This window comes from Mustela putorius, unplaced genomic scaffold (assembly GCF_011764305.1).
Source record: "Mustela putorius furo isolate JIRA1106 unplaced genomic scaffold, ASM1176430v1.1 tig00000743_pilon_pilon_pilon, whole genome shotgun sequence".
Taxonomy (NCBI): domain Eukaryota; kingdom Metazoa; phylum Chordata; class Mammalia; order Carnivora; family Mustelidae; genus Mustela; species Mustela putorius.
Genome location: NW_025421464.1, coordinates 1,820,800 through 1,884,290, shown reverse-complemented (window position 1 = coordinate 1,884,290; position 63,491 = coordinate 1,820,800). Strand labels below are relative to the sequence as shown.

General features: G+C 48.7%; 2 protein-coding genes across 7 annotated transcripts; one reads left to right on the top strand and one right to left on the bottom strand.

Annotated features, from left to right (window-relative positions):
* The first annotated feature begins 13,788 nt into the window (after positions 1-13,788).
* Positions 13,789-19,877, top strand: PDRG1 (p53 and DNA damage regulated 1). The gene is made up of 5 exons (XM_004746665.3): positions 13,789-13,972; positions 15,448-15,523; positions 16,241-16,315; positions 18,264-18,344; positions 18,961-19,877. The coding sequence occupies exons 1-5, from the start codon at positions 13,886-13,888 to the stop codon at positions 19,041-19,043; spliced, it is 402 nt and encodes a 133-aa protein (XP_004746722.1). The 5' UTR covers positions 13,789-13,885; the 3' UTR covers positions 19,044-19,877.
* A 1,685-nt stretch (positions 19,878-21,562) lies between these two features.
* TTLL9 (tubulin tyrosine ligase like 9) lies at positions 21,563-63,194 on the bottom strand. 6 transcript variants are annotated; one of them, XM_004746666.3, is made up of 15 exons: positions 63,121-63,194; positions 59,929-59,972; positions 53,009-53,101; positions 50,324-50,435; positions 49,422-49,607; positions 39,896-39,964; positions 39,172-39,246; positions 37,773-37,863; positions 36,359-36,399; positions 35,063-35,150; positions 30,190-30,248; positions 29,153-29,349; positions 27,684-27,797; positions 26,312-26,436; positions 21,563-21,953 (listed from the first exon to the last, which is right to left on the bottom strand). In XM_004746666.3, the coding sequence occupies exons 1-15, from the start codon at positions 63,133-63,135 to the stop codon at positions 21,877-21,879; spliced, it is 1,386 nt and encodes a 461-aa protein (XP_004746723.1). In that variant the 5' UTR covers positions 63,136-63,194; the 3' UTR covers positions 21,563-21,876. The 6 variants fall into 6 exon arrangements, 5 of the variants coding, with proteins under 5 accessions (XP_004746723.1, XP_012908872.1, XP_044939973.1 ...); XM_045084038.1 differs by lacking the exon at positions 21,563-21,953 and adding an exon at positions 24,750-24,853; XM_013053418.2 differs by lacking the exon at positions 39,172-39,246.
* Between the last annotated feature and the right edge of the window lie 297 nt (positions 63,195-63,491).

Sequence of the window (63,491 nt, the reverse complement as noted above, 5' to 3'; positions counted from 1 at the left end):
GCCAGAGGAGAGAAATGCTCACTAGGAAACAGCTTGAGGGTGGAGAAGCCAGAGAGAGAATATAACAGGAATTTAGGAGAGGAGGTGGGGTTGCTTATACATCCTGGATACCCCAGCTCACCCTTAACCCCTATGCTCAGATTGGATGTGTCAGGGCATTTATTGCACAAACACTCATGTAGCAGTTTCTCTTTGCCTAGGTCCCTGGAGTCATTATGCAATTACTAACTCACTTTATCCTTCCAATTTGTGAAGTAGTTTCTGTTGTTTACCTCCCATTTTACAGATGAAGAAATTGAGTCACAGAGAAATTAATTCATTTGTTTGGAGCCCCACAGTTACTGAGTGCTTGAACCAAATTCAAGCCATCATGTGGCCCTAGAGTAGGCTTTGCTATCTCACAAAGGGAGGAGAGTTTGGTGAGAAGGGGAAGAAGTGAAGGGAGGCTTGAGGACCACCCTGCTTCAGAGTAACTGGGAAGGGAAGATGAAGGGCGACAGCTGCCCTGGGTCAGGAAGGAGCAGCCATCTGTAGTCCTGCAGCCTAGCATCCCTTTCATGTCCAGGGACTGTTTGGGTCCCAGCAATGCTCAGGAGGTTGGAAAACCAGCTGTGGCCCAAGGCTGAAAACAGAGTAGGAAGAGTTAGGGATTAAGGGAGTTTTCTAGGCTGGATTCAAAGCTAATAGTCTCTATCCGCAGGCATGTGTAGACTAGTGGGAGTTTTTGTGGGTTGGGCTGGAGGGGAGTCTGAATCCCAATGTAATTTACTTAGGAAGAGTATCTTTCCCCTTTTTTTTCTGTTCTACAGCCTTAAGCAGGGAGACTCATGGAGTGCAGAGTCGGGGAAGAGGGAAGCTCTGCCCTTGGACTTCCTAACAGCCCTGGGCCAGTTCTGTACATGTCTGGATCAATGCCTTCTCACAGATGGGACCTGACAGTGAGGTTCTCACTTCTGGGCCCCACCCCAATGAAGGCAACTTCTCTCCCTCCCATGCCTATCCACATCCTAGGATCAACCTGTTCAAACAGGCAGTAGATGACATGCTTTTTTACCTCTGAGACTCTAGAATCAGGAAGCCTGGGTTCAAAACCTACTCACCTCTTCCTGACTCCATGACCTTGGGCAGTCACTCAATTTCTTTTAGCTTCAGGGAAAAAAGCAAAATGGGGAAAGGTAACCAATGCTTTCCTTTTGGGGTTGGGGTGAGGATAATTAATGCTAATTTCTATCTAGGGTGATGTCTTCCACTGAAAGCCCTCCTGGATCTCCCACAGAACTGTGTCCCACACCTTATCCCTCAGAGAAATCTCTTTGATACTCCCCTGTTATGAGCTTCCATGACATTTTAGTGTTTTCCTTCTTAACATAAGTACACTGGCAGTTTAATCTTCCACATGTGCCTGTTTGGAATTGCCTGGGAGCTCCATAGGAGTTGGGACATTTTATCTATTTTCTTCACCAACAATTGCCGAGTGCCCAGTGTTGTGTCTGGCACCCAATAGGCATCTTATAAACATCACTGAATGCATGAGTGAGTGATCAACTCTATGAAATAGTTTCTGTTGTTTTCCCCATTTTAGGTAACTGAGGGCAAGGGTGGTGACTCAAGGAACTATCAAGCCCTTGTGTGTGTTGGGAATTGTGCTAAGAACTTTATGCATATTACCACGGGTTACCTTCAAACCAGCCCCCCCCCCTTTTTTTTTAATCACAAGAAATCTTGAGACCCAGGCAGTGGCTGTCACTTGCCCAAAGCCATTGGTTAGGAACTAGCAGAGTTGGCTTTCAAGAATTCTACTTTAGGCAACTGGAGGGGTGACAGAAGAAGGATTTGATGGGCTGCCTGAAGTGTGGACCAGGTGGGAGTGACCTACCTATCAGTGGTACTGTAGAGGGGGGTAACCTGACCTCAATGGTTTGAAATGGTGAGTTCTGAATGGCCTGAGATCAAAAGATTGGGGATTCAGACTAGGACCCATAAAGAGGCCAGCAATGGCATGTTAGTGGAAGCCATGGGGCGGGGGGCTCAGAACAGCTTGAGCAAAATCTGTGCAATAGAACTGAGTCAGGCTCATTTAGGGGCTGAAAAGAGGCTGGGTGTGACTAGAGTGGAAGGAGAGGGTGGCCAGCAGTTTAGATCTGGACAGGCCCTGAGATCTTATCCAGTTCCCCAAGGCCCTCTCACATTTTACAGATGGGAACACTGAGGCCCAGAGAGAAGTCCTACCTCTAGCAAGTGGCAGAAATCAATCTGGGAGTCTTTCCTTCATCTCCAAGGGAATGGCCTCTGAGCTTTGTTGGGAATCTTAGGAATCACTCTTGGAAGCAAATTCAATCCATGCTTACTGCACCCTCAACTAGGACCAGTTTCTAATAATATTCCTTTAGTTCTTGGGTAAACTCTGTACAAGATAATTGGCACAGCATTGTTTATAACTCTAAATATTAGGAATGACTCAAATGCCTATCGGTAGGGGACCAGCTAAATAAATCATGGACTTTCTGACAACAGAATGGCATATGGCAGTAAGGGAGGTCATGGAGCGCTCTGTCTCCTAATACAGAGAGGCCTCCATGGGGACAAGCAAGGGATAGAATGGGGGTGGGGTGGGGAGTGAAGCTGGGTGAAAGGGAGGATAAGAATCTATCTTTGTATTTGTTGTGTATGGACAAAGAAACTTTGGAAGTCTACATAAGAAAATGAGATTATCAAAGAAGACACTGGGCAGAAGGGAAACAGGATGGGAGAGGGAGACTTCATTATGTATCCATTTATAATTTTTTTTGGAATCATGGGAATGTATTTACCTATTAATAAAATAAAATAATAATGAGGACAGCTGCTACTCAGCTAAGGCTGAATGCTGTCATATGGGAATAAGCGGTCAGTATGGTCAGATTTTCTAATTACTCAAGAGAAGCCAGAAATCTGGATTTTATTGTACAATCTCTTGATTTTTAAATGTTGGCTCCATTTTTGCTCAGACATTTTTCAGGCCAAGTAAATAGGTCAGTGGGTCAGACATGGCCTGAGGGCCACCAGTTTCAGCTTCTAATGGCTTCCTGTTCCCAGGGCTGGAGTTCTCAACACCCCAGGCCCCACCCCCATGTGGGCAGCAGAGGACAGAAAAGCGCCTTGTCCTGCCCCCATCTCCTGGCACCCTCAAACCCTTGCATCTTGGGGCTGTGACATTTGGGGCTTTTAACTCAAGATCTGGAAGGCAGAGAGGGGTTATGAACTCTCAGATAATTCCCTCCCCCGGGGCCCTGCAGGCTTCGAGGCCCAGCTGCCTCCCGCTGCCCACCCATCTGTCCCTGGGAGGTGGGGACTAGAGTGAGGCTGGTAATGATGGGGGTGGACAGGAGTCCCCGCTCCAAGCCTCGGATCACTGGGCTCTGTCCAGACGCAGAATCCAAAAGGAAAAGTCTAGAGACTGTGAGAAAAGGAAAACAGGCTTGGCTGTACCTCCTTGGTGTGTGCTGAGTTAATTCACCAAATAACCAAATGCCAGAACTGGAAAGGCCCTAGGGGACCATGTCATCCAACTCCTTCACTACACAGATTGGGAGATGGATCTCTGCTCCTCATTCACTGCCACAGGCTGTGGTCTTGTCACTTCTCTCCTGGACAACTGGACAGGACCAGCCTCCTCACTGGGCTCCCTGCAGCTCCTCTTTTTCTCCTAATGTTTAGTCTCCACCCTTAGCCAGAGGGATCTTTTTCAAAAAGAAATCTGATCAGGTTCCCTGTCCGTTCAAAACCTTCTGAATACTTCCTACCCTACTTTGAGCCAAAGTCTTCAGCCCTGCCTACAATTTCCTGCTCTCCTCTCTAACCTCACCTCCCCCTGTCTTTCCTTCCTTCATTCTGTTCCAGTCACTGGCTCTTTGCTACTCTCTTACCATCCCAACCTAATCCCTCCTGCCTGGCTTTGCTCCCACAATTCCCCCAAGTATTCACAAGGCTCCATTTTACTCTTCTGTAAAGAGTAAAAGGGCTTTCCTGGTAACTCCCCACTGACACTCTATCCCCTCACCTGCCTTATTTTTATCCACAACATTTATTCACTTTATGATGTTATCATATGTATTTATTTGTTTCTTGCTTAGAATATAAGATCTGTGAAGGCAGCAATCATCCCTATGTCGTTTACCACTGTGTCCTCCACACTTAGTGCAACTTAGCATGTCCATGTGTAGGGATCCTGAGCCAGCTGTGACTTGAAAGGACACAAGTCTACAACTGAAGTATCAGCCAGTCCTGAGTCTGTCATTACCTGTTTAGGTGACCTTGAGCGAGTCACCTCACTTCTCTTCTCTGGGCCTCAGTTTCCTCATTTGTAAAACAAGGGAGTCACTAAGATACCTTCAATTCAACGACCCTGGAAGGTCTTCCCTGTTCTGATGTCACTTTCCTCCCAATGGAATCTGAAAGTCCTTTAAACAAACAGTTGTGTTTATTTACTTACTTATTGAGTAGTTAACACAGTCACGTGGCTCAAAGTCCAGAGGTGCAAAGGGGACCCATTTGTCTGTCCTACCTTGTCCTCCAGCCATCACTCTCCTTTCTGGAGGCATTCAATGACAAGTTTCCTCTCTCAGTCTCTCTCTCTCTGATCTACTTATCTCTAAACCCTATTTCACCATTTTGAAACACACAGCTTAATTATACATGGTTCTGTCCTTTGTGGGTTTTTTTTTTTAAGCTTTTTTCTTTATTTATCTGACAGAGATCACAAGTAGGCAGAGAGGCAGGCAGAGAGAGAGGAGGAAGCAGGCTCCCTGCAGTGCAGAGAGCCCGATGTGGGGCTCGATCCCAGGACCCCGGGATCATGACCTGAGCCGAAGGCAGCAGCTTAACCCACTGAGCCACCCAGGTGCCCCATTGTCCTTTGTGTTTTGTTCATGGAATAGCACTTTGGGAGGTCATTCCTCGTCAGTGCAGAGAGTGCCCTGGCTCTTTATCATGGCTTCACAGCATTCCCTTGAAAGGATGGTCCATATTCTACTTCGCCAACCCCCTAAATAATGGGTAGTTAAGTTGTCTCTGGTCTGTTACAACAATCCGTCACATGAATAATTTTGTGGACACACCATTTGGGGTATCTGTAGACTAAATCCATTTGCTGATGGACTGGTATGTGCATTGATAATTTAGAGAGACACCTCTCTAGAGACCATGCCAATGTGTCCCACACATACTGGCATTGAGTAAAAGTGCTTATAAAAGGGTTTTTTAAAATGGGACTGCAATTCAGCCTCAAGACTCCTTGCAGATGGGGGGATCATGCCACATTGCTAAGCCTGGTTCTTCTTCAAAAAAAGTATCCTACTTCATGATGAGTGGTGGTAAGCATCAAAGGAGATAGTATGGGGAAAGTGCTCAGCACCTTTCCTGGCACACATTAGGGCCTCTGTAAAGATTAGCCATTCCTCCCCTGCTTAATGTTATTATCTGCCCCAGACTGTGGGCTCTGTGGGAACAAGGACCTTGTCTGCCTTGTTCACTGCTGTAGCACAGCTAACAGAAGATGTCTAATAATTACTTATCTAGTGAATGAGTCCACTTCTCAATGTCACTTTGCCCACCAGGCCGTCCATTGTGACCTCGCTCCTGACTACCCATTCAACTTCAACTCCTATTCCTCTTTCCCCTTCTCCTTGGGTTCTAGCCACACTGGACTTCTCTAGGTTCCCCCCTGCCACAGTGTCTTTGCATGTGCTGTTCCCCCTGCTGGAAATAGTTTCTCTACCTCACCTTCACACATAGCTTCTCCATTTGCTTAGTTTCTTTTTTTGTCATCCTTAGATCTTGGGTCAAAGGTCACTTTTTAAAGAAAGCCTCTTTTACTCCACTGCCTGATTAAAGGTAGGTTAAGATATATAATCTTATTGGACTCTGAGCTTTTCATTCGAACCTTATTGCAGTTAAGAATGGTACATGCGGGGGTGCCTGGGTGGCTCGGTAGGTTAAAGCCTCTGCCTTCGGCTTGGGTTGTGATCCTGGGGTCCTGGGATCGAGCCCCACGTCAGGCTCTCTGCTCGGTGAGGAGCCTGCTTCCCTTCCTATCTCTCTGTCTGCCTCTCTGCCTACCTGTGATCTCTGTCAAATAAATAAATAAAATCTTAAAAAAAAAATGGTACATGCATAAATGTCAATCCTATCCTTGTGACTAAAAACCCACAGGACTCGGGACAGACTAGGCCTGTCCTATTTCCTAGTGGGTCCCCATGGCCTGGCATAGGCTAGACACTCAATAACCACTGCCTTGAGTGACTGAGTGAATACCAACCTCTATTTTACAGATGAGTTGAGCCTCTCCTCTCCACCCAAGCCAGGGGAAGTCTTGACTTCATGTTTCACCCTCTTTCCAGTGGAATGAGAGACTCCTCAAAGGTTCTAGTTGGTGAAGAAGAGGAGAGGGGTGAGCGAGACAGACTGGATCCTTAATTTCCTCCAACACATGATTAGGTCATGGGTACACTCAATCGTTCAGTAGACCTCTCCTGCAGGTCCTGGGGACCTGAAAGGAAGCCCATGGAACCTTTAGCCCCAGCGGGCTCCAAGGCCAGCGAGAAAGCCAAAACAGTGGAAAAAAACAAAAAACAAAAACAGGTAGCTAAAAACAAAAAAGTGACTGGTGTCAAAAGAAAAGAAGGACCAAATTTCCTGTGGAAGACCTGAGGGAGAGCTTCCTGGGGAGTTAGGGGTGTTGGGGGAGGGTGTATTCTTAGGAGGAGAGGTCTTAGGGGAAGAGTAAGCACTTAAATGATTCCATTTGTATAAATGTCAAAAACAGACTCTTAGGGGAAGAGTAAGCACTTAACAAGAGGAGGAACTCGAAGACTATTCCAGGCAGAAGGCACAGCCTGAGCAAAGACAGAGAGGTGAGAACCTTGGGATGTGTTGGGGGACGAGGGTTCAAGAAGTGTGGAGGAAGATGAGGCCAAGAAGAAGCTGAGCTCACAGACAAGCACCAGGAGACATGGCCCTAAAGGGTCATTGCAGCACTTCTAGTAAGACAGAAAACAACGTAAATGTCCTTTCATGAAAGAATTGTTTCATAACTATGATGCTTACCTCCACACTGACCAGCCAGAGACAGGTGACTAATGTCTAATGCCAGTGAGGATATGGATCACTGGTAGAGGAATAAATGAGCACAGCCATTCTGGAGATGAGTGTGGTAGTATTCAGGGAAAAGAAGCATATTCACGCCTTATGACAAGGCAATAGCACGCTACGATGATCAGGGTGGCTCTGTGTGGACTGACGGAGAGAAGAAAGGGAACTCAAGCATCCACAACCAATGGAAAGGACGAGTGAAATGAAGGGGAAAGGAGCTCGGGTTCTCTGGAGCTTCCAGGAGGAAGGACCTAGAGATACACAGAGTAGATGGACAGAGCTGAAAATATCAGATGGGAAAAAATAAAGGAGCAGGACATGAACATGGGCTGTATCACAATAATATTTATCTGGATTTAAAACACATATCCGGTTTATCCATTTCTATTAAAACTGGCTGAACCTAGCAACTCCACTCCTGGATAGAGACACAACAGCAAGGCTTGCGTACGTGTTTATACCCATAGACATACAACTGTTCCTATCTGCACTTTGTAACAGCCCCACGCTGGAAACCACCATATGTCACCCATGGCAGCAGAATGGCTTAATTGTGGTGTATTTCGACCAGTGGAATACTTTACGGCATTGAAAGTAAGTGATCCATCCCAACTACACACATAATAGAGATAAATCTCATGAACAAAATGATGAGCAAAGGAAGTCAGACACAAAAGAGCACACACTGCATGATGCCATTTGTATAAATGTCAAAAACACACAAAATCAATGGCTGGTGTTAGAAGTCAGGGTGGTGGTTAGTCTTAGGGCAGTGGCTGGGAGGCCTTGGAGGGGATCTCCTAGTTCTCTGGTTTGATCTGGTTATATAGGCGTGTTCCATTTTTGAAAGTTCATGAACTGTCGTATACTTAGGATTTGTCCTCTTCTCTGTGTGTGTGTGTGATACCTTCATTAAATTTTTAAAAAATCCATAAGCACACAAAACAGCTATTGGGCATTTTGTAAGCAGTCTCAAATATTTAAGGATGTCTATCAAACACGGAGAGAGTTTTAGTGAGGTCAGACTTGAGGGGGTTGGGGAGGAAAAGGAGGAAATGGTACAAACAAGAGAGGACCCTTGCAGATTACCTCCTGACCCTGTGCTAAGAACCAAGTGGTGGGACCTATTCAAACCTTTGTACTTCAGTGCATAAGAAATAAATGTAAAATTTAATTTAGAAAGCTAGAGAAACAAATGAAATATAGTACTTCTACACCATAGAAAACATGGCAGCTGTCAGAAGGCAGGAGAGTGATTGAAATATACCAATCAAAAATGTCCAAGAGAGGGTGCCTGGGTGGCTCAGGTGGTTGAGTGTCTGTCTTCGGCTCAGGTCATGATCTCTGGGTCCTGGGATCGAGCCCTGCCTTGGGCTCCTGGTTCAATGGGAAGTCCGCTTCTGCCTCTCCCCCTGCTTGTGCTCTCTTTCTCTCAAATAAATAAATAAGTAAACCTTTATTTTTAAAAGTTTCTTTTTAAAAAAGTCCAAGGGAACAGACTACCTAGGGATGCATTTGTGAGTGTTGCCCTCCATCTTTGCCCTGCCACCCACATGATGGTTGCCCCGATTTTCTTGGGGTTCCTAACTATGTCTTTAAATGAATATCACGGTTCTGAAAAGACGCACTCAAACGGGGACTCTAAGGGGAACTGGGATGGGGGGAGGGGTGTCAAAAAGGAACTCGAGTCTTTTCTGTAACGTTTTCACTTTTGGTAAGAAGAATCTATTCCTGGAATTTAAAATGAATAGATTTAGTGTTCAAGGTAGTAGTAAAGTCCAGTGCAGGGAGACCTGGAATGTTCTGGCCTTGCCTTCTCTTTGAGGTCACTTAAGATTTTTCAAGTCGAGCCATGGGACCATCTGTTGCCTGACGAAATCGGGGTGAGGGGAGCTGGAAGACAGGTCCCCACCTGGCGTCCCCATCTGGCTGCATGACCTCAGCGGGGTCTCATCCCCTTTCCGGGCCTCAGTGTCTTCATCTGCCCTATGGGAATCAGGTTTCTGTGTTACTGGGGGGTGTGGGAGGATGAGGTGAGGGCACAGAGGAAGATCGTATGAATATAAGGATTATTCTCTGGGTCAGAGGAGGAGAAGGAGTGGAGCCCTCCCCTCCACCTGCCAAGCCCACGAGGGCGCAAAGGAAGCAGAGAGGGGCTGGGGACCACCCAGGAGAGCAAACAGTCCATCTGTGGGACAGGGGCACATTGTCAGCAGCTGGGAGGCCTGGCCTGGACTACTCACAGGCCAGAGCCCATGAGGCAACCACCCAGGTTGCCTGGAGAATTGGGGTATTGAGCAGGCTTCTTGCTGCTCCCAGCCCCAGTGCAGCTACGGTCCTGTTGCCTCTCCAAGTCCCCATCACCACTCTCCCACCCTTAATATGCCACTCCTGGCGCTGTTCCCCTCCCCCCTTTTTAACCCATCTTAGCCCCACAGCCAGAGAACGCTTTCACAAAGTAAACTCTGTCATGTTCCATACTCCCTCAAAACCTTCCAGTAGCCTCTCACGGACGGATCTATGAACAAAATCCAATTCCCTTACCTTAGCCAAAATGTTCTGGCACGATCTGCCACTCCCACCGCCCACCTCCAGCATAGGGGTTAAGAGCCTGGCCTCAAAAGAGAATCTGCCCAGTTAGAGTTCTGGCTCTTTCCTTTCTCCATTCATTCAAAAATGTCTACTGACCACCTGCTATGCACTAGGCACTGTTCTAGGCATTTGGGAGACATCAGTGACAAATGAGACAAAGATGCCTGCTCTCGCGGAACTCCCTTTCTAGCAGAAGGAGACTAACAGTAAATACAAGTAAGTTAATTACATAACACACTGGGAAGTGACAAATGCTATGAGAAACAGGAGGAAAAGTGGAACAGAGGAAGTTGATCAGAGTACGGGGACAAGCGGGGTTTACAGTTTTAAACGCAGGCCAGTGGTCGGGGGAAGGTCTCACTGAGAAGGTGGAATTTAAGCCAAGACTTGTACCAAGGGAAGGAGGGAGACATGCAACCATGAGGGCAGAGGGAAACAGTGGTGAGATAGGCGGGAAATGCCTCAGAGAGGCAGGGCTGGGTGACAGGGTCTCATGGGTCTGGGCAAGGAGTTTGGCTTCTACTGAGTAAGACGTGAGTTTTGGGGGGTTTTTGACCATAAGGGGTGGGGGAAGCAGGACAGGGAAGGAGCAGAAGCCCAGCAGACCTTGCAGGTGTCCTGTGAATGGCAACTTTAGCCTGATCCCATGGGGGGACTGTGGGATATAAGTCATACCTCTGAGTTATCCACCCACACAGGCACCAGCATCCCAGGCAAGGAAGGTAGGCTCTCATATCTCTGAAATAATGGGCTATAGCTTAGGCGGAAGATAAGTCACCCCAGGAGGCTTCAGCAGCCTGTGGGCAAGGGCTGGTCATTGAATGCATATCCAAAGAGGGTGCACAGTAAAAGGAGATCCTAGGGGGATGGGTACAGCATTAATTTTGTTGGCTCCAGTCCCCAAACACCAAAGTCCCTTCTGGCCTGGGCTTAGCGTGACTAAAGATCGGGGGTATGCCCAGTGTGACCAAGCAGGGTTTTTCTGGTTAGGGATCAGCACCCCCAGACCTCTGCCCACCCCTGAACCCCCACTCGAGCCTGCAGAGGGATTCATCTTCTGCAATATCCTGACCATGTGGCAGTCCAGGCTTCCTTCTGGGATTCGAACTAGTTACCCTTGGCTTAGTTCTGCCCATCTTTGAATATTGTGGATTTTAGAAAGTTCTGCTTCATGTTGTCTATTCTTTTATTATGTAAACGTTGGGTGAGCACCCACTGTGTGCAAGGCACTGTTCTAAGTTCTAAAGACACAGCAGAGAACAAGACAGATATGGTTTCTGCCCTCGAGCTTACAGCTGGACAGGCAGATGATTGGAGAAAATATAGTATTTAAGCACAGAGTTGGGGACACTGGGGAAGCTGTGTGAGTCTAGAGGAGACTCCAGACCCTTGGGAAGAGGTGACACCCAGCTGATTAGTGGAGGTGTACCTTGACACAGGTATAAAGATGCAGGAGAAAATTAATCCAGGCTAATGAGGAGTGAGTGCAAAGGCCCTGAGATGTACCCCCCCCCATTGCCTGCTACCCCCACTGCTACTCCCTGAAGCAATGACCATCCTCACTTTCTTAGATGATTGTAGCAGCCTTCCTCTTGGGTTTCCCAAAGAGGGACAACGAAGCTGGGACATGCCGTCACTAACTCTTCTGTCTTCTTGGTTAAGGGTCACTCCTGTGGGCCTTCACTCACCAGCATTCCCCCAGTCAGTTCGCACCTGTGAGTGGACAGAAGCCGGAAGCCACAGGCTTGTGCACCATCGTGTGCAGCTGACATCCAGGGAGGGTTTCTCTGGTTTGGGCAGGGCACCTACAGCCCCTTCTATAGAACCGTCTGCTCAGTGTCCCCTTTCAGACCTCATCTCCTATCTTCTTCCTCTTGCTCATTCTGTTCTACCTACACTGACCTTGCTAGCCTTCTAATTTGCCAAGCAAAGCCCATTCTCAGGGCCGTCACATTTGCTATTCCCTCCACCTGGAACATGTTTCCCGCAGAAATTCACACGGCTCGCCCCTCACCTATTCCACATCTCTGCTCCAGGACAACCTCATTAGAGAAGCCCTCCCTGACCACCTTGTTGCAGATAGCCCCTCCATCAGGTTTTCTCTATCTTGTCCTGAGCTGCTGTTTGCCATAGCACTTATCCACATGACATATATTTACTTGTTCCTGTGTTTATCATCTGTGTCTCCTGCCAGACTGGAATTTTTCTGAGGGCAAGGACCATGTCTGGTTTCTGCTCACCACAGAGGTCCTCTAACAGGGTCCAGGCAGTCAATAAATATTTGTGAAATAAATGGTTCCAAACACAAATGAAACATATGACTTCCCTCCCTAACACTTTCAGTGGCCAGAAGTGCTCTCTAAGGGACAGTCACAGTCAATCTGAGAGTCTACTTTAACCCTTCCCCATCCAGGCTCATTTGGCAGGGGTCAAGGGTCAGCCTGGTCTAGCCCTCTTGGGGCCCCAATGTCTTCAGAAGAGACCTGGTCCCGGGGTCTAGGCCCTAGGGATGCCTGGTAAGTCCTGTTTCTCCTTTGGCAAATCTTCCTCCTTCCTTCATAGGGCCTGTGCCTGCGTTTCTGAACCAGAAGGTGTTTACACAAAACATCTTGGGTTTGGCGACAAATTCACCCTCAGTGAGGAATCCTTAATGAAGCTCCTTCTTTCCCCAGGCAGGGCAGCTTTAGAGAAAATTAGCTCTGTCTCTGGCACTTGAAGGAAGCCAAGGCCAGGCAAGGAGGAGTTCCTATTGGAGTTTCTGGGGCGACAATCTGGGGGAGAGGTTTTTTTTGTTTTGTTTTGTTTTCAGAGACAGCCATGGTATAGAGACCAGATCCTAGACACACATTTGCTCCTGACTTTCTGTGTGACAAAGCATTGCCTGTCTCTTGGCCTCAGTTTACACCTATGAAATGGGCAGTAATAACCCATCTCTACACAAATTGTGAAATTCAAACAATGCAAGGGATGTAAAAGGGCTTGGTTACGAGGGACTGAATGAGAGCATAAAAAGCTGGAATCAGGGAGGCAGGAGGTCAGAATTCTAGTCTCAGGTCTGCTGTTGACTTTGTAAGATCCTCACCTCACTCTGGACTTCAGCTATTTCACATGTATAATGAGGGGTTTAGGCATGAAGATCTCTAGGGAACCTTCTTGTTCCACCTGCATGCCTCTTCTTGGAGGTCCTTCCATATCCCATGGCCCACACTGATTTGCTTTCTAGCACTTGTGGAACTTCTTTTCTGAGAAGACGCTTCATTGCTCACTGCACATGGTTTTCCAGCCCCTTCTTTGGGTCTAGGTCAACTGCTCTGGACATTGGGCCCAAGACGGGTTTAACAACTACTGGTGAAGGCTGAATTTTATTTATTTAAAGATTCTATTTATTTATTTCACAGAGAGAGAGGGAGAGATCACAAGTGGGCAGGCAGAGAGAGAGGGGGGAAGCAGGATCTCTGCTGAGCAGAGAGCCTGATATGGGGCTTGATCCCAGGACCCTGAGATCATGACCTGAGCTGAAGGCAGAAGCTTAACCCACTGAGCCACTCGAGCGCCCCCAAAGTTGAATTTTAAAAATGACCCCTGCCTCCTTCTGATCCTGCAGAGAGACAATGAGGGGGATTTGTATCACTCCATTTTATAAATTGGAAACTGAAGGTGTCACAAGTTAAATAGAAGTCATACTGATACACAGGCCTCGGTGTTCCTTAGGAGAAGAATGATTTGCATTATGCCAAAACACGTATCACTGCTTGCCATAGTATGTAACTAGTTGTTTTGTCATGAACTGTCGTGTTTCCCACTCGGATGAAGTTACACGAGGGCAGGGACTATGTTTTATTCACTGCTGCACCTTCAGCACCTAAGCCTGCCTGGCCCCTCGCAGGGGCTCAACAAACAGAGGAAGGGGAGGTAGCAAGGATAGGAGGCTGCTCTGCGGACTACACTCTCTGAGCCTGCAGGGGCCGCTCCAATCTCGCCCCCAAAGCTAGGCCCCGCCCCTCGCGTCCTGCGGACGCCTGCGAGTTGGAGCCTGCGCACCACTGTTTTTTTAATTGCGCTTGCGCGCCGGAAGCCCTGCCCATGCGCGTGCGCAGCCGACGCCGCTCCCAAACGGAGTTGAAGCGGTGTGGCGGCCCGCGTGAGTTGGGAGTTGGCGGACACCATGCTGTCACCAGAGGCGGAGCGGGTGCTGCGGTACCTAGTGGAGGTGGAAGAGCTCGCCGAGGAGGTGCTGGCGGACAAGCGGCAGGTAGGAGGCCCGTTCGTGGCTCTGGGGCCTGGGTTCGGCGGTTGGGGCCTGCTGGCGAGCGCTGTAGGCCGCTTGCGGGTTTCGGAATCTCAGTGGGCTGGTGGGCTCACGGCGGTGACCACAGATGTGGGGCGGTGGTGAGGCAAGGTGGGCCAGACATCTGCTACGGCGTCGCGCTTCACGTATTTATTAGCACGTATTAAATGAGCGCCTGGTTGGTGCCAGGGATTCTGTCTCCATCGTTCCTCCCCCACTCTGCGTGCCCTCCGGATCCCGAGCCACTAACTCTTTGTGTGGTTTACCTGAACACCTTTTTCAGAATGCAGTTCCCCCTCAGGCCCCATCCCACCGACCGTGGGTGCACTGCCTTCGCCAAGGCTCTCGGGAGAAGAGGAAGAGAAAAGAGACCGGAGTAGTCTTGAGATTGGGCAGGTGGGGACCCTTTGTGCACCTGCATAGGAAGTCTGGGTCTTGTGCTAATTTAAGTGCTAAGCGTTTGGAGAGAGTTATTGGGGGAAAGGAGAATGATGTGGCTGGATTTAGGCTGTAAAAGGGTTCCTCTGGCTGCCATGTGGAGCACAGAACGTAGTGGGTTAAGGGGCCTGTGAGGGGCCACTGCCAAAGGGATGGGTTTGGGCCAGGGAGGTGGTGATGAAGACAAATGAAGGGGCAGAGGTATATTTTGGAGGCGGATTTAGTAGGCCTTGATGATGGTAGTATGTGAGTTGAGGGAGTAGGAGTGGAGAATGATTCATGACTCATTTCCAGTTAGAATAATTGGATGATTGGTAGGGTATTTACTGAAAAGTGGAAGACTAGGATAAGTGCCCATTAAATTAAACACTGCATTAGGGTGTGCGTGATGATAATAAAGTAGCGATTAAAATGTCTCAAGCACTTACTGGGTATCAGGTTCTATGCTAGCTCATTTAGTTAGTTCCTGGCTCAGTAACCTGGGAGGTAGGTGCCATTCGTATCTCCATTTCTCAGAAGGTGAAATTACACAGCTCACATTCAAAACTTGGTATTGCAGACGCCCCAGAGCCAACGCTCACAAGAAACTGTACTGCCTCCTTACTTCCTTAGTAGCTTCTGTGATGCTAGGTCAGAAACAGCTGGAGGAGCTTGTCCAGGGGGAGGCTTTGACTCCCCTTCTGATTCTGAAATGCTCTGAAGCTTGAGCATTAGCTCTCCTGTGAATAATAACGAATTATCCATTTAATCAGCAAATATTTCCCCAGCACTTCTCTGTGGGGAGAGGACCTGCATCCTGCACAGAGCATGGTCTTTAAAGACCTGGAGAGTGAATAGGGGAAGAAATACATTTACACATCAGTGTGCTTTAGGCATGACATTGGAAGAAACCCAGGAATGATGCCTTGTCTCTGTTGGGTTTTAAAAGCCCCTGGTCTGTTGGAAGTTGGCGGTTTGGGACAAGAGGGAGCTGAGTTCCCTCCTGCTCTTGTGCTTTGCAGATTGTGGACCTGGACACCAAAAGAAATCAGAACCGGGAGGGCCTACGGGCCTTGCAGAAGGATCTCAGCCTCTCTGGTAAGTCACGGTTTTGTCACTACAGCCCTGGAGGTGTGTTGTTTTCAAGGCTTTCAACTTGTCCCTAATAGAGACCAAAAGCCACACATATGTGACACAGCGTGTGGAGATGAGGAAGAAAATGTTGCAGGTCTGACACTGGTCTGCTTGCTGTTCCTAAGACCCCAAGCAAATTACTGGTCTTTGCTCTTCCTGTTTCCTTTGCCTAGCCCACTCTTTCCTCAGTTGTCTGCAAGGTTCATGCCTCGCTTTCATCAATCTCTGCCCAAATGTCACATAATCAGTGAGGCAATCCTTCTGACCCTGCTTTATTTTTCTCCGGAGTACTTAGCCTTATCAGGGTCTCACAAATTGTATCTTTGCTTATTTATTCCTTCTCCTCCACTATATCATAAGCCCGATAAGGGCAGAAACTTTGTCTTGTTCTGCTGTGTTCTTAGCATCTAAAGGAAAGCCTGGCAGAGAGTAGGTGTTAAAAAATATTTGTTAACAGGGCGCCTGGGTGGCTCAGTGGGTTAAGCCGCTGCCTTCGGCTCAGGTCATGATCTCGGGGTCCTGGGATCAAGTCCCACATCAGGCTCTCTGCTCAGCGGGGAGCCTGCTTCCTTCTCTCTCTGCCTGCTTCTCTGCCTATTTGTGATCTCTCTGTCAAATAAATAAATAAATAAAATCTTTAAAAAAAAAAATTGTTAACAGAGTGACCATTTGCCATTTCAGAAGATGTGATGGTTTGCTTCGGGAACATGTTTATCAAGATGCCTCATTCTCAAACGAAGGAAATGATTGAGAAAGGTAAGGCCTTCTGGGGATGGGTCAGGGACATGTCTCCCCCGCCAGCCTCGGTCTTAACCCAGAACTGAGTCAGGCTTTGGGCCATCTGATGAGAGGCAGCTGCATTGCAGGGCTCAGATGGGTGTTGGTTTTAATCCCTGCTCTGCCAGTTTTGAAGTATTTCCTCATCTCTGAAGGAGGGGATGCATCTCCAGAGCACAGTTGTGAAGTGGAGATAAAACTGTGTGTACATAGCCTAGTGCTTGTTTATCAGTGAGGAACGAGCTGGGCCACAAATACAGAAAACCCAATAAATGGGGGTTTGGGAAATCTGGTTCTGTTTTTCTCATCAGTTGTCCAGAGGTGGGCCATCCAGGACGGGCACTGACACTCAGCAAGGCCACCCTCATGTATTCTTGGAGGGGCTATGTCATTATCTCAGGCCTCATGTCCATAGGCCAGCCTGCAGGAATGGCAGAGGGCTTACTTTCTCCATTTATGACCTTGCCTTCTATTTAGAAATATTGCTGTTCTCCTCAGACTTCTCACATCTCATTAGCGAGAACTGCGTCATGTGCTGCAAGGGAGCCTGGCAGAGTGTGCTTTTATGTTTCACAGCCCCTGCCGTAGAGACTGCACTGAAAATGGAGGTTTGGGGAGAGCGAGCCTTTAGGGTCTGCCACAGCCTGGGCATTCAGCATATTACTCAAATCTTCACAGCCGAGATCCTGGAGGATCTTTGGAGAAGCATCATAAAGGCAAAAGGTTAAGGTGCAGATGCGTCCTTGGCTGGAAAAAGGAAAGATTATGCATGTTTTCTCTTCCCCTACCCTTGAAAATATGTGTGCCAAAGGACCAGCAAGGTTGCCTCTGTCCCTGAAGGCAGAATTTCTCTATCCTTGTTGAAATAAAATTTTAGCAAAGGAGACTGTATCAACTTAGAGAACTTACCAGGTTCCTGTTGAAAAATACACACTAATATTATGGTTATAAAATTAAGAGTTGTCATTGCACTTGAGTGGTGGGCAAGCCACTCAGGCTGGACTTTCAGAGGGGTCACTTGCCTGGGTTCAGGATTTGATCCTCAGCTGTCTCAGCCCACAAGTGTGGTCTTGGCACCATACCTAGAGGGTTTTGGGACATTATCATCACTGGTTCTCTGGGGTCAGTGGGAGCTCAACAAGCTCACAAGAGACCAGGGCTGCTCATTTACCATGAGCGCCAGAACCGTTGCCCAGGCTAGAGGGCTTGGCTGCTCTGGTGTTTGCCCCATCAGAAAGAATGAAAATCTGTGGGGAGGACAGACTAGCCAGCATGTCATCGTGAGCAGGTGGAGTCGGGTGACATTAGGCAGTTGCATCACCAAGCTTTGTAGCCTCTACTTCTCATAGTGCAGTTTGCATTCAGGTGCGATCCATCTTGGCAAGATAATCTTTCCTGTTCACGGTTAATTAGGTTAAGCTTGAGCATCAGGCTTGCCTATTGATTGTTTAGGTCACACGTTACCATGGTCATGTTGTTTAAAAACTGCTCACCTTGATGGACTTGGGTTTGTGAGATTCTTTAGCCACACATTTTCCAGTCATCTGGGATGGGCTGGGTCTAGGTTCTTCACTCTGGTCTCATGTTTCAATATTCTGTAATTTCACAGTGGTAGGGGGACCTACTGTCCAGATGTTGCCTTCCTTACCCTTGAACAGCTAAAGGTACTTTGCATAATGAAAACAGGTCAGTGGATAGAGAGGTGGGTCCTCAGTCCTGTCCTGGGCTCTCTTAGCTGTCTTGGGCAAATCACCCCCTTCTCTAGCTCATTAGTTCCTTCCTCAGTTGGTCTCTGAGGTCCCCTTCTTCCCAAATGCCAGGAGTCATTGCTTTCAAGGAGGCTGGAGAAAAGCCGACATCCCCAGCTGCCTCTGGGTGTGTGTGTCTGTAGTATAACCCCATCCTCTGCCCACCTCATCTTTTTCAGATCAGGATCATCTGGATAAAGAAATAGAGAAACTCCGGAAACAACTTAAAGTGAAGGTTAACCGCCTCTTTGAGGCCCAAGGTATGGGCCTGGATGGAACTGGAAACCGGGAGGGGAGAGAACTGTCCACATGGACTTTACAGAGCACGGGTGGGAAACCTCTCCCAGGTGGGTGGGCGAGGGCCTGGGCAGCACATGAGCCACCCAGAAGCTGTGGGCAGGGTGGTGGTCATAGCTGCCCGGAGATGGAATGGACAGAGAGGTTTGTGGGATGTTACTCCTGTGTCAAGTTGTCTTCTGCCATAAGAGGAACAGCCTGGGGTGTTTTACATTATATCCTAGGGCATGGTACAGGAACCAGAACAGCTCTGACTGAGGGGACTCAGAGGGCCTCAGGTCAGATGGTCAAGGTTAGAGCTGAACTTCTGGGTAACCCTAACCGCTCCAGACTGGTCACAGGTTGCCAGCAGCAATCAGTAGGTTTCTGGGCAGCAGTCATGACTCTGCAGGTTCTTGGGGACTATGTGCTTTGTCCAATACACTGCAGAACTTGAGGCCCTTCCCTGTTAGACCTTAAGGCTGAGTGTTTGGCAGCATGAATGCTGCAAAAACCCCTTTCCTGGGCCTGATTCCAGGGCCAGCAGGAGGTAGGACAACAGGAGGCCCAACTTGCTGATGGATTGTTTTCTCCCCCTAGGCAAACCAGAGTTGAAGGGTTTTAACCTCAACCCCCTCAACCAGGATGAACTTAAAGCTCTCAAGATCATTTTAAAAGGATGAAGCTTAAGAACCATGATGGGGGACCTAAGACAGCATCTCCCCCTGTGGTCATGGAGGACCCGGGACTCTCCAGCTTCATAACCTGCAAGGACATGATCTACACTGCTAGGAGATTCGTGTCAGGAATCTGAGCATGAGAAGCTTCTGTCTGTGGGGATTGTGACTTTGTGACGGCAGGAGGGAGCCCTCAGCCTGCCAGTGTCTGTTGGGTCCCACCATTGGAGCTGGATGGACACAAGACCCATTGATGGGCCTTGGCAGCCACCAGCGATGGGTGGGGGCAGTGCCCGTGGGGGTGTGCGAATGACCGCAGCAGGCACTTCTAACAAGGGCCTGCTGTTCAGATAGGCCCCCAGCAGCAGCAGGGAGCATCATTCCTGCATTCCTTTCAGGATCAGAGGCATTCTCAAGCAGCACATAGTGGAATTAGAGTAAAGCAGGAGGCTCACAGGTGGTTTCTGAATGAAGGACAGAATCTCGGTGCTTCATAGGTCACCTCAGCCATCTGTGGGGCAGGCATGCCGTTCCCCACCACAGCCTCCACTGCGGCCCTTTTTTCCTGCCTGGCCTTGGGACGGAGCCCGGAGTGGGTGCTGCATAGCGGTCTCGGCACCTGCTATTGAGTCAGAAAGTCCTTGCAGAGTCCTGTGCTGGGGGTGGGGGAGGGAGCTGCCTCTTCACATAGCTCTCTGCCGCCTCTGAAGGCAGGCCCTGGGCTGGACTGCTCAGAGTTCCTGCCTGCCCTCCGTGCTCTCCGATCCTGGGGTCCTGCTGTGAGGGCAGCACTGTGTCTTTCATGTTCATTGAGGGCTTAATAAACGTTTCCTAGGGGAATGAACGGTAGCTCTGTTCTTTATCTCATCTTGTCCTTAATAGAGGGCACATTGCCTTGAGGACATCACCTATGAAGGGACAGTGGCTCCTGTTGGGAAATGATGGCAGGACTCGACAGGCAGTATCAACAGTAATGGCCTCCCCTGGTCCCCTCGCCCCACTTGGCTTCAGCCCATAATGATTCAGGAACATAGGCTGGTATGGCCAGATCTTAATGTTTTATTTTTGTTGTTGTTTTCGAGAGGAGCTAGAAATTTGGATTTTTAAGTTAAATTTTGTCTTTCAAATATTGCTAATGCAGAGATTTTCAGAGACTTAGGTGTTGGCCAAACAGTATACCTTACATAAGCCAAATTTGGCCCATACCTGATTCTGTGTCTTGAATTTAAGTAGAATAGCATGTGCTTTCCCTAAAGTGGGGAGATGGAATCGGAAGCTAGATGTCTGTCCATAGTAGACTAGTTAAAGAAAAAGATAGCTTCAGATAGTGGAATATAGTACACTGTCATCAAGAATGAGGAAGCTGTCTAAGCACTCCCTGGGAGTAAGTTCCAAGATGTAGTAAGTGAGAAAAGCAAGTGAACAGAGGGGTCTAATCCAGTCATCTGTGTTCTCGCACTGCCTCATGGTGTCCCGTCCCCCCAGACCTGCCCCAAAGACAGAAGCTGCAGGGTTGGAGAACAAGGGTGAAAGACAAGGACACATGGACATGGCTGTTGCAGTCCCTGGGATGTATGCCTGGCCCAGGATTCCTATCTGAACGTTAACACCTGCCTGTCTAGTGGGGTGGTGGCTAAGCCAAAGGAGAGCCAATCGGATTGGCTGTCCTGGAAATGAGCCTGTGCCTGGTCTTGCCTCCGTCACAAGGATGCAAGGAAGTCCCCATGCTCTGGAGGCAGGAGGCGCAGAGTGGCTTGGCTTCTGGCCTTCCCAAGGCTAGATAGTTCACTTCCGGGGTTTGCCAGTATTTTTCCTTCCAAACGCCCAGCCCTTCCCTAGGCAATCAGAATCTGCTATTTGCAACCCAAGAGCTGTCACGCAGCAGGGAGATTTGCAACGGTGCTACCTGGGTCCCACAGGTAGGTCCCCCATGGAGCCGTTCGCCCACAGCCTGCTCTGTGGCAATCTCTCTTAAACCAAGAGGAGGCTTAGGAATGGGGAATATGGAGAAAATGCAGAACTTTTGACTTTTCGCCCAACTCCCTACGCCGTCTCCTTGCCTGCCAAGCCAAGGCTTTCTGGTTTAAAAAGCTCAGCTCCCAGGAAGACGCAGAAGGCACCTGCATCCCCCAGCTGACTCATGGGTGCACCTTTGCAAAGACACTTGCTTAGCAGCCCTGCCTTCCGGATCCTTACCTTGTCCATCTGAGACATGGGGATGTTCTGGTCCACTGGTTTTCAGATGGTTGGGGGAGCTCCATGAGTTCCCTGACACACCAGGTCCGGGTGTTGAAAGGAGACAAAGAAGTACTTAAGAATCAGCCTTCCCCAGAGCCCAGTAAATACAATCTAGTAACTGCTTGCTTTGCAAGTCAGCCTTAAGACCAGTTCCCTAGTCCCTGAATCCTTCCTTCCGAGGGATCATTTTAACCTTTGAGACATCAAAGGGTCAAATCCGGGAAGACTTGGCTTCAGCCAACAGCATCCCCTGAGCCAGGGCCCATTGTGCAGTGACTCCAAGTAAGTAAGGCCTGTGCTCATTTATTAGATGTGGTCTTTCTGGAGTAGTAGGGCTTGCCGCAGCTGTTCTTGCTGGGCCCAATAGCCCCACAAGGTTAAGACACATCCAGCCCCAGGGATTAGCTGTCTGGGTGCAGAGGTGCCCAGGGTGGGGACTCAGAGAAGTGGAGAGCAGACGGTAGCCTGGTTAGTCTGCAAAGCTGCCGCCAGGCCAGAGGGAGGGAGGTAAGTGCTTGGAGGTACTGCTGTGCTGGGAATGGGTGAGGAGGAGACTGGGGGGGAGCACCTCCTGGTCAGGTTGCTGTCCCTGCAGCCAGGACTAACTGGAGACTTTCTTCTGGTTCTGAAGGGAGCGGAACAGCTGCCTCAGCTGGTTGTTCCGGTCATTGACGCAGCCTGGAGGAAGAGAATTGGAATGTTGGCTGGGATGGCCTTGGTAGTGGACTTGGTAGTGGAGGTATGGGTTTGGGGGGCTGGGTGGGGCCTGTGCTCCCCCTACCTGGAGGGAGGGAGGAGGGGCCTACAGGCAGCCCTGGATGGCCTACGGTTTGTTTGCATACTGCCTCCACTCCGTGGCCCTTGAGCAGGTCATGGACCCACCTCCAGCTTAGTTTTCTCATCCGTAACCCAGGACGCCTGCTTTCAGGAGTGGACGTAAGGCTCACCAAAAGCAAAATGTAACAATCACTTAAGCTAACTTTGACCCAGGTGCTGAATGTGGGTTCACATGTTACACCTCCACGGGAATGATATATAAAAGACAAACTGAGGTTCAGGAAAGTTAAATGTGCTCCAAATCACACCAAAAGTAGCAGAACTGAGACTTTAACCCAGGGTCTGTAGCACCAGAGGCCAAGCTCTTAACCAAAGCTCCACACGACCTGTCCTCTTGTCTGCACTTGCTGGAAACGCATGCGAGCTGGCACAGTGCCGGGTCCCTGCCAGGTGAGGAGCTAGTTCCCCTTCCCCAGCCCATAGGACAGGCACAAGCGGTTAGAGATCAACTTTCCCCATAAGCAATCCCTATGCTCCTGGAATCCCTTGCTCCTGGAAGCGTGTAAGCTTCTGAGATGCCTCCTCTCCCAGCACATTAACGGTGTCACCCACTTTGTGCTTGTCCTCGTGGTGGGTCCATGAGGCAGCTCCATGGTCATTTAGTTGTGCTAGGTCCATGGGTGGTGCTCACCAATGCTGGCTGTGTGACTAGATGGCTGTGGCCACCACTACACTGACGTGGAGGCGCCTGCCATCTTTCTGAGCAGCCTTGAGCCCCATCCCTGGCTCCTAGGCACTGACTGGCCATCAAGGCTTCAACCAGTGGGGGCCTGCTATATGTGCCCCCAGGATTTGCCAAAGCGTGTTCCACGGAACCCTAGCTTTAATCACTTCTTTCATAACTCCCAAAGCTTCGTGTCCAGTGCAAACCTGTTCTTGGAGTTCTAGACTCATCTCTGAGTTGCCTGCTGATCTTTTCACCCCAAAACCCCTCAACTCTTCCCTAACTCACTTCGTCCATGTTCTTCCCACCCCAACCAGCTTGTCTTGTACTCACTACCCTCCATCCAGACACTCGACTGGAGGCTTGGGAATTACTTTAGAGACTTCTAAAGCAGCCCTTTAGAGTCACCTGGGACTTCTTAAGGAGACTCATGGCCTGACCAACTGTACCTTTACCTTCAGCGGGCATTAGTATTTTTGAAAGCTCCTGCAGGTGTCCTCCAGCAGCCAAGATGGAGAGAACCACAGTTCTGCATCTTGGCCACTCAGACCCAGTCCAGAGACCAGCAGCATTCATATCTGAGGCAGGTGACTGGCAAAGATGGGCTACAACAAGCCCTTCCATTCCTCTCTGCATGTGTCTCTGCAAAAGGTGCTTTGGGGCTCCTCTGGTTGAAGGCGCGACTACTTCCCGGCCCTGTGAATTGGGGGTAAAGCAGCTTTGACAGGTGGATGGCGGCAGAAAGACACTATACTGCGGGGCTTCCAAGCCTAGGCCTCAAGAGGCTTCCCTAGGACTTTTCTCACCTTCTTGGAACCGTGAGACTACCGTGTGGGGCCGGACTGCTGGAGGATGAGTGGCTGCCTGGAAAGAGGCCCAGCGGATGGCCAGTCTCAACCACCACACGAGGCTATTCTAGGCTACTGGGTCTCAGTGAATCTGCCAGGCACCTCCAGCCCTCTGAGCAACCCTAGGCAACACCTGAAGGATCAGCAAATAAGAAAGCGGTTGCTTTAAGCCTCTGGGTTTGGGGAGAGTTGGTTTGTTATATAACAACAGTTAACTAATAGAGCACCACCTGGGAGCTTGTTAGAAATGCAGAATCTTAAGCCCCCACTCCAGACCTACTGAATCATAATCCGCATTTTAACAAGATTTCCAGATGATTACATGCACATCAAAGCTCGAGAGCCCTGGATAGTCATCTTCCAACAACATAACGCTGCAGACCCTAGGGAATCAGCTGGAGAAAAGCTTTTCATAAACGCCCTCTCCTTTGCCTGCCTCAAGCAAATTACTTGACATCCCAGACTTCCTTGCAGCTGGCATGGCACACAACTCAGTTCATGCCAGTAAGATTGTCAGCCCCAGGAGGGTTGACTCGATTCTCTTGGAATAGAGTCAAAACTTGAAAGAAGAGCCTTGGCCCTTGGACCTTCCTGCTTCTTCCTGCCTGGGACAAGGACACAGTGTCTGGAGTAGGAGCAGCCATCTTGCAACCTTGAGGCAACAAGCAAAGTGTGGCAAAGCAGAAAGAGGAAAGTGCTGGGTCTCTGGGGGCATTTTGCATCCATTGTGTTAGCCCTGCCTGGCCTCCCCAAGACTTCCTGTGCCTCAAGATAGATCACTCCTCTCTGTGTAATGGCTCTTCAGTCGGTTGCTACCAAACTCAGTCCTAAAACATACCAAACCCTAAAAAAGATTTAAAACCTTTTCTAATTTAAAAAAAAAAAAAACACAAATAAAATTAAAAAAACAAATAAACAAATCCAGGAAAATATTTACCATAAGTTTGACAGAGGGGTAATGTCATCAATGTATTAATATCCAAGGCCTTTTTTTTTTTTTTAAAGATTTTATTTATTTAGTCAGAGAGAGAGAGCCAGAGTGAGCACAGGCAGACAGAGTGGCAGGCAGAGTCAGAGGGAGAAGCAGGCTCCCCGCGGAGCAAGGAGCCCGATGTGGGACTCGATCCCAGGACGCCGGGATCATGACCTGAGCCGAAGGCAGCTGCTTAACCAACTGAGCCACCCAGGCGTCCCTATCCAAGGCCTTTTTAAGTTTAGAAAGCAGCCCACTGAAAAATACATAAAGAATATGGACTGCTTACAAAAGAAGAAACGAAAACTGAAAAATCCGAAACTTCACCAATAATCAATGCAGTACATATAAAACGAATCAGAACGTTTTGTCTACCAGGTTGACAAAAGGTTTTTTTTTTTTTTTTCCTTTCTTTTTTTAATTCAGAGCAGGCACATTTGTGTAATCTTTCTAGAAAGCAATTTAGTTATAATAAGTTCATCCCTCTGACCCAGTAATTCTACTTCTAGGAATCTGTCCTAAAGAAACAGCCAGAAATTTCAGCTGAGCCTTATCTGAAAGGATGCTCATCACGGAATGGCATTATTTATAAAACTAAAAAATTGGAATCCTGCCAAATGCTCAATTATAAGAAATGGATTTAGTAAGTTTGGCACATATACAAGCTGAAATACTTTACTGCCGTATAGTAATTTTGCTTTTAACTGTGGTAAGGGACAGTATTTTCTAGTGGCCAAACATTCAGGTTTTAGAGTAAGAGAAACTAGGGTTCAAGTCCTGGCTCACCATTTATAACCGGGACCCTCAGCAAGTTATGTAAGATCTGGAGACAATTTCCCCATTTGTAAAATGATAGAAGCTGCCTAAAAATGAAATAATGTGGGGCGCCTGGGTAGCTCAGTGGGTTAAAGCCTCTGCCTTCGGCTCAGGTCATGATCTCAGGGTCCTGGGATCGAGCTCCACATCAGGTTCTCTGCTCAGCAGGGAGGCTGCTTCCTCCTCTCTCTCTGCCTACTTGTGATCTCTGTCTGTCAAATAAATAAATAAAATTTTAAAAAATGAAATAATGTATGTGTATATAAAATATTTAGCTCTGAATATGTGTTTCCAGAAGAGAGACTCTTATTAATATCATTGAATGACATGGAATAGGCTATGTGGAAAAGTGGGACTCAAAACTCCAGCCCAGTACCCATTTTGTGAAAGAAAAACTGTGAATATATGCATTTTTTAAACACTGGAAGGAAATACAACAGATTGTTAGAGTTGGTTATGTCTGGATGGTTTACTTCCTTTCGGTTTTCAAATATTCTATGATTATACTTTTTATAATCAGGAAAATTTTTCATTTTTTAAAAATCAAGAATGAAGTCAAGGCCTAAAGTCCTTAATTTCTTTTAACATAGTCTGCTTTTTCTTTTTCTTTTTTTTGGTTGTTTTCCATATAAGCCTTTTGAAATCCACCTCCTGACAGATTAAGATCTCTTCCTATGTACCAGGTGGTGTTCTAGGCGTATATTGAGAGTAAAAACTCTTCAATCTCCATTTTACAGATGAGGAACAGAGAGGTTATATCCCTTGCTCAAGGTCACACAGCTGGTAAATGGTAGGTCAAATGAAAACAGTCTAACCACTGTGCCAAGCTGTCTCTCAGACTACCTGGCTCCTCTCCTAACCCATCCCCAGTCCCCAGTCCCCATCTAGCCCCACATACCAAGGTGTGTGTTGGCCACAAAGTTCCCCATCCCAGACAGGTCAGGAGGCCCCTCTTCTCTGCTGACAGGGCCATCATTCCACATGAGGTCAAAGCCTCCCACTCTCTTCTCCCTTCCTGTGAGCCTGGATGGGCAGGAGATACAAAGGGGTAAAGAAGGTGCACCCGTTGGGGGCCGGAGACCCGGGTAATTCCCCTGCTCCCTCCCTGCACTCTACTGGTGCCCAGGCTGTCAGAATTCCTTCTTTTGTCCACCCATTTCTTGGGGGCCCACATAGGTCTCAGAGCGATCATCTCCCATGTGGTTCCCAGGCTCCCACCCGTGCCCTCAGTAACATGAACCTACTTATACTTAAAGTCTGCTGTCCTCCTCAGGCCATAAAATTCAGGAAAGCAGGGACTAGGTCTGTTGTGTCCTCTACTGTGTCCCCAGGGTGTGGTGCATGTCCTTGCACAGTAGAGGGTCTCAAATGTTTGTTGAATGAATAATGAAGGTAGATATAGAGGACGCTTGAGGTCCTGCCTGCTTAGCACCCATTTCAGCTTCTTTCAGCCTAAGGGTACTTAGCTTTTCCTGTGAGAACCACTCCTTCCTCTCTCACTCACATGACTCAGGTGGGGGCTGATCCTGCTACCCTGGGAGATGGGCATGAGATGTAGGTCCAGTTAATCAGAGTCACAATGATTGGTTCAGAGGTGGACATGTGACGAATCCCCACCAATAAGAATGAGAGCCTTCAAACTTGCTGGAATAACTGGGGAAAAGCTAATGCATAGGGAAGAGACAGGGAGTGGAGAGGAAGAAAAGGAGAAAAATGGAATGAGCCAGACAGAGAGAGAGTGAGCCAGTGAGCAGACAGACCAACCAATATCAATGGAGCACCTGGATTCAGCCATTCCTGAAGTCCTTTCCTGGATCTTCCCATTATATACACATTATTATAACAATATATAGACTTTTACTGAACACTTATGGTGAGCTAGGCGCTTTACAGTAAATAATCTTGGTAAATTAATTTAGCAATCTTGAGAGGTAAACATGATGTTACCCTGTTATAGATGAAGAAACTGAGGCTCAGACTGGTAAATTCCAAGGTCTCATATGGTCAAGAAGTGTGGAGGAGATCCTGCTGGGCTGAATCTCAGAAGCCTGTAGTTGGTCCTGCTCTGCCCCAGAAGGGCTGAATCCTTGGACCAGGATCTAACCATGTGTGGACATCTCAGTTTATCCATCTATAAAATGGCAGGCAGACCGAGGCCATCCTTACATGCCGCTCAAGTCCTAGTGCTGTGAGTTCTCTGTCTTCCTTGCTGGGAGCCACAGCTGTCATGTACAGGGGTGCCTGAGTGAGGCTGCCCCCCTGCCCCTCACCTGGCCTCCATGTCCACGACATGCAGGGTGTCTTCCAAGAGGCAGGTCTTGAGCTCATAGTCCTCCTGGCTGCTGGCTGTCAGCGATGGGGAGGCGTTGACCTCCAGGAGCCACCTGGGGAAGGATGGGAATGGAGGGCTTTAGGTTTATCTGGTCCATGGGGCCCCTTGGAATTTTGCAGAGAGACTTCATGAGTGCGTGGGCCCAACCCTCAATTCAACCAAGATCGCTCTTTCCATTTTTCCACTAGAAGAAAGGTCTCGGCGGCTAAAACTTTTTGAAAATAATCGTCACAAACTCGAAATCCCCACGGGGGCCAGGTGGTACCTAAACGAGGCAAGCTGGAGGGAGTGGAATGATCTTGTTGCCCTTCTATTACTCTTCTTCCAATAGAGCCCTGAGCACAAGACCTCTTTCCCAGTGAACACCTGCCTGCAGAGGGGACAGGAGCTGGGAGGGGTGGGGACTGGCGCAGGCCGGCCACAGCCCCTCTGCGGGAGTGTGAGCCCAGAGTCGGCAGATCCTCTGGGTTTTCCAGAAAAGGCAAAACTCCAGACTGTTGTGTAAATATTTAGAGATTGTCAATGTATTTAAATAAAAAATCATCTGAAGTCCAAACTCTGGGCCAAAAGCGGCCCAAGGGCCTCCGGCTTGCAAACTCTGATTTTGTGCAACCCAGTCGTTTGTGGACAGGAACCTGGGGCCCAGAGAGGGAAGGACTCACCCAGCAGGTTGGTGGCAGATAGAGCCCTCCCCGCCCCCCCCCCCGCAAGCTTGTTTCCCTAGCTCTGTCCTGCTGCAGGGGGCAGAGGAGAGACTTGCTGGCCCCGAACCCTGTTTCTCTCGAAGCTGCATCTGACCTCATTCTAGGGTTCTAGCTCCTGCCTCTGAGAGCCTGTCCATACTGCACAGCCCCCAGTGAGGGGGCTGGCTCCAGGAGCCTCAGTGCTGGCTCAGAAATGATGACCCAGGGTCTGGCTCTGCCCTTGACTTACTGCATGGCCTCAAGCACCTGAACAACCCCACTGGGCTCCTGGGTCTTTTTGTATCACATAAGGGCCATCACTATGGTTCCTGGCACCTCACACTTGTTTCCTCATCAGTTCGACCCCCTCCGTGGGCACTGTGAGAGGGCACCAAATTCTTGGCAGGAAGTGACATGGTAACTATTCCCTTATGTGACACTTTGCATCCTAAAAACAGCAGGGCTTCCAAAGAAGTTTCTTGCCCAGGGCTAGGGAAGGATCCCTGACTCAGCAGATGTTCTGGAAAGGTCTGTCGTGCCAGGCATGGGGTTCAGTGCTCTATAGACAGTACATCAGTCATCCCTCATACTAATGCTATAAGCACAACACCCATTTTAGAGATGGACAGACTGAGGCACACCACAAGGAAGTGGCAGAGATCAATCCCAGATACGGCATGTGTACCACATCTGCCCCCTCCGGGCTGTGAGGCTACCCACTTACGGCTTGAGGGTCTGGTCTATGAGGATGTCATAGCCGTACAGCTCAAAGCAGTGCTTGTCACTGATGATCACCTTCTGCACGCTCTGCAGGCTCTTGACAAAGATGTTGTCCATATCACTGAAGAGCGTCTCCACCGCCTCAGGCCCGTGCTTGGACGCGAGGTACTGACGGAAGCGCTGGAGCATCCACTTGCAGCCCTGGGGCCCCAAGTGCCCGGGTCAAGGTGTGTGGGGGGAGAAGAAGTTTCAATTAACCAGGACCCGGCCTTCTGGGACCCTCAAACATTCCCTCTTATGAGGCAAAACTACGGCATGCTGGGCTGGGGAGCGGGGAAGGGGTGCCTGCCCAGGGCCCGTGGCTCCAAGGTACCCAGGACCCCATAAGTCATTGCTCAAACACCCTGCACACACTTCTTCCCCGGGCATGCCTTCCTGGGGACAGACTATACTGACCATGTGTGTGCCCAAGGCCCAAAGATGAGCAACAGGTTACTGCTTTTGGGAAAATGGGAGTGTGTGCATACAGGCAACCCCACTGTGCGGGATGGAGCTGGGGGAGGGAAAGGAAAGGAGAGGGTGTGAGCTGGGGGCGGGGGCAGTTCTCCCTGTGCCCCACTCTTCTGGCTCTTAACTCTGGAAAGTCTGAGAATTCTAAATTTGAACCTCGCCTTGCAGGTTGTTAGACAGATGGATGGATGGGTGGATGATAGGTAGATAGATGACAGGGAGATGGAGAGATGGAGAGACGGAGAGATGGAGAGATAGATGGGAATACACTTGTCAAGGTAGGAGGGTAGAACACATTTTGTTTTAAGGTGTGTTTCTTTGAGTCGTAAATTAACTATTTAAACATGTGATGTGGGGGTCTCCATCCATACTCCTGCCCTGGGCCCTGTAAGTGGGAAGGGTGGTCCTGACCTCACTGGTGAACTATGAGCCCAACATAGGCCTGTCCCGGGCTCCTTGGCACCCCACCTCCCCACCACAACCTGGTCCCAAAAGTCTGGACCTGGAGGGCAAGATGCCTGGCTTCCTCACCTTCTTTGGGTGGTAGTCAGGAGATGTCTTTTGCACAGCAACATTGGTGAGGTGGACATCTAGGAGAGGTTTGTGGTCAAGGACTCGTGTGAACAAGAAGGACAAACCCTGTCCCACATCCCATGCCAGAGATCAAACAAAGACTTGTTCTTGGCCATTGAAGAGGAAGGCTACCAAACAGCCCAGACAGCACTGATGTGGGCCTTGGAATCAGATGGGCCTGGATTCCAACATCGCCAGCATCTTTGCTGGATGCCATCCCTGAGCAAGTCACTTAACCTCTGAACAAGTCAGGTACATACGTGGAGAAAGAGATAGAGAGTAAGCAAACCCTCGAAACCAATCTGTAGAGAAGTGGAACTGATTCGTTATGAAATCTTTCAGCAGGAATTTCTTTTTTTAGCTTAGAAATGACAATAGAGGGGAGCCGGGGTGGCTCAGTTGGTTAAGCGACTGCCTTGGATCATGATCCCGGAGTCCTGGGATCAAGTCCCACATCAGGCTTCCAGCTCCATGGGGAGTCTGCTTCTCCCTCTGACCTCCCCTCTCATGCTCTCTCTCTCTCCCTCTCTCTCTCAAATAAATAAATAAAATCTTAAAAATAAAGAAAGAAAAGAAATGACGATAGAAATCAAGAGGAAGTCAGTGGATGGACCAACCATGTAAACATAAAAATGATCAGATTGCCAAGGCAATCTGATGAAAAGCAAGCATGACTAGAGACAAGATTTGTAGCAACTATGACAGGCTAATGTTTTTTGTCACAAGAAAATCCCACACAAATTGTTAACAATAAAAATTTATGGCCCTAAGAGATAAGTAGATAGAGGGATACGAACACAACAGAGGAGACATAACTGGCAAAAGACCATCTGGGAAAATGCCTGAAGTTTCCAGAAATAAAAGATACCCAATTTTAAAGGTATGTAAATGGGACAAAAATACAATTGGAAGAAATGCAAATTTTAAGAAAAAACCCTGATTCCCCCTTAAGTCGGTTACCTATGTATTAACCTTTTTATTTGGAAAAACTCAAAACTCATGGAATCATTGCAAGAATAATGAATGCCCATATATACTTCACCTATATGTGCCAGTTGTTTCAGAAATGTACTTTAAAAAAAAAAAAAGATTTTATTTATTTATTTGACAGAGAGAGACACAGTGAGAGAGAGAACACAAGCAAGGGGAGTGGGAGAGGAGAAGCAGGCTTTCCGCCGAGCAGGGATCCCAATCCCAGGAGCCTGGGATTAGGACCTGAGCCAAAGGCAGATGCTTAACGACTGAGCCACCCAGGCACCCCTGGAAATGTCTTTTTAAAATGGTTGTCTTCGGGGCACTTGGGTGGCTCAGTGGGTTAAGCCTCTGCCTTCGGCTCAGGTCATGATCTCAGGGTTCTGGGATCGAGCCCCACATCGGGCTCTCTGCTCAGCAGGGAGCCTGCTTCCTCCTCTCTCTCTGCCTGCCTCTCTGCCTACTTGTGATCTCTATCTGTCAAATAAATAAATAAAATCTAAAAAAAAATCTATAAAATGGTCATCTTCAGAACTGAGAGCAGGGATAAAAAGGGCCTTGTCAATGGAAGAGTAAAAATACAAAAGAACCTTCTGGAAAAGAATATAGCCCTAAGCCCTTGACCAAGCAGTTACACTTCTGCAATGTCATCTGAAGGAAAAATTTTAAATATAGTAAAAGATTTATGAAAAGTATGTTTCTTGGTGACATTCTATATAATTGGAGGAAACTGAATATTTCCAAATGCCTGTAGCGTGGAGGATTAGTAAACCAGTAAATCCACTCCGTGGAATATTTTATAACTAATAAAAAATGTCTACAAGGAAAATACGACACGTTTAGTGAAAAATAGTTATGTTTATATGGTGGGATCTCTCCTTCATAAACTACAAACAACAACAAAAAGCCATACAAATGAAGTGGGAAGAAATACATTAGAAGAGTAAGTAGTTGTCTGTAGAAAACATGACTAGAGAAGCCTTTTCTCCTCGGCCCCCCTCCACCCCTTTTTGTACATTTCCCAAATTTTCTGATTTGTCTTTAAAAAGCTATACTACTTGTATTGTGAAAGCTATACTCTTTAAGTGTTTTATTATTTTTATTATTAAAGAACTATATAATGGTTGTAAAAATAATACAGGAAAACATGTGAAGTTGGAAATAAAAGTTCCTGAGCTGATCCTAATCCTCCATGGTTTTCAGAATTAACAAATTAGTGAATATCCTCTCTCACTTTCTTCTAGACAGAAACATCCTTCCGTAAAAGCCAAATCAGGAGCATAAACCTACTGGTTCTATCCCTGCATGTTGTTATTGACTTAATAGTCTATCTTGGATGCCCTTCCAAGACAGTTCAATTGACCTCAATGTAACAATTTCATACAGATGCTTTAGCATTCCTTTTACCATTCTGCAAGGGTATTTTAACTTATTTCTATTTATTATTACAGTGTTGAGGTGGTTATTCTTGTATTTTGTATGTGTTTGTATATATATGCATATAATATTAGAATAACTGTGTATGAACTATATATAAAAATGTAAATATATATATTTAAGGTCAGATTAAAATAGGTCTTATTATTTTGTGATCCAAATTTGCTTTATTATTTTATTTTATCTTTTTATTTTATCTTTTTAAAAGAGGTATTTATTTATTTGAAAGAGAGAGAGAGAGAGCAGGGGGTAGAAGCTCAAGTGGACTCTGTGCTAAGTGTGTAGCCTGACGTGGGGCTCAATCCCATGACCTGAGATCATGACCTGACCTGAACTGAAACCAAGCATCAGTCACTTAACTGATGAGCCACCAGGTGCTCATCAGGTGCCCCCAAAGTTGCTTCATTGTTTTAAAAGCTGGGTGTGTAATAGAAGCAAATGCGGCAAAATATCAACATCTGTCAAATCTGGATGATGGGTGCCTGGATTTCTTGGAGAGTTTTTTCTTCATTTTTCTATATGTTTTAAATATTTTAACATTTAAAAATTAAAAGCAATGAAGAGACATTGTCGAAAATAATGTGTGTTCACTCACTGCACAAACAGCAAAACGCATTCACTAGAAAGCAGTCCTGGAGGAGGCTGGGATTTGCTTATTAAGGCCCCACGACCCCAGAGATACACAAACACTTATAAATGGAGGAGAGCGTTTGGCTAACGTGTGCTAAGCACTCATGCTGGGCTCGGCACCGTCCTAAGTGCTTTACGTGCATGATTTAATCTTAACCAAACACATGGAGTCCAAAAACTGAACCTAAAATAGATGTTAACTTGGATATGATAAATGCTTGTTGGAATTACAAAATGAAACAAACATTCTAGAAATGCTGAAGTTGGAAAGATAGGTGGGGAAATTCTTAGGAAATTGCCAGGAGGGCCCACTCCCATTCCAGCATGTGGGCAACGTACAGACAGTAGCTCAGACAGACCCGTCATCGAGAGACAAAACTAAGGCGAGAGGCGGGAATTGGCTAGGAGCATTGGCTAGAAGCATTGGCTGGGCTGCCCACACCAGCAGCTCAGCAGACCCAACACCTTCCATTCCTTCTCTCCCACATGCAGGTAACCTAGTTTCATCTCCGTTTTTGTACTGTCAACCTCTTTTCTTCTGATGCCCACATCTAAAAATCTTAGAAACATTATTTTTAATATCAATATTCTAATATTCTTTTTTTCAAGATTTTATTTATTTATTTGACAGGCAGAGATTACAAGTAGGCTGAGAGGCAGGCAGAGAGAGAGGAGGAAACAGGCTCCCTGCTGAGCAGAGAGCCCGATGCGGGGCTCCATCCCAGGACCCTGGGATCATGACCTGAGCCAAAGGCAGAGGCTTTAACCCACTGAGCCACCCAGGTGCCCCCAATATTCTAATAATACACTTTTATGCTTCAAAAGTCAAAAGGCTCCAAAATGTGTGTGAGCACCTATCTCCTGACCCACACCTGTCTCCACCTGCCCAAGGCCCCTCCCAAAGGCAACTTCTGTTTTCAATTTCTTGTACTTCATTCCAGAGATCTGTGCACAGATACACAGATACAGATATGATCTGTCACATGAATGGAAGCATACTTTTGAGTTCTAACTTTGTTTTTTTCCGGTTGACAACACACCACTGAGATTATTTCATATTTCATAAAGCACACCCCCCCCCGTGCCTTTGTAACAGCCGCATAATATCCCACTGTGTAAATGAGCTATTCGTTTTATTTCCTATTGGTTTTGTTTTGTTTTTGTTTGTTTTGCTCTCACAAACAAGACTATACAGTGCATTCAACCTCTCTCTTCCCATACTGAGTATTCGTGGAGTATAAATTCCCCAAAGGAAATTGCTAGGTCAGAGCACAGGTGTTTCTGCCTTTTGATAGACATTCGTCAGATTGTCTACTTCAGATTTCTACTCCAAGAGCAACACGTGTGTTCCCCCAGCCTCGCCAGCATAGTGTGTTACCAAATTTTCGGCCTCTGCCAGTGCAATGGGTGAAAAGGACATCGTGTTTGAGTGAACACATGAGTCAATGACTAAAGCACCTGAAAGGCTGCAAACTTTCTCCCAAAGGGCTCAGACTCCCCCATTCAAGGACTATGAACCAGTGCACATGGCTGGCACACCACCCAAACGATGGTCAAGGAGAGCAGTTTGGGAGAGATGCTCTGAGCGGATCAGGGCCGCTCTTCTGGGATCACTAAGGGCTCCCCCACCCCCACAAGACTGTCAGGGCCCAGAGGAAGAAATGAGACCCTATCTGCTGTGGCCAGACCACAGCGTGGGGTTCTGTGGAATGAATAAATTCTCCCTGAGCAGCTGGGGAATAGGAGAGGGGCAGGGTGCAGGGGAGATGGGTAGGCAGTGATCCCAGGATACACTGGTCATCAATGCTGCTCAGGGTGAAGCGGGTGTTGGAGAATCGGGCAAAGCCATCCCGGTACAGCCAGGCTCGAAGCGGGATGTACTGCATCCAGGAGGGAAAGGAGGGACACGCAGAGGAGGGAGTGAATAGGAGCTCTTTTGCTTCTCCGAGCTTTTGCACCTGCTGTTCCCCCACCTGGAATTCCCTTCCTCCCTTCCCGCATCACTCCTTAAGAATCTGCTCCAAAGTCAGCCGCCTCTGATTCTATGCCCTCCCTCCCTGGTGCTGGGAGTAGGAAGAAGATGCAGAAGGGAACAGGTCTCGTCTCTGCTCCATCACTGCAAGCAATACCCCAGCTCAGGGTGTGTCCCTATTCCCCACCAGACGGTAAGCTTCAGGAGCACCGGGGCTGGGCCTGCCTCCCACAGCCCCATGTCCTACGCCTGCATACACTGGCATACCATAAAGGTTTGAATACTGTTGAGTGAGAGGGTTGGGGGAGGGAGCATAGCAACTCCTGGAGCAGGCTCCAGGGCTAGGCTGCCTGGAATTGAACCCCAACTCTGTCAGCCACCAGTGTGACCTTGGGCAAGTCACTCAACCCCTCTGTATCTGTTTCTTCATTTGTAAAATGAAGATAATAATAGAGCCAACCGGGGCGCCTGGGTGGCTCAGTGGGTTAAGTCTCTGCCTACTTGTGATCTCTCTCTCTGTCAAATAAATAAATAAAATCTTTTTTTTATAAGATTTTTTAAAAAAGATTTTTCTTTATTTATTTGACAGATCACAAGAAGGCAGAGAGGCAGGCAGAGAGAGAGAGGAGGAAGCAGGCTGCCTGCTGAGCAGAGAGCCCGATGCGGGGCTTGATCCCAGGACTCTGGGATCATGACCTGAGCCGAAGACAGGCTTAAACCCACTGAGCCACCCAGGTGCCCCCAAGTAAATAAAATCTTTAAAAAATAATAATAATAGAGCCAAACTCTCTGGTCATTAGGAAGACTGAATGAAATAAAATCTGCCAAATGCCAGGGCATAGTACTTAGTAGGTGCTCAGTAAAAGTTAGCTGTGGTTACCATGGATGGTTGACTGAATAAAGGACAGTTAGAGGGCAAATCCAGACCCTGGGATGGCAAAGTGGGATCTGTCTACCTATCCTCCCCCTTATCCTCAGATGCCCCCTGAGCTCTCCCAGGCAGGCAAAATCAGACAAGCTCACATAAGTGCCCCCCAGAATGGCTTCTGACTCCTGTCTCCCAGTCCAGCTGTTCCTTACCTGTGGCTGGAGGAGGGGACCCTCTTAGCTACTCACCGACATCACCAGCACATAGACACGTAGGTCAAACTTGCGGCCTGTGAGACAAGGAAATAATTTATGCAACAAATACCAACTGTGCACCCAGCAGCATGCTAGGTTTGCAGGTTATAATGATGGACAGACAGAGGCGAACGCCAATAAAGGCACACAAGGTACAAGGAGAGGGTGACTGGCGGGGAAAGGCCAGATGCCTGAGTGGCTCTGTTAGGCCTCTGCCTTTTGCACAGGTCATAATCTTGGGGTCTTGGGATGGAGCCCAGCCTCAGGCCCCCTCCTAAGCTAGGACCCTGCTTCCCTCTCTCCCACTGCCCCTCCCCGGCACCCCTCCCTGCTCATGCTGTCTCTCACTAGCTCGATCTCTCTCAAATAAATAATTAAAATATTTGTTTTTGTAAAAAAGCCAAAAAATCTTTTTTCTTTTTCTTTTTCTTTTTCTTTTTTTTTTTTTTAAGATTTTACCCACGTATTTGTCAGAGAGAGAGAAGACAAGCAGGGAGAGTGGCAGGCAGAGGGAGAGGTAGAAGCAGGCTCCCCGCTGAACAAGGAGCCCAATGTGGGACTCTATCCCGGGACCCCAGGATCACGACCCATGCCAAAGGCAGAGGCTCAACTGACTGAGCCACCCAGGTGTCCCATCAAATAAACAAACAAAATCTTAAGAAATGCTGGGGAAATGCTGAAGAGGTGGGATCAAGGAGGCTTCACGGAGAAGTGGTGACCTAGAGGAAGAGAGGCGCCCTCCTAGCCCGGAGGGGTGGACCATGAGCCTTGGGGCAGGAGGCCCAGAGGGGGCAGAGTCAGTGAGGTCAGCAGAGGCCAGTTTTGAGGGAGTTCGTGTGCAGTTTTTGGATTTTGTTTTGCCAACCATGGGAAGCCCCTGAAGGGAACCTTGTCCCTCTGTTACTGTGTTGGTGTGTAGCACAGGGGACCAGAGCAGCAGTGGGAACCAGTGAGGACATGAGGGGACAGTGGCCAGAACCGGGGTGGAGGTGGTCAGACGGATTCAAGAGCTGTCTGTGAGCCTGATGGAGGTCAGAGTGGGGAGAAACAGAGACCGACATACCCAGAATGGTCTCCGACTTCTGGCTTAACAACCAGGGCTGGAGGGGCTGGGGACATTGGGGACGCTGGGAAATGAGTTGCATGGCAGGGTGAGGGTGAGCTTGGATTTCAGGCTTGCTGTTGGGTTGAGTTGCTGGGAGGTGCCCACGGGGGCATGCCACATGCTGTGGGACATCAGGATCCGGGGTGTCAGGGTGATGTCTCAGCTAGAGACAGAAAGCTGGCATCTCTGGCATCTGGGGGGGGGTGTTTAAAGTCATGAGAAAGGATGGGGTCACTGGAGGAGGGAGAGGTGAGAGCAGCCATGCAGCTCCTACGCTGTTCTGGGCAGAGGCTTCCATCTCACCTCCTATCAGGTAGGGGTTTTCAATATAGCGCTGAGCCACGTAGTTCTCCACAGGGATCTCATCCTTTTGGTCGTCAGAACTTCTTGCATCCTAGTTGTGATAATAACTATTATTAACATTTATGGAACATTCCCTGTATAGGAGGCTTTCTGTTAAGTACTCTCCTTGGGGCCTATCAATCCCTATCAGAGAAGTACTCATGCTATCCCCGGTTTATAGATGAAAACCTGAAGAACAGAGAGGGGAGTGACTTATTCAAGGTCACACAGCCATGCAGTGGTAGACCAGTAGCCTGGGCCCAGAGCCTTGGCATTTAACCTCCAGACCTGTGCCATCCATTTATATTTAAAAGATGAAAAGTAAGTGAAATTAAGTACTCCCACATGGATGAACCTTGAGGACATTATGTTAAGGGAAATAAGCCAGACACAAAGGACAAATGCTGTTTGAGTCCCCTTAGAGGAGGTCCCTAGAGTGGTCAGATCCCCAGAGGAGGAAAGTAGAAGGGTGGCTGCCAGGGGCCAGGGTGGGGAGGAGAAATAGAGAGTTAGTGCTTCTTGAGGGCAGAGTTCTGAAAGTAGATGAAAGCGTTCTAGAGGTGAACGGTGGTGACAGTTGCGCAACAATGTTAATATAATTTATGCCACTAAATGTTACACTGAAAAGTAGTCCAAATGGTAAAGTTTACGTATGTAAAAGAAAGAAAGGGAAAGAAGTTTAAAATCCAGCCCTCGGGCGCCTGGGTGGCTCAGTGGATTGGGCTGCTGCCTTCGGCTCAGGTCATGATCTCAGGGTCCTGGAATCAAGCCCCAAGTCAGGCTCTCTGCTTAGCGGGGAGCCTGCTTCCCACCCCCCTCTGCCTACTTGTGATCTGTCAAATAAATAAATAAAAACTTAAAAAAAAAATCCAGCCCTCAAGCAGCACCAGCTTTTCATGTGCTCAATGTCAGCACCATGGCTAGTGGTCTCCATGCTGGGGAAAGCACAGACACACCCCCTTCCCCCACTCTGTAGAAGGTTCCATGGGTCAGCGCTGCCTGTAGCACCACACAGATGCCCAAGGACATTCCTGTCCCTTCTCTCCCTACAAGTTCTCTCCCTGCCAGCCCAGCTCAGGAAGACAGAACGCCTTCTTTCCCTGCTGTGCAGCACCCTACAGTCTGCTAAGCCCTTTCTCACCCACTGCCCCCCTTCACAATAATCTTGTGAGGAAACTGAGGCCCCAAAGCAAGTGTCACACACTTGGTGAGGTCACACGACAGCCCATTGGCAGGGAGCCCCTGGAAGTCAGGGTTCCTGGCCCCCAGGGCAGAACTTCCTACACTTACTGTCACCCCCATCCCAAGGTAACCGGGCCTTCCCTTCCTGGGCGCGGGACCACCCCCTGCCTGTACTCACATGGCTTCCAGAAGGATTGACAGTGCTGCGGGCTGGCGGGGCTTCTAAGCTAGTGAGCTTCTTTCCTGCGGTACCCTGCCGGTTTCATGGGAGGAATCGGGAGATGCAGGGGAGGGCGAAATTCACTGAGTACCAGCTCATGCGGCAGGTGCTGGTTGTGTAGGGGGTCATCCTGCCCTTTTCACTCGCCCTGCACTATTAGCCTCTCCAAGGTTCAGAGGGGCTCAGCAATTTTCCCAAGACCACAGAGCTGCTGAGTGGCTGAGACAGCACTGGACCCAGGATTTCCGCTAACACCACATCTGGGGTAGGGATGGGGGGGTGGGGAGGGAGGGAGCTACCTCAGGCTCAGCCTAGGATCTGCAGGAAGCAGGAAGAGTTGGCCAAACTCTCCCCGGCCAGGAGAGCAGGAGGCCTGGGTACAGAGGCCATGTTCTCAGGTTTTAGTCATAATAACTCATTGCGTCCTCAGCAGGTCCTATTACTACTATCCCCTATTTCCCTGGGCACAGACAGGTGAAGTATCTTACCCAAGGTCACACAGCTATTAAGGGGAAAAATCAAGATTTAAACCCAGGCTATCTGGCTTTGGAGACCCCCTTCCCAGGGGTCTGCTCCAGAGCCTCCCTGCCCGCCCTCCAAGCTTTGAAGGAAGGAGTGGGGGCCCCTCATTGCAGCAAGGGCAGAGGGAGGTTTCGGGAGCAAGGGGGAGAGGTAAGCTCACCTTCCTCCAGTCCATGATGTCCTTCAGCCTCCGGAAGAGGAAGATGCCCTTCCCCTGAGAGCGCGCTACCTGGGGTGTTGAGGAGGACAGAGAGGGCGGCCCTTAGCTCCATGTGGCTCCTTGTCGGCCGGAGTGCCTGGGGCACCTCCCCACCATTTCTTCCTCTCTGCCTTTCCCATGGGCTTCCAGCTCTCCCCAGAGGAATGGCTCGGCCCAGCACCGTGGGGCCTGGCCACAGAGAAGGCTCTAAGCCTGGCACGAGGGAGAGGAAGTGGGGAGGAAACAGAGGCCCACTTCGCTCACAAAGGCATACAGTGGCATGAATAATACAAAAGAGCAGACAATTAAAAAACCATTTCTAACAGTCTTGGGAACACATCATCCAATTCTTTTTTTGGAAATCAATTTGCCTTCCTAATTAGGTTTTGCTTCAACTAATACTGATCAGTCTGCCTTTACTGAATCCGGCATGGATAATTCATAAACTTCACAGAGTCTAGGGGCTGGAAACATCTTTCATATCATGCAGAGCAGTCAGCGCCAAAGGCATTACTCGCTCCGTGAAATCCCTCTGTGATGGTCACCTGCCTGGCCTTGCCTGACCACAGTGCAGGGGAGCTCACTACCCTCCCCCACCTCCTGCCACAGCCCATCTGTTGCAGGACAGCACTATACAGCAGTCATCCCAAAGGCATATACTAGGTGACTACTGTGTGCTGGGCATGATGCACTCACAGTGACCTAGACCTCACGGAGCTTTCATAGCCTAACCTCTGTTGAGCTCAGATTTGCCAGCCTGCCTCTGGCCTATAGGGCCTCCCAAAACAAATCTGATCCCTGGGCCCCAGAACAGCCCTTTGATCATCTGTAGCCACGAGCAGGTCCCCCCAAGTCTTTGCACCCAGAGAATGCAAACTCTCTTTTCCCTCTGCTCTCCTCTGAGCATGGCCCAGGTGGCCAGTGTGAGGTTCTCTGTACAATGTAGGGGCAGGTGGAGTGGTCAGGTACGGCTGTCCAGGTTGCCCACTGCATGAAGGGCTCCCAGTCCTGAGAGCAATAGGAGCCGAAACCCAGCCCTGCTATGCCGGCAGCGCTGCGTGTCTCATTCCGGGTTGTGGACACCGAGAAGACAGGGTGCTGTCTTCTGGAGGCTATGGAGGACCGCTAGTGGCTCAGGGGACGCCTCCTGGGCACTGCTATTTTGGAAAGCCCCTTCTCAGTGCGCATAAGGGCTTCCAACGGCTCATGGCCCTGCGAAAAACTTAAATTCACTTCGCAGAAGCAGCTCACCCAGTGTAAACAAAGAAAAGTCACTCAACTTCATTAGTCTCATGGAAATGCACATGAAAATCCCAAGAAGATACCACTCCATGTTCCTTGAGTTAAACAGAGAAAGACAATTATTTGTGGAACATAAGGAATAGCACAAAGGACATTAGGAGAAGGAAGGGGGAAATGAAGCAGGGGAAATCAGAGGAGGAGACGAACTATGAGATACTGTGGACTCTAAGAAACAAACTGAGGGTTTTAGAGGGGAGGGAGGTGGGGAGCGGGAGAGCCTGGTGATGGGTATGGAGGAGGGCATGGATAGCACAGAGCACTGGGTGTTACACCCAAACAATGAACCATAGAACGTGACGTCAAAAACTGATGATGTATCGTATGGTGACTAACATAATAAAAAATTATATTAAGGGCACCTGGGTGGCTCGGTGCGTTAAGCCTCTACCTTCAGCTCAGGTCATGATCTCAGGGTCCTGGGATCGAGCTCCCCACACCGGGGTCTCTGCTCAGCAGGAAACCTGCTTCCCCCTCTCTCTCTGCCTGCCTCTCTGCCTACTTGTGATCTCTCTGTCAAATAAATAAATAAAAATCTTAAAAAAATTTTTTTAAACCATAAGGAAACTCAAAAAAATAAAATTAAATTAAAAACAATCAGTGGGGTGCCTGGGTGGCTCAGTCGGGTGAGCAACTGACTCCTCGTTTCGGCTCAGGCCGCCATCTCGCGGTGGTGAGATTCAGCCTCATGCCAGGCTCTGTGCTCAGTGTGGAGTCTGCTTCAGATTCTTTCTCCCTCTCTCTGCCCCTCCCCGATCTCTCTCTCTCTAAAATGAATACATAAAATCTTTTTTTTAAAAAGATTAAAACAATGAAAAACAAACAATAGCCAGTGTCAGTGAGGCTGTGGGGAGACTGTGCAGCACCCTACAGTCTGCTAAGCCCTTTCTCACCCACTGCCCCCCTTCACAATAATCTTGTGAGGAAACTGAGGCCCCAAAGCAAGTGTCACACACTTGGTGAGGTCACACGACAGCCCATTGGCAGGGAGCCCCTGGAAGTCAGGGTTCCTGGCCCCCAGGGCAGAACTTCCTACACTTACTGTCACCCCCATCCCAAGGTAACCGGGCCTTCCCTTCCTGCACTGCTCACAGCTGCCAGTGGGAGAGTGCACATCATTGGAAACCGGACGGCATCCACGAAAGCTGAACCCAGGACCCCACTCCAGCCCAGAAGGTCCTCTCCTAGGCCCCTACATGGCAGGAATGCGTGCACCTGGGCACCCAAGGGCACACGCAGGAATGTCCACGGAAGCACAAGTGCCAGCAGCTCCAGTCTTGAAGCTCCCAGGTGGGTCAAGAGTCACGTGGCGGAACAGGACACAGCAATGGTGACGAGAAGCTTGCAATCACCCACGTCAGTCGGGAGGAATGGTGTGCACACAGCATTGATGGAGAGAGACCAGACCATACCTCATGCTTCCCAGGATATAAAGCACAAAGGCATCTATGCTGTTGGGGCCTGGAGGAGTAGCGAGGGAGAGAGGGTCTCGGGGGAGCTGCTGAGGGGCTGGCGGCTTTGCTCGGTCTATGGCCTCAGAGCTCGTGTGCGCAACTTGTGAAAATTTACCAAGCTGTGCCCCCATAACTCGCGCATATTTTTTGCTGAACTTCAGGGGAGACGTTTGATGAAGTCTCCTGCCTTTTGATCTAGGAGCCCCCCCCCCACTCCGCAACCTTCATGGGCTGCCTTCTCTACAGTCATTCCCTCCCTTCTCGCTGGCCAGCAGAGCCCACCTCTCACACGGAGGCCGGAGAGACCACACACCTGTTCTGTCGGCCTCCCTTGCAGCTGTCGGGAACCCCATGACTGGTTCTGGCCAATGAGACCTACAGAGACATCCGCTTGGGGCTTTGGGGCTTCTAAGAATGACTTTCTTCCTTAAAGATATCCTTAAAAATATATAAAAAAATATATAACCCTTCCTTAAAAAGATCAGCATCAAGGAGGAGGAGGAGGAGAGAGGGAGGGAGAGACAAAGGGATGCCTGGCTCTTTTCCTTCTTTCTTTGAATGCTGTAGTCTGAGGTGGTGAGGCTCACGGCTGTCACACGTGGTGTGACACGGTGACATGTCTGATGGCAGAAAGCCAATAGGCAGAGGCTACAGAGTGATCAGACAAGTAAAGATAAGGAGCCTGGGCTTTGAATGGCATCATTGAGCCCCTCGCTAAGCCTGGAACTTCCTATCTCTGGCTTTCTTATTAGATGAGGTAATAAAATGCCTTTATTGTTTAAAGCATTGTCAGTATGTTAGCAAACATGCCTGTTCCAAGAGCTGCCTTCCTGAGGGAACCATCCTCAACAGGGAAATAAACTTCCTGCTTGGTCATATATCAAGGTTGTTAAGACTGGAAATCACCTACTATCTAGCTCCAGCAGATTGTAGTTTGCAAAAACAGTCCCAAAAATATTTCCAGTTCCATATGTTTTTCCAGAACCTTACTACCCCCACCCTCTGACAAGAGGTGAAGTCGATGTGCCCTCCCCTTGAATCTGGGCGAGCATTTAGGACTGTCTCTACTGATCGCATATGGCAGGAGTGAGGTTGCGTGGATTCCAAGGCTGGGACATCAAGGCAATATAGCTTTCTCCTGGGGGATGGTTGCCCTTGGAAGCTAGCCACCACACTGGGAGGAAGCTCAGGTCATATGGAGAGGCCCACATGGAGGGCAACTGAGTCTTCCCGCCCTCCACCCTGGCTGAGCTCCCAGCCAGCAGCCCGCACCGACTTGCCAGCGAAGGGAGTGAGCCAGCTTGGAAGCGAATCCTTCAGCCCTCGCGGGAGCCATCCCAGCACATGTTGGAGCAGCCAGGAGCCTTCCCTGTCAAGTGCTCCCCAAAGCGGAGGCTCAGGAGCTAAATAAGACATGACTTTCATTTCGAGCCACTGAGTTCTGGGGTGCAGCCATCGAACCCAAGCACTAACGTTGGGGGAATGGTTTATAACAACTGTGGCTGTTTCCTACGCGCCCGGCACCAAGATTTCCACACCTTAACCTCGTTAAAGCTTTTCCAAAAAATCCTGTAGGTAGGCATTAATACTGTCCCCATTCTGCAGCCAAGGAAACCAAGCAACAAGGCCAAGCACTCTGTTCAAGGTTACCCAACCAGCAGGTGACAAACTCAAGTAGTGAAATCTGCGTCACAAGCCCGAGGCTCACGCACCGCCTGCAAAGGGCCAGGGAGGACACAAAATCACACAACAGACATGGTCCTACTCCTGGGAGTAGCAACCTTACTTGATAATTTGGGAGTTAAAATATATTATTTTTCTAAAAGAGATAAATTAATTGGAAAATAATATGAACAGATTATCAGAATGACTCATACTTTGATTTTGCACCACCTGTGGTCACTCATGACCCTCAGCCCGCTGCCAGCTTCCTGCCCTGCCCCTGGGGGCCATTCATCACGTGGCATTCACTGGGGGTTATAGATGTGATTGGTGGTCTACTCAGCAACCCTGAGTAGGGAAAAATTCCCTTTTTTTCCTCTGCCAACGGAACCCCATTTGTTTTTTGGTTTGTTTAATGTAAGCGCTACCCCCAACGTGGGACTTGAACTCATGACCCTGAGATCAAGAATGACATGTTCCGCGCACTGAGCCAGCCAGGCTCCCCCAAGCACACCCTACCCGGATCAGCTCTTCCCAGGGGGCCTGCCGTCTGGGAGTCTGAGCCCTCCCGGTGGTCCCACGCCCCTGCCGCCGCTTGGATAATTCACGCATGGACCCACAGGTGCAGGGGAAGTCTGCTGCAGTGACCTTTGGGAAGTTCGTGTCTTCTTCAAAAGGGACACGAGACCAGGGTGTTCCTTTATTCCTGCGGCAGGTAGAGGGGTGAGGAGACAAAGCTAAAGGTGTGGCAGCCACACTGAGACCGCCGAGGGGAGCAGCCAGCCCACTGGGGTGGGGACAGATGACACTGTTTGGCTGCCCACCAAGGCTGTTGAGTCATTCCTGGAATCGACCTCTCACCACTAAAGGAAATGTCCTGGCATCCATAAACTAGAATGAGAAGAACAGTTTTCATCCTAAGCAGATTTTCCCATGGCCTTCCATCATGAATGTGGACAACAGACTACAGTCGTATTGGCCACACCTGTGACTTCACTTTCAAAAGAAACCTCAGTTATTTTTTATACCACGTTACGGTTGTTGCCAATATCTCAAAACATCGTTTAGGCTCATTATGACTTTGAAATTGGGCTAACTACGGACCAGCTGTTAGGCTCTCTTTAGCTGTTAATGAAACTTCTACGGCCTCAAGAACATTTCATAGTTGGCGTGGCGGTCCTGGTCCCTTACTAGGGGAGGGTCGTGCTGACTGCTGGACCAACGGCCAGCAAGCATCCAGCCATGGGCACTGTGCCTGCCTGGTGCTGTGCCTCTCCTGCAGGGGCTGCTCCTCTCACCAACCGAGGACCATGGGGACAAGAAGACTGGCCCACTCTGGGGAGACAAGGACCTCCTCTGGCCAGAGGCCTTCCCGAGGCTTCTAGATGCTTGTCTTCCTTCCTCTCTCCCACACTAGGGCCTGACAACTGTTCCAACTCCCCTATTCCCTCCCCCTACTCCTTACAGGCTAAACTCCTGGCATGTTCCATCTTGCCTTGGCATCTGTTTCTCAGGGGACCCACTCACTGTTTAATAACTGTTTTTCAATGTAGTTGCTTCCTTTTATAATCAAATTACTTTATCCTTTTAAAAACATTCTTCTGTGACAGTGTGAAACACAATTTTCATCAGATGCCAAAGAGACCCATAAGAGCCCCTGGCGTCTTGTTTGAGCTCCCGTTAGCTGGGGCTTCTGGTATGTGCTGCCCAAAGCACCCCCGAACTCTTAGAAGATTGCAATAAAAAGGTTTGAGAAGCTCTGATGGGGTAAACTTGAGAAACAGAAGGTTAAACCCTGCTCTTCCTGTCTGCAGTTTGGACAGAGGCCCCCAGAGCTGGGAGCATCTTAGTGGTTGCCCAGGACACTCACAGCCCTGAGTGAAATGTTCAACCAGATCTGCGGACATGGAGGGACTGATGGACAGGCCCTAGGACAGATGGACAGGCCTGGGCCCTGACAGCCAGCACCTGCCTCCTCCCGCTGCCCCAAGCCACGTGAGGGAGGCTAGATGGCAATTGTGGTCCCAGGTTCTGGGTCCTGTCTACCTCCTGCCAATCCAGAGGGCCTGAGGTACAGGGGAGAATGTTCAGATGGAAAGGAAGTTTGGATCGATGCCATTTTTACATCACCTGGCAAACCCAGGGGCTTGTTCTTACAATCTGAGAGCGATAGCAAAAGCTCCAAGATGGGCTGGGGCTCAGGCTCTGTGGGAGGAGGGGTCCCTGAGGGTGACATGGAGGGGACAATGCTGCTTATTCCCTTCAGAGTCCAACTCGCCCCCTCATTGCCCCTGCTCTGCTGCTGCTAAAGAGGAAGAAGAAGACTCAGCAGGCCCTAGGGAACCGCGCAGAGGAGACGCCAGAGGGGAAGGAAGGCTCGTGGCTGCCCTCCCCAGCCCCGCCACGGCAACTATGTGAAAACTCTTATGTGTGGGTGCAAGGACAACACGGCTCACAAACCCAGGCCTTGTGGAAAGAGTGGAGGGATTTGGTACTTTTTTCCCTCTGTTTTCTAAATTTGGAGTAATGTCCTATTTTTTTTTTTGGTTTGTTTGTTTTTTTTACATTTTCCTACCCCAAAGGAATCCACACAACAGGATCTGTTGATTGATTTTGCACCGCCTAATACCCTAGCCCAGTGGTTGTCAGCTCCATTGCTCTGGAGAACCCTGGCTACTGTATCTGGGACACTGTTAGAATTGCAAATTCTTAACTCACCGCCCCCCAGCCCAGGCCTACTGAATCAGACACTAAGGGATGGAGGAAGGGCTTTAATAAGCTCTCCAGAAAATTCTGATGCGCTCTCAGGTTTGAGAATTACTTCTCTACAGTCTCGGTCCTCAAAGTGTGGTCCCGGGACCAGCTGCAGGGGCCTCACCTGGGAGCTGGTTAGAAACGCGGACTTTCAGGCCCCACCAGGTTCTGCCTTGAACCAGAGGCCCAATGATTGTGTGCGTGGTGGGTTTGGGAAGCACTGACCTCACGCTTTCCAGCGGCAGGGGGAGAGAGGATGTTGCCGGAAATCACAGTTAAAATGGTTTCATGCGGGGCGCCTGGGTGGCTCAGTGGGTTAAGCCGCTGCCTTCGGCTCAGGTCATGATCTCAGGGTCCTGGGATCGAGTCCCGCATCAGGCTCTCTGCTCAGCAGGGAGCCTGCTTCCCTATCTCTCTCTCTCTCTGGCTGCCTCTCCGTCTACTTGTGATTTCTCTCTGTCAAATTAATAAATAAAAGCTTTATAAAAAAAAATGGTTTCATGCCTGGATACCTAAGGGCCAAGCCCTTTGTATCACGTGTATAACTCAGGTTTGTAATGTGTTATCCCTTCGTTGGATTCTCTCCCAACCCCGCCATGCAGGTACATTCGTCAATTGCGCTTAGCGCCGATGAGGATGCAGACCCAGAGGGGCTGAGGAACCCGCTCGGGGTCAGCTGGCTCACAAGCAGCAAGGACAGAGAGCCCAGAGCACCCACTCTCCGCACCCCACATCCCAGACACGGTGTCGCAGCTCTGCGGGGGCAAGAACGCTTGCCTGCCGCCAAGATGCCGCCTCTTAATTACAGCCATCTTGCGTCTGCCTCTAACAAAGGCCGTGGGCTGGGAAAGGAATCAACTTAATATGCGACTGCTCGTCCCAATTAGCACAAACTACCATTTGTCTCTCGGAGGATAATGCTGGGAGCTGGAACCGCCCAGTGGGCTGCAGTTCTCATCTGCCTAACCCCTTCCACTCTGGCTGCAAAGAAGGGGATGCTAGGCTCTCCGCAGGAGAGGGACAGGAGCAGGAGGTCCCAGTAAATGGCTGCCTGGGACCTGGCTGGGAGCATCCTCAGATTTCGTCTGCCCTTCCAAGCACCTGCGCTGTCGACTGCACATCAGCCAACACTGGCCCTCGTTCCCAGCTGCACCAGGAAGGGCTGCCCCCAACTCTGCTCTGCACAGCTCCCTTCCTGGAGTCTGTGCCCAACCCTGGGAAATAGTAGGGGGCTTTGCTTATGCCATTCAAGGCTCTGGTGGCTTTGTGGTGAGAAAGCAGTCCTGGCACAAGGAGGGACCGAGGGGCTGGTGGGTACTTGCTACCCGTGGCCTCCACTCAGTTTCTGGATCCCTCGAGAGCTACCTCTGGATGCAAAGCCTTCATCCCTCTTCCTATGTCTGCCCTTCTCCAGGCTGACCCTCTGCATCCTTCAGGCCACGGCCAATACTAATCCTTTCAGTAACAATAACCACAGCAGCGGCTGTGACTTATGGAGGGCTTCATGCACGCTCTGCCTGCGGTGATTCACTTAGTCACCCAACAGCATTATATGCCAGGGACTGCAGCCTCACTTTGCAGATGGGGAAACTGCAGCACAGAGAAGTTAAGTGACCTGCCTGGGGTCACACAGCTAATAAGGGGTCCAGGCAGTATTTGAATCAAGGGGTTTGGCCTCAGAGTCCAGTCTCCCTTCAGAAAAGCCTGCCAGGCAGCGGGGAGCCTCCTACTGTTTCCTCTCTACTGACACTTAACACAGCACGAGACATGCAGGCGTCCTCTGTTTTGTCTGCCACCAAGGAAGGCAGAGACCCACTTCCAGCTTGCTGAGGGCTGCGTCCCCAGCGCCTAGTCTGGCATGTGGCAGGTGTTCCATGAGTATTTATGGAATGTCTGAATACACGGGTCTCATTCTCCTCCTCTTTGAAATGAGGTAATAGCTCCTCCCAAGGGCCATCCCGGGACCCGGGCAGCAGAGGGGAAGTGCTGGGCATGGCTTGACACCGGTTCCTCTCGGGGAACTGAGCTCCAGCAAGCCTCATGATTCCCTGCCCCAGTATCCTGAGGATCACTTGTTCATCTAGTAAACATGCATTGAGCACCTACTATGTGCTAGCTGTCATAGCTGCTGGGTCCACACATTGCAAAGAGGAGACGAAGTCAGCCCTCGGGGGGAGGCAGATGGTGCCTCCAAGGCTGATTTTGCCAGGCAGAGCTCTCTCCTGGGATGCCCCATGAGGGACCCCTGCTCTGTCTGGTGCCTGGGAAGCCCTCCCTCCCACCGCCCCCTCCCCCTGCTCCGGGCACTGCGCACGCACGGGCTTCATGATCCAGGTGATTCCCGGGTTTTTGCGGAACTCCTCCACAAACAGGTGGTACTCGCACGGCATCTCAAAGGTTTTGGGGAAGAAGTCGCACTTGGCTGCCTCCAGCTTTCCGGCCTCGCGCTCCAGTTGTTTCCGGAATCGCTTCAGGTTCTTGACCATGTAGTTCTTGCGGGTCAGCTGCGCAGCAGGGTGCGTGAGCAGGCCGTTAGTGCTTGTGCCCGCCGTCCTGCTCTGGCCCCCAGCCCCAACCATCCCAGCCAGTCCCCGCAACCTCTGGCCTGCCAAGTAACAGTCACAGGAAGAGTAATTGCAATTCTGTAGTGATCCCCATTTTATAGGCCAGAAAACCAAGGCTCAGAGGGTTAAGTCCGTTGCCCAGAGTCACACAGCTAATGGAGTCACAGCAAGGATTTGACCCAAGCCCATCTGACTCCCAAGTTCATGTTTCTAACCTTTAAGCTGCACTAACCTTTTCAAATCTCGGCTTCGTTTTCTCCTCCAGTCTCATCTTTGCCGTCTGGTCCCTCCCGGACCTCCCTCCCATCTCTGGACTCCTCGTTGCTCAACTTGTCTCTCCCCTGAAGTCATCATACGGCTCAAAAATCCTGCTGCTTCAGCCCCTGCCCCACCCATCTCCAGGGCTGAAATGCTAACCAGACTGCTCTGATGTCAGTCCCCATGCCAAGGCAGCCTGTCCTTCAGGTACCAGGTCCTCGCTCTCTCACACGGTTTAGCTCCTCGTGTATCTGTGCACGTGCTCCCCACCCGGCACCTACCCCACATTCCCTTCTGCTTTTCCATTGCCGGTCCTTGCACCCCCACAGCTGCCCACTGCCACATCTACTGACATGAATTGCCCGCCCTGGTCTCCCGGCTGCCCCAGCTCAGTTCACCTCGTAGTGGTTTCGGAAGTGACTGATCCGCACGTGCTCGTCCATGTAGGTGTGGTCAAAGTTCTCCCGGAGCCAGCTGACGTCACACCAGTAGAAATCCCACTCCCCTTCACTGTGGGGTGGGGGGGAGACACACAGGATACAACAAAGGTCATCACCTGAAGACCTCAGCACTGCTGGGGGTCTGGGCGAGGGGCAAGTGGCAAGTGGCAGTGTGTCCCTGAGGAGTCCTCGGTGGGGGGCGGGGGGCGAGGGCGGTGCTGCCTACACTGCGCTCTGTGAGGACAGAGTGAAAACTAGAGAAATGTTCATGCACAAATCCAGGCTGCTGTCTTCCTTTGACCAATCAGCAGAGCAGCTGCACAGTGCCCTGATGCCTCCTGGCACCTGTCAGCTAGAGGGAGGAGCCGCCGCCAACTTAGGGCACGCCCTCTCCAGGTCACAGTCCCCACCACTCCCTATGGCCCACGACCACCAGCCAGCCTCACCTGGTCACATTCCTTGCCTGGGCCCAGGAAGCATCTCTGTGGCCCAGCCCGCCATCCCCAGCCCACATGACCAAGCAGGGCAGTTAGGTAACATCTGCAAGGCCTTCCCAGTCCAAAAAGCCTCAGAGCAGCCTCAAAAGGTGACAGCAGACGAGGAGCCCTGGAGCCCTCAGACGAGGATGACCCTACTCACCGAGGCCCTGGCAGCCCCAGGATTCCTACAGGTGCCTGCCTGACACCAAATTCCCACCTGCTTCTTCCCCCCACACTAGAGAGGGACAGGAAACCAGGCTAGTCTCCCCAGTCTGAAGCCACAGCTGTGGGGCCGAGAGGAAGCGCTTGAAAACTATGTGGGTGGGAAAACTATATGGGTGGGAAGCCGCCATGACGGCTTCCAACTTCTTTTTTTTTTTTTTTTTAAGATTTTATTTATTTGACAGAGATCGCAAGTAGGCAGAGAGGCAGGCAGAGAGGAGAGGGGGAAGCAGGCTCCCTGCCGAGCAGAGAGCCAGACGTAGGACTCGATCCCAGAACCCTGGGATCATGACCCGAGCCAAAGGCAGAGGCTTTAACCCATTGAGACACCCTGGTGCCCCCAACTTCTTCTTAAGTAAAAAATTACAGCCCCATGTGGAAGAGACTAGACTCCAGTACCAGGCAGTGGGAATCCTGAAATCCCCCTGAATTCACTCACTTGTTTCCTCATTCACGGAGAAGCTGTGAGAACAGGATAGAGATGAGCCTTGGACTCGGCACGCAGGCTGACCAGGTGCCATCCTAGCCCTCACAAGCCCAGTGACCTCAAACATGGCAGTTTTTACTCCTCTATGTCCAGCTTTCCCACTCTCAGTAAATGGATACGATAAAAGCAGCTCCCAGAAGGTCAGAGGTCATGCATGGAACGCACGCAAGATCGTCCAACAGGCTTAGCTGCTTTTAGACAACAATAGTCACTGCGCACTACATCAGGGCAGCTGGTTGTCCTGACCCCTCATATCTATTCTCTACAGTAACAGAATTCCCGACATTTACCTGGGAAAATGTCATCTACATTCTCCGAAATAAAAACTGCATTTTCCAAAATCTCTTGCTGCTAAGCTAAGTTCTGGCCAGTGTGAGAGACTTCTAGGCTGAGTCCTTCAAGGGCACAGTGTGCATTTTCTTACCTCCTTCCTACAGATGGACTGTGGCTTGGACTCTGGACTCTGGATGTAAGGCTAGGTCTCATCTTAGACCTTGAGGACAAGGACCTCATCCAAGGGATAGCAGAATGGAAAGATGGAAATGGATGGATCCAAATTTATTTATTATTATTTTTTTAAAGATTTTATTTATTTATCTGACAGAGAGAGACACAGTGAGAGAGGGAACACAAGCAGGGGAGCAGCAGAGGGAGAACGAGAAGCAGGCATCCTGCTGAGCAGGGCGCCCGATGCGGGGCTCGATCCCAGGACCCTGGGATCATGACCAGAGTTGAAGGCAGACAGTTAATGACCAAGCCACCCAGACACCCCAGATCCAAATTTTTATACCATCTCTGAACTCCCTACATCTGGACTTCAGTGGGAGACATAAATAAACTTCTAGTCTGTCAAAGCCTCTTTTCCTTTGGGTCTCTGTTACATGCATCCAAACCTTAACCTAAGTTAGATTAGCATCTACTATGTGCCAGACATGGATGTTCGTTCATTTCGGTATCCCAGAGCTCAGCATAGAAGAAGAAATGTAGGCTTGAGGTCAAGTAACTTGTTCAAGGTCACAGAACCAGCAAGTGGTCAAGAAAGAGAAGCCTTTGACCTGGACCTGCCATCATTGGCAGATTTAAGCCAGCTAGTTGGTCATAACTGCATTCCTCGATTCTCTGGAGAACTCCAGGACACTGGCTTTGGACAGTCTAGCTGTTCATACCTGGGTGTGAACCTCACTTTGACACTTCTGTGACCTTCAATGATTGGCTTAATACCTCTGACCGTAATCATATCTTGCTGGATGGTTGTAGGGCTTAAATAAGACAGAGGGTATGTGTAAGGCGTCCGACACATTTTGAGTGCTAAATATACAAAGATCCCTATCACAACCAAATTGGGACAAATCCCAGCAGCCCCCCGAGGGGAAGTGGGAGAAAACAGAGGGAGACAAGGACCTTGAGGCAAAGGGAAGAAGGGACAAGGTTGGCAGGGGGCGGGGGGTGTCTTACTCCTTTACTTCCACCCAGCCTGGCCTGTGGCGAAGGACGTCCATGAGCGTATTCATGAGAGTGGTCTTGAATCGGATGGACGCTCTCTGCTCTCTGCAAGACAAGGCAACGGAATGCTCAGGATCACACAGAAACCCGCAAAGGGATGTTCACAGCAGCTTCATTAGTAATATCCCTAAACTGGGGGACGCCTGGGTGGCTCAGTCGGTTAAGCATCGACCTTTGGCTCAGATCAGGATCTCGGGACCTGGGATTGAGTCCCACATCACGCTCCTTGCTCAGTGAGGATCCCACTTCTCCCTCTGCCTGCCTCTCTCCCTGCTTGTGCTTGAGCTCTTGCTCTCTCTCTCTCTCTCTCTCTCTCTGGACAAACAAATAAATAAATAAATAATCCTGAAAAAAAATAGTCCCAAACTGGTAACCACACCAAATGTCCTTTAACCGTTGATGGTTAAACAAATAGTGGTCCCTCCATGCAGTGGAATACTAGTCAGCAATAAAAAGGAGTGAAATGTTTATATATTCAGCTTGGATGCATCTTTAGGGAATTATGCCGAGTGAAAAAGGCCAATCCTGAATGTTATTATAGACTTTACAATTTCATTTATATAACTTTTTGAAATGACAAAATTATTGAAATGGAGAACAGGGACGCCTGGGTGGTTCAGTTGGTTAAGCGGCTGCCTTTGGCTCAGTGGAGATCCTGCTCCTCCTTCTCTGCTTGTTACTCCCCCTGCTTGTGTTCGCTCTCCCTCTGAAAAATGAATAACTAAAATCTAGAAAGAGAGAAAGAGAGGGAGGGAGGGAGGAACGGAAGGAGGGAGAAAGAAAGGAAGGAAGAAAAAGGAAGGGAGAGAGAGAGAAAGAAAGAAGGAAAGAAAGAAAGGGAGAAGACATTAGCAGTTGCTGAGCATTAAGGACATTGTGGGGGAAGCGGGGGACTGCAGTAGCAGGCAGGGGGAGAAGGAGGGAGTGGGTGTGACTATAAAAGGGTCATGTGAGAGAAGCACCTGGGTGGCTCAGTGGTTTAAGCCTCTGCCTTTGACTCAGGTCATGATCTCAGGGTCCTGGGATGGAGCCCCACCTTGGGCTCTCTGCTCAGCAGGGAGTCTGCTTCCCCCTCTCTCTTAAGCATCTGCCTGCCTCTCTGCCTGCTTGTGATCTCTGTCTGTCAAATAAATAAATAAATTCTTTAAAAAAAAAAGGGGGGGGTCATATGAGAGATCCTTGTAGTGGTGGGAATTTTCCTTACGGATGTCAGTATCCTGGTTGTGATACTGTACTATATCGTTTCACTCTCTATTACCATTGGGGGAATCAAGTACAGGGCACTTGGGATCTCACTGTGCTATTTTTTTACAACTGCATACAAATCCACAATTATCTCAAAGTCAATATTTAATTTTTTAAAAATGTAACACATCTTTAGAAGTCCGGATAATGGCTATTTCTGGGGGGGAATGATTGGAAGAGAGCATGAACGGCATTCTGGGGTGTTGGTGATGTTGTTTCCTGCATATTAAGTTGATGAAAATTCATTGAGCTGTAAACTTATGACGTATATACCTTTCTGTACTTACAACAGAACTCCATAACAAAATATACCACAAATAAAGTTAAAGGACTGGCTATAGATTAAGACAAAATATTTGCAATGCTTACAATCCTTAAAACATTAGGACCAAGTACAAAAAGGGTTCCTACAGGTCATTAAGGAAAAGACAAAGAACTCTGGGCGCCTGGGTGGCTCAGTCGTTAAGCATCTGCCTTTGGCTCAGGTCATGATCCCGGGGTCCTCAGATCGAGTCCTGCATAGGCCTTCCCGCTCAGCAGGGAGGCGTGCTTCTCCCTCTCCCTCTCTCCCTGCTTGTGTACCCTCTCTCTCCCTGTGTCTCTGTCAAATAAGTAAATAAAATCTTAAAAAAAAAAAAAAAAAGACAAAGAACTCAATAGAAATGTGCCTAAGGGATATGAACAGACAAATCCCAGGAAAGGAAACTTACCAGTACGAATGTGTAAAGATACTCAACCTTCCCAACAACCAAGTAAATTAAAATACCAAAGAGAGGATTTCTGCTACAGGTTACAACATAAAAGGATATGAAAGACGTCTAATCCTATAGTAACAACAAGGGGAAAAAAGTGTACAAAATAAATATCACACTTGACTATGGGGCTAGTGGAGAGCCATGGACAAAAGGAAACATGACCAACTGATTCCAGATAGAAACCCCTTGTGGGGGTGCAGAGAGGTGCTGAAGTTTCTAGGTCTAGGGGTGTCTGAGTGCAGGCCAGTGGAGGTATGAGCCAGCCGTGGAGGTGAGACCTTGCAGGCACCAGCGGAAAGCAGCTGAGCTTAGACAGTTAAGTAGAGTGGCCAACCAAATCAAAATCTGGAAGAGGCCCCTTCCAAAACCAAACCAAACCAGATCAACACAGCGGCAAAAAGAAGCAGTAATTGGGATGCCTGCGTGGCTGAGTTGGTTAAGCGTCTGCCTTCAGCTCAGGTCATGATCCCAGGGTCTTGGAATTGAGTCCCACATAGGGCTCTCTGCTTGGTGGTGGGAGCCTACTTCTCCCTCTCCCTCTGCCTGCTGCTCCCCCTGCTTGTACTCTTTCTGTGTGTCAAGTAAATAAATAAAGTCTTTAAAAAGAAAGACAGGGGTGCCTGGTGGCTCAGTGGGTGAAAGCCTCTGCCTTCGACTCAGGTCATGATCTCCCAGGGTCCTGGGATGAAGCCCCGCATCGGGCTCTCTGCTCAGTGAGGAGCCTGCTTCCTTTCCTCTCCCTCTGCCTGCCTTTCTGCCTACTTGTGATCTCTGTCTTTCAAATAAATAAATAAAATCTTTTTAAAATAAATAAATAAATAAATAAAACGAAAGAAAGAAAGAGTAGAGAACACAGTAAAGCAGAGAGAAAACCCATACTCCCGCACATTGATGTGGTGTGTGCATTCAGGCAGCCTTGCCAGAGTTGAATCTATAAGTGAACCAAAAAACCGTAATAAACAAACAAAAATGGAAATTCTGTCCACCCCCTCCCAGGGCAGAAGCTCAAAACAGCAGTACAGGAGGGCTTGGAGTGAATTCAGTGTAATTGAGGTTTCAGTCCAGGGACACCTGGGTGGCTCAGTGGGTTAAGCCTCTGGCTTCAGCTCAGGTCATAATCTCTGGGTCCTGGGATCGAGTCCCACATCAGGCTCTCTGCTAAGCAGGGAGCCTGCTTCCCCTCTCTCTCTGCCTGCCACTCTGCCTACCTGTGATCTCTCTCTCTCTCTGTCAAATAAATAAATAAAATCTTTTTTAAAAATAAATAAATAAAATAAAGTTTCAGCCCAGCCCATGTTCCCCTCAGCTTTAGGAGAACTCTAACGATCAGCCCCAACCTAACTACTAGTCAGAGCAAAGGGCTTACAGTCTCTGGAAAATCAGTCTCTCTCTCTCTCTCTCTCGCTTTGTCTTCACACACTATTCTTCTTGTTGATCTGAATCTCCATCTGGTATACTTTTCCTTCAGCCTGGAGAACTTTCTTTAGTGTTTAAATACATGACAACAATAACAGCACCAAGGACCAGAGGGAAGTGAACAGAGCACGCAGTTCTAGGGCTCTTAGGTTGTGCCAAAAGTGCTGTAATACCGATTCAGGGTAGACAGTGATGAGTTAAGGATGCTGATGAGTTTAGGATGCAGATTGTAATTCCCTAGAACAGCAGTTCTTGGTGGGTGGTCCCAGTATTCCCCAGGGTCTCCAACCCTCTTTCAGAGGTTTATAAAGGCGGCCCTTTTCCAACTACATATCTTTGTGCGGCTGGATTTTCTTCCTGTTCAACCAAAACAATGTATCACAACAGATTGAATCCAGAAGCTTTGGGAAGCCAAATGTTTTCTATTGTGCCAGACATTAAAGAAATTCACAAAAATGTAAAAACAATGACTACTCATCTTAGTAAACTTGGGGGAGGGGGAACGCAGTTATAGTTCATAAAAAATACATTATTTATGCTACCAGGTGGAATATATGGTTACTTTTTAAATGACTGAATAAATATATTTCAATTAATGATTTTAAATTGCTAATATGATATTGATAAATATAAACCACACAAAAATTAATAGGAGTCCACAATAAATTTTTAGTAGCAGAGAGATCCTGAGCTTAATTTCTTCTGTGATGTTCTGTCTGCCACTGTATAGTACATCATAAGTTTTTGATATAGTGTTCAATGATTCATTATTTGCATGTAGCACCCAGTACTCCTCACAACACGTGCCCTCCTTAATGCCCAACCCCCTGTCACCCCATCCCCCACCCACCTCCCCTCTGAAACCTACAGTTTGTTTCCCCAGGGTCCATAGTCTTTCTGGGTTTGTCTCCCTCTCTGACTCCTCCCCCTTCAGATTTCCTTCTCTTCCCCTACTGAGCTCAAATTTTAAGAACCACTGCTTTAAAGTAGTTACGTAGGGAGTATTTAAAATCTAATCCTGGGGTGCCTGGGTGGCTCAGATGGTTAAGCCTCTGCCTTTGCTCGGGTCATGATCACAGGGTCCTGGGATCGAGCCCCACATCAGGCTCTCTGCTCAGCAAGAAGCCTGCTTCCCACCCTCCTCTCTGCCTGCCTCTCTGCCTACTTGTGATCTCTCTCTGTCAAATAAATTAATAAAATCTTTTAAAAAAAATTTAATCCCAGACAACGAAGAGGTACAATTTCAAAATCCATCAGACTGGGGGACATGTTTAAAATCAGACAAATACCAAGTGTTCGCAAGCATGTGGAAATGATAATTACCCTCTAAAGCTGATGGAACTGGAAATTGGATGAATCTTTAGAGAGCAATTTGGCATATTAAAACTGTCAGGTACTATTCGTACACGTTAGACTGGCAAAAACTCGAAAAGTCCAAGTTTGGCAACAATGGGCTAAAATTGGAAACTCTTGCTGTGCTGGTAGAAGGCACTCTGGAGAACACATGGCAGTGTTTAGTAAAACTGAATTTGCACATAAACTGAATTTGCACATACTCTAGATGCAGCAGACCCCTCCTAGGTCTAGACACTAGATAGCTACCTTACATATGCAACTGGGCATGACAGATATGGGGATGCTCATTTGTAACTGCTCATATTTTTTTTATAGAGATAACCTGCAGCACACAGTTGGTGGTCCACCCTGGTTCCCTGGGCATTCTCCATTCCTGTGCAAGTCAGTCAGAGGGCTTTCCACTGCCAGCACACAGTAGGGGTGGGGGGATGAGGGCAGGGGAGGCTTAAAGCAAATCCAAAGTGCCCCTCCCCCAACAGCACACAACCAATGACAACCAGACTTGATGGATAAATCCTCCAGCCCCTCTTGGCTCTGTTGGGATGAGCCTGCAGTGCGTTTTGCACTATCTCCTAGGAAGCCCCTGTGGGACTGAGCCTCACGTGCCCACTGCAATAACCTGTCGGTAATGGACCTTTTATTGGTTTCTTTCCCTTGGCTGTCTCACATCCCCACTTCCCTGCCAGTGCTTACTGGAATCACCTTTCAACCTTCCAAATAAACTGCTCTCACATCCTTGTCTCGGGGTCTGCTTCTGGAGGAAATCAATATTAAGGCACAACCTAAAGGCCTTTCAACAGGAAGTAGGTAAATAACCAGCAGTATCCAATGGAACACACAGAGTAGTTCAAATGTATCAAGACCTAGGGGCACCAACTCGGATAAATACTGAAAATACAGTTTTGTGTGACAAAAGCAGCCCACAGAATGAGAGTATCACATCACATATGGAACATTTTCCTAACCTCATGCTGCCAGAGGCTGTCCACATCACACAATTCTGGTCAGTAAGATAAAAACTTACAAGATTGCTAAAGAGGATGCATTCTGGGAAAGCAAGGATTCTTTCAGTTAAAATAAAGAGTGAAAGAGATGTGGCTTGAGACTTCCTTTCCCCACTTCTGCCCATCTTGATCTCGACAGGAAGGCTGGCGCTGTAGCAGCCACTTAGTGTCCATAGGGAGAAGGTCAAGACCATCACAGAGACACCAGCTCTGACAGTGTTGAACCACCTCACCGGCCTTCCAGGCTCTTTGTTACTTGAGGAAAGTTAATACAATTTTTTTTAAACTACTGTGGGTGGGGTTTCCTATTGTGTCCACCCTAAAACAGATCCCATTAACTGAAGTGCCCTTTTTTGGGGTTGGAGCGGGACTGAGTGTGTAAGTTCAGGGTTAGCACCTGGAATAGTGCTGAATTGCTCTGATGGAAGGGTCAGGGACCACACATGCCCTCCTCGGTGGCAGTGCCGCCAGAAGTGACTTTAGAAAAAAGAGAAATAGCTAATGAAATAAGAATGAGAAATAGCTAATGAAATAAGAATAGAAATATCCAGAATATGTGTCAGTGTGTGCAATGTAACCTCCTCTGATTCCCCACAAAAAAACTTCAGTCAAGTCTACAGTGCTCCCTCCTGCTCTGTGCTAGTGGATTCCATTTGGGGGACCCAAGGAGGGGCTGAGTTCTGCACCCAGGTTACTTCTGCAGAGGGAAGCAGAAGAATAGAGTAGAGTAGACATTGGACTTATCAAGCCAGCACATGGTCGCTGAAGGAGGCAGGAGGGCATAGGTAGATACAACATGGGCCTGGGAGCCCAGTTCTGCCACTATGATCTTACAGTCTTGAGCAAGTTACCTAGCTTCTCTGAGCTTCAGTTTCCCCGTCTATAGAATGGACCCAATAGTAGTATCAACTTCAAAGGAGTGTGGTAAGGACTCAAGGAGATAATGCAGACTGGCACATGGTTAAGTGCTCGTGATTGATTATTATCATTATCATTATTGAAGTAAAGAAAGGGGATGGAGAGATTGAAAAAGGGAAGGAAGGAAGGTAGTTAGTTCGTTAGCTCTGGGTTTATTAGATTGCATGGGACCACTCACCGCTCTTTTCCCTTTGACAATCCGTGGCCCTTGTAATTTTGATTCTGCAAGAAGAAAAGAAAAGCGATGTAACTGGTTCTGTATATCCACCCTGTCTTCCCAGCTCAATTTACTGCAGATAATAAAAATCTCAAACCATTAGACACAACACTGCCCAGATCCTGAGACAGGAAGGACCAGCCTGGCCAAGTTCACGTTCACATTGGTCAACATGTTCCCAGCAACTTGATCCTTGGAATAAATCTCCAAGTATTCAAGGACCCACTTCCCAGGATTGTTCCACAGGCATGACCAGTAGAGTGAATACGTAGTTTTCAGTGCTCCATAGGTCCAACCCTGAACCCCAGTGGTTCTGAGATCGGCAGGCTCTGTGAGAAGGAACTGAAACTTGAATGTTTGGCTAGATCCATGGTCCAGAAGGGGCTGGGTCAAAGATTCTGAGTGAAGTTAATTTCTTCCACCCAAAATGGACCTTTCAAATCCTCAATGGGTGTTGGGGGTGGGTATTATTTTGCTTCTACCACATCTAAAACAGTTTGGCCTTTAGTCCTGGTATAATCCCTAATGGCAGGTATGAAAAAGAAATCAAAACTGGTCTTGTTCAGGATGACCATTGCAACTTGGACAGACTTGTCATCTGCATTAGTTTTCTAATACTGCATAACAAATTACCACAAACTTGGAAGCCTAAAATAGTGCAAATTTATGTCTTGGAGTTTCCATGGGCATGGCTTAGCTGGATCTTCTGGCCAGGTCTTACAAGGCTACAACCAAGGTGACGGCCTGGGTTATGATTCTCATGCATCTGCTTGGGGTCCTTTTCCAAGATCATCCAGATTGTTGGCAGAGTTCAGTTGCTTGGGGTTGTAATGACAGAGGTCTCTGTTTACTTGCTAGCTATTGATTAGGGGCTGCTCTCAGCAACTAGAGGCCCCCTGCAGTTCCTTTCATCATGGCCCCCTAGGCAGTTCACAACATGGATATTTGCTTTCCTCCAGGCCAGCAGGAGCTCATCCCTCTGACTTCCAACCCTCCCCACTCCAAGTCACCCCCTGTATGATGCATGGTATATAATCATGGTAGTAACTATCCCATCAAATTCACAGGCTCCACCCACACTCAAGGGGAGGGAATTATACGAGGTGTATACACAAAGGGTGGGAATCTTGGGGGCCTACTAGAATTCTGCCTACCATACCACCCTATCCCTCAAAAAGCCAGTGGAATGGATAGAGGATACTGCTTTATGAAACTGACGGAAGTTAACGCCCTACAATAGCACATGGACTCTTATCCCAGTATCACATTCAAGTCCCTCCAACTCCCCCAGCACTGTAAGGTGTCCTCTTTTTTGATTATATCCTGTATACTCCTTCACATTTTCAGTTCTATTTTCCTTATATTTATACAGTATTTGGTTAAAAAACTTTTCCTGGGGTGCCTGGGTAGCTCAGTCAGTTAAGCATCTGCCTTCTGCTCAGGTCATGATCACAGGGTCTTGGGATACAATCCTCATCAGGCTCCCTGCTCAGCAGGGATCCTGCTTCTCCCTCTGCCTGCCACTCCCCCTACTTGTGCTCTCTCTCTCTCTGACAGATAAATAAATAAAATCTTTAAAAAATAAAAATAGAAAACTTTTCCTTTCCTCACTGAATTGCATTGATTCTTCTGTTGAAATTCAGTTGACTGTGTATATGTAGGTCTATCTCTAGAGTGTTTGTCTACCCTTATGTCACTACACACTGTCTTAATTACAATAGCTTTCTAGTAAATCTTTTTTCTTTTTCTAGTTTTTACTTATTTATTTGACAGAGAAACGGTAAGAGAGAGAACACAAGCAGGGGGAATGGGAGAGGGAGAAGCAGGCTTCCCACTGAGCAGAGAGACACATGGGGGCTCTATCCCAGGACCCTAGAGTCATGACTTGAGTTGAAGGCAGATGCTTAACGACTGAGTCACCCAGGTATCCCTCTAGTAAATCTTGAAATAAGGTACTATAAGTCCTCCCTCCTTGTTTGTTTGTTTGTTTTTTCAAGATTGCCTTTGCAGTTTGGGGTTATTTGCACTTCAATATAAATTTTAGAATCAGCTTGCTGATTTCTACCAAAAGAAGTGTGTTGGGATTTTGTTTGGATTATATTGAATCTACAGATCATTTTGAGAAGTGACATCATCAAGTATTGACTCTTCCAATCCATGAACATGGTCTATCTCTCCATTAAATTAAGTCTTTTTAAAATTTTTTTCCCACAATATTTTCTAGTTTTCAGTACAGAAGTCTGGGACCTTTTAAATTAAATTTACTCATAAGTATTTGATTTTGTGATGCTATCTTAAATAATATTTTTAAATTTTCATTTTCCAATTATTTGATGATAGAATATTGTGGAGAGCAGAATAATGCTCCCCCAAAAGATGTGCATGTCCTAATATGCCAGAACCTGTAAATACATTACATTACAAGAGGAAATTAAGATTGCAAATATAATCAACTGACTTTAAAATAGAGAGGTTATCCTGGATTATCTGAGTGGGGCCAATGTAATCACTCTTTTGTTGTGAGAGGGAATTAAAGAAATGGGGGTGCCAATTCATGAGAAGTAGAGCCCGGGATACGAAGCAGGCTAGTGGGGGGGGGGGGGCGGTGCTGGATTCCAGAGTAATTCATTACCCTTCTTCTTTGGGTCGCATTCCCCCCCCCCACTTTTCTCCTTTTTAAAGTGGGGGAGTTGGCCCGTGCACTCCTAAGGGACAGGGACTTGTCTGATTGACCTCCGTGTCCTTACTGGTCAGCACTGGGCTCAGTTTAAAGAAGGTCCTGATTAGCGTTTTAGGATGAATGAATGGATGCATGGGTAGGCAAGTGAGAGGCGGGATGAACGGATTTCTAAGAGCTTTTCCAGGTCAGGAAATCGAAAATTCTGAGGTTCCCCCAGGGTCGCAGAAATCGCTGATTACAGTTTAGAATCCCAGATTTTCCCAACTTTCCCTCCAGCAAGCCTAGTGGTGGACTCGCGCAGCACCTCCGGAGGCGCGCGGCCAGCCAGGGCTTGAAGTCTTTTCTCTGTATTCATCATTTTCCTCCCATTCTACCCAGAACCACTCTGCGGGGACCCCCAAGTCGGATGCCTCTGTAGCCTCCCTCCCTTCTCGAAGGACGATGAAAACATCTGGATCCCGTGGCACTCCTACCTTCGGGCGCGACATGGTACGATCCCCCAGCGCCGGACCCAAACCGCTGCCTAGCTGCGCGCAGGCTTCGCGTCCCGTTGCCAAAGCGACAGAGGGCGCCCGGATCCGCCGCTCTGATTGGATGAGCCGATGGCCCTCCTCTCCGCGGGGTTCGTGGGCTTGTGTCGGATCCCAGCCCCTGAAAATTTTGCGCGCCGCGGCTGCCCAGACCCGGTTATTCGTTGGACCTTTCTCTCCCAACCCCTCTCTTCCGCGACCCTAGGGCGCACTCCACCAAGGACTGGCTGCCTTCGGCGGGCACTGACTGCCCAGCGCCTCTTCCAGCTGCGTTTCGCGGGACCTGCGAGCGCTCAGTCTGAAAAGTTGTCAGC

What these genes read in the sequence shown, in the direction of transcription:
- PDRG1 (XM_004746665.3), top strand. Translation starts at nt 13,886, where the DNA reads ATGCTGTCACCAGAGGCGGAGCGGGTGCTGCGGTACCTAGTGGAGGTG. An exon ending in GAAGGATCTCAGCCTCTCTG is followed by an intron (nt 15,524 to 16,240) that starts GTAAGTCACGGT and finishes TTGCCATTTCAG; the next exon opens with AAGATGTGATGGTTTGCTTC. An exon ending in GAAGGAAATGATTGAGAAAG is followed by an intron (nt 16,316 to 18,263) that starts GTAAGGCCTTCT and finishes CATCTTTTTCAG; the next exon opens with ATCAGGATCATCTGGATAAA.
- TTLL9 (XM_045084038.1), bottom strand. An exon ending in TTGTCAAAGGGAAAAGAGCG is followed by an intron (nt 53,102 to 59,928) that starts GTGAGTGGTCCC and finishes CTTGTCTTGCAG; the next exon opens with AGAGCAGAGAGCGTCCATCC. An exon ending in ATAGACCAGACCCTCAAGCC is followed by an intron (nt 27,798 to 29,152) that starts GTAAGTGGGTAG and finishes ATCCTTCCCCAG; the next exon opens with GTGGCTCCTGGAGGTCAACG.